Genomic DNA, 71,917 nt, shown 5'->3' with positions numbered 1-71,917 from the left:
GGGAGAAATACGCCCAGAATGTAGGCGCCGCATGGGCTGCAGAGTGTACCAATAGGGCATAGCTCCTAGAGATACTGCAAATACTCCACCTACAATAGGAGAAATGTGGCTGCATGGTGCTCATCATAATGAGAATGGAACATAGCTACGGCATTGGAATGCTACAGTATATGGAGGCCGTACAGGTACTCCACCAATAAGGGAGAAAAACGGCTGTGAAGTGAAGACTTAAAACCAGACAGGTGTAAAGGGTACAGCATCTGGAGATGGCACAGGAACTCCACGTCAGAAGGGAGCGATGCCTGCGTGGCACGCATTAAACCAGAGAAGTGCCAGAAGATGGCCACTATAGAACCAGACAGGTGTTCAGACTACAGCGTCTGAAGATGGTACAGGTACTCTACCTATGAAGGGAGCAATATGGCTTCTTGGTGCACATTAGAATAAGTGTAATGGTTACAGCCCCTAGAAATGGAAGACCATAGAACTAGCCAAGTGTACTGACTACAGCATCTGAAGATGGTACAGGTACTCTACCTAAGAAGGGAGTAACGTAGCTGCAGGGATACGGCTGCATAATGTATTGTAAAGTCTACCAGGTACTCACACTGGCGAAACAGGGCTCCCTCTGTTATAGCCAGATATATTGTTGCGTGTCGCACGATAGCACCAGAATGGCTGTTTTGGCTACAGCGCCTGGCAGAACAACTCTCCGACTAGGAGGGTGTGTAGAATATAGCCCCTGGTACGGAGAAATAGCTGCAGTGCTGGGTACAACATCTGGGAGTAGTACAAGTACCCCCCCCCCCCCGGTTAAGGGGGAGGCGTACGTACCTGGGACACCACGCAGGTGTGCCGGCATGCTAACCACGTGGCGGGTTGCTTACCTTATGCAGGGGAGTGCCATCCAAAGGTCCACTAGAGGGGATACCAACCCTGGAAATGATAGGTTCCTCAGCGGACATTTGTCTTTAACCACTCAGAGGGAATCTGTCTGGTGGAAGACCGCCTGATGCTCTGTTACTGAGAAAAATCGGAGCAGAGGTGTCCTCCAAGGCAGCGGATGGAATGGCAGTGAAGGGTTTTCACCCGCCTCAGGCTTGTCCTGGGAGGACCCGAGGATGCCGAGGGGGAGCGGGACATGGTTAGGACAATCAGAGGTCGTCCGCGGGACCTAGCAACGAGTGCCCCATCCACGGAAGGGTCCCTGGGAGGGCGGAGGTGGCCGCAATCCTTGTTCAGGCAGTAGGTGCAGCGACTCTGCCATAGACTGGGAGAGTCGAACAGGATTCCCTATGACTTGGGACAGGGAAGAGGCCTGGCCAGGAGAGACCGACAAGTAGGTCAGGTCGTCATGAGAGGGCCTGGGAGTGACTGCGCAAACAGGGACAGGCTGACCACGCGGCAGCCCATTATCGCCCTGGGCGCATACAAATACATGCGACCTCCCACTACACAGCATAGGAATGTGTACCAAAAGCTATCTTGGATCCCAGGGACAGAGTTCCTAAAGATGTGCTGCAGCAGCTATAGAATATCAAGGACCCCTCCCCCTTCTGGCAAGATGGATGCAATGTAAACAGAAAACGGCACCCAGAGGGTTAAAACCCGCACTTGGCCAGGAGGAGGAGGAGCCCCTCCAGAAGCAGAGAGGAGCGGGGAGTTGCCAGCAAAAGCCCGGGAACCAAGGGAAGGGGGCGGGAGAAAATGCGGCCTAAGCGTGAAGGAAGCCGGGGCCTTGAGTAATGAGGTGGGCGGAAAAGGTGCGCCGTCGGCGGAACAGAATCGCGGGAGACCGGGGGCCCTCCGGAATGCAGAAAACCGGTGAGGAGGCCGGGGAGAGGACCGGGGGAGGCCGCAAAGGAAGAGGAATTACAGGAGAAGGGGAAGGAGACCAGGGGGGAAGGGAGGAAGGAAGAGAGGATCGGAGAGTAGGTCCCCCTCCCTCTCCCAGAGAGAGAATTCCTCCCCGCCTGGGAGAGAGAGAGAGACCCTCCAGGTGGAAAAAACTTCCACATCGGCCACGGGATGGATCCCACTCCCTGGCCACAAAAAGGGGACCTCACCCTGGACCCCCACTAACTCTGGGACAGGGACGCAGGAGGAATACTCACCGTCCGACGTCTTCGGGCGCTGCAGTGTCACCCCATCGGCAGACTCAACACGGAACTGTGGGAATGCCGGCATGCCACTGCGGATGCAGTCAATGGGGACTGGGTGGCCGGCGAGATACCAGGGTACGCGCCCGCAGAGGGTCCAGCTAAAGTGGAAGCCCACGATGGAGTACACGCCTGCAGCAGGTGAAAACCTGCAGAAGAGAAAAAAAAAAAAAAGCAGCAAGACCTGCAGTAAAAAAGCAGGACAGATCTGCCTTCTACGGCACTAGACAAAGAACTGGATAGCCTAGTGCTGTGGAGAGGGTATAGCCCACCTGGGCGGAGCCAATTTTTTTTTTTATATCTAGTGCCTCCTAGTGGTAGCTGGGCATATACCCATGGTGCTGTGTCCCCCAATGCATTCAAGAGAAAGATGCATCCGTATGTCTGTTCTGTAGCCCCGCAGAAAAAATGTCCTATTCTTATCCGTATCACTGAGGCCAGGACATTCGGTTCCGCAAAATGTGGAACACAAACCGCCGGTATCTTTGTTTTGCGGAGCACAAAAAAGGCCACGGTCGTGTAATTTTTTGTAAGGTTTTTAATTTTCTATGTCTTTATATTTTTAAATTATTTTTTATATAATCCTGCAATTTTTGCTTTTGTCATTAGACCCAATAGGTCAAGATTTGTTTAATATCTTTATTGCACAAATTCTAAAAAATAAAAAAAAAACAAGGTAGAGGCCATACTGCCAGTCCATTTTAAATGAAGATATATAGACACAAAGTCATATAGCAAACAAGCATTGATATATGGCACAGAAAACAGACTCAGTGACATTGAGCACATCGGTTTGACCAAGAACATTTGCATAAAAGGAGTGGTGTAGCAGTTCCCAATATCCAATGATATCGGCCCCCTACAAGGGTGACAGATGGGGTTACCGAAAGTGGACCACAGTCATGATTTCCGTGGGAACTGTACGTTTTCAAACTTATCATGACCCCAAGATTCCCAGCTAGACTCTTCTAGCCTAAAGATTTGTCTCACTTTTTCCATCCACTTGGGTACAGTTTGTGGCTCTTTCTTCAACCAATTTAAAGGAATTAGTAGTTTAGCTGTTGTCCATAATTTAGACTGTAAAGTTGGCCTTACACATCAGTCTTGTTAGCTGAACCCCCAGAGAATGGCAGTGTGTGTGAACATGTTTGGAGAGACAAGGATTGGACAAAAATTTTATTTCCACCGTATACTTGTGTTCTCCTGGGGGACAAGCAGCCGCCAGTAGCTTCCTCCACTCTCCCCATAAAATGCACATACATGTTCAGCTGAATGTGTACAGCGAAGCCAGTAGAGATGGCAGTCAGCTGAACGATCGTTTGGCCCACACCTGGTGAATGTGTATGGCCGCCCTATGTTATGTTCAGAGAAGGTACAACCTATTGGGGAGGGGGGTGAGAAAGAAGGCTGCAGAAGAAATTGGATTAACCTACTTTTCAATCTCTTTCCAGTGTTGGGAAGTCGCAGGGCATTCCCACAATATGTGAAATAGGAAACCTGGTGATCCACATCTCCAGGTAGTCAGGATACATAGAAGCTACAATGTCTGGAGAGTGATACCATCATGTAAGAAGCTTAAATGAATTCTGATACATCTGGATACTCGTCTGACATCTTCTGGGGAATGAGTTACCCCCATATCTTTTCCTATGCGAATACATAGTGAGGGTTGCTAGGTGCTGAATGTTCTAATAGAGCAGCAACACTAATTGTCTTGGAGCGTGCAGAAGGTTAATGAGCATTTCATACCATGACTGTTCTGTCCATGTGGGGTGATCTCTCAGGAAATCTCATGCAGTCTTTGCAAAATAAAGACCAATTATGGACCTGGTCTTGTACTTCAGTTAACGAGGTAACAGTGCTCACATGTTCGTTTTGGTTTAAATCATCCATTTTGATCAACTTTAGTCTTTGTATGGTCACTTTACCCCTCGTTCTCATTTCCATGTCCATTTGACGTCCGTGAAAAAACCCATCCATGTTTCATCTGTGAAGGGTCCGTGCCTCTGTATTTTGCCCTCAGTATTCCAGGGGCACTGCTCAGCTGAAAATTTATTTCAAAAGCATTTCATATCAGTGAAAAACCTGACCAAACACAGAGGTCACCCGCAGTGTGTTGGTGATTTTCATGGACCCATAAACTTAAATGGGCGCATTTGGTCTGCATAGGTGTCCCGCACAGGTGAAGAAGTCTTGCTAATGAAACAAATGACCACCAATACGTGTTTTTGTGGCGATCATTAATGAGACTAGAAAATGGTTAAAAAAAAGTTTTCAAACCTTTTTTCTCGCCCAGTTTCCTTGGGGGACACAGAAGACCTTGGGTATAGCTCATCTCCCTAGGAGGCGTGACACTAAGTGAAGACTGTTAAGCCCCTCCTCCACAGCTATACCCTCAGCCTGGAGAGAGAGACTGCCAGTTTTTGCTTAGTGTCCAAGGAGGCAAGACACTCCCTGCTCTGCAGGGCTGCTTTCTCCTTGTTTCAATTTTAGTTTTTTACTTTTTTATTTTATTTTTGTTCCAGATCATCAGGGATAACAGAGACGCACTAGACCTCTCTGTTCTCCCGGGGTTGAGCTGCGCCAGTGCCGGTCACCCGCACTGCTGCCTCCCCCACAGAAGGCAAGGTGGATCAGGGCAGCCTCGCTCCCCTACATCCCGCCAGCGCAAGGGTCGCCCGCACGCCAAGTCCCTCTCCCAGCGTCCTGCCACTACGGTGCCAGTAGCTGAAGGGGCGACCCTGCTGGAACGGACCGAGGGTGAAGACGACTATGGTGAGAGAGAGGCTTCTCCAGCCCTACGTCCCCCCCGGTCTCCTGCGTGCCTGACCCTATACTGGGCCTATGGACCCTTCTGCCCATGCTAGACCTAGGCTGGCTCCTGGGCTGTCGCAGGGCGACATTCTGCTCCCTCTCTCCTGGACTCCAGGACATTGGCACCCTTCTCCCTACAAGAAGAATGCCTAGGGAGCTGCGGAGGTCCGCAACTAGCTGCCCCTGATGGAGGGGTTATGCAGGCGTCCACCCTCACAGACCCGGTCTCAGGGTCCCCCTCCCTCTTACCGGCCACTACTTCAGGGCCAGAGGGCCCGCGCCTTGCTGCCACTGACCCTCCCTACTCTCACGGACACCGTTCCAGGGGAAAGGAGGTTGTAGCTGCCGGCCATATGGAGCGCTGTTCTAGGCAGGTGCCCGCTCCAGGGGTGAAATGGCTGCCGGGTGCAGGGTCCTCACTTCCGGACAGCTGGGTGGGCACCGCGGCCTGCAAAATGAGCGCTTCAACAGCCCCGGCCGACCGTCGGAACAAAACTTGTGTTCCACTTCAAGGCCGCGATCCCGCTCTATCCGGGTCCCCGGCTCGCGGGGTGGGCACCCGCGGCCGGTATGTGCCGCTCCGTAGGCCCGGCTGGTACTTTAAGTACTGTGCGGCCCCGGTCATCCGGGCGCCGCAAAAAATTTAGGCCCCGGCTCTTACGGCCCGCGGGGTGGGCACCCGCGGCCGGTATGTGCCGCTCCGTAGGCCGGCCGGTACTTTAAATACTGTGCGGCCCCGGTCAGCCGGGCGCCGCTAAAAATTTAGGCCCCAGCTTCACGCCCTACTAGGCCGCAAATTCAGGCCTCTGTTGGAGGGGGCTGGAACTTCTCCAGGCGCGAATTCTTCCCGCCTGGAGGTTCCCCCGCCCCCAGAGGATCGCAGTGCCGCCCCCCAGGCCGGATCCCTGTTAACCCTTTGGGTACAGGCCGGCTTCCGATGGGCCTGTATGGGTGGATCTGTGCCCTGTAGGTGGCCCCCCCCCTTTTATTTTATTTTTTTCTGCCTCAGTGAGGCTGTGTGTTAAAAAAAAAAAAAAAAAAAGTTTTTATTATATATATGACTTGTGGGCTGCGCAGGACGCTGCAGCCTCATCTCAGAGTGCTGCCTGTATACATGCCCCCCTTCCATAGGCGGCATGGTGTCGCGCTCCCCGGCTGCGGCGCTGCCAGGGTCTTTTTTCCCCTTCTAGGTGGTTTTCTTGCCCTTTCCGCGCTACGGCGCTGGTCAAGTGCATGCCTTTTCTGTAGGCAACATTCGTCACCCTCTCCAGTTATGGTGCCTGCCATGTGCAGGACCCCCCTCCTGGGCGGGATACTGCACTCTCCCTAACTGCGGGTTGGCCTTGTGCATGATCCCCCTTTCATTGGCGGCCTACTGCAGTTTCTCCGGATACAATGCTGGCCATGTGCACGACCCCCTTCCATAGGTGGAACACGGCACTCTCACTGGATTCGCTGCCTGCCATAGGCATGACTCCCTTCTGTGGACGGCATTCGGCACTCTCACTGGATTCACTGTCAGCCATGTGCATGACCACCTTACATAGGCGGTATGATGTACTCTCATTGGATTCACTGCCGGCCTTGGGTATGCCTCCTTCCCGGGTGGCGGCATACATACACTCCCTCGGTCGGTGGTTGTTCTCTCGCCGGTACATTGTTGGCCATGTGCATGACCCCTATACATAGCGGGGTGCTTGCACTCTCTCTGGATCCGCGGCCGGCCATATGCATGACCCCTCTTCTGTGGGCGGTGTACGCACTCTCACTGGATTCGCTGCCGGCCATGGGCATGCCTCCTTCGGTGGCATACACACTTTCTCACCGACTGCTCGCATTCTCCCTGGATGCGATGCTGGACATGTGCATGACCCCCCCCCCCCTTCCTTTTCTGGGCGGCATACTACACTCTCACCAGATACGTTGCTGGCCTTGAGCATGGCCTCTAACATGGGTGGAACGCTTGCGCTTCCATTGGATACGGTGCTGGCCTTGTGCGTGACCACCCCTCATTCCATGGGTGGAATTTTGCACGCTCACAAGATTCAAGGCCGTCCTTGTATGTGCTGTACTGGACTTGCACATGTTCCCCTTCATTGGCGGAGTAGTTACACTCTCACGAAATTTCGGGTTGGGTGAATTGTTGCACACTCACTTAATGCTAAGATAGCCCTGTGCATGCCCCCCTTTTTCACTAGGTGGACCTCCTGCGTTCCTGCTGGATACTGTGTGGCCATGTGCATGGCGCCTTTCTGGGCGAAGTATGGTATGCCCTACTTCTCTGACGTAGGTACGGCCTTGGGCATCACCCCCTTTTTGGGGCAGGCCTTTGCATTCTTGCCCACTGCAGTTTGCCAGGTACATTTCCCCCCTTTTTCGGGGCGGTCAGTTTGCGTTCCATCGCATACCATACTAGTCTTGTGCATAACTCCTTTCAGTTTGCACTCCCGTAGATACTGTGGCACTCTGTGGCTGGCCCTCTTCGCTGAGTGATATTTTTGCAGTGAGCGGACGTTCTTGTGCGTTGTTTCCTTCTCGTCCCGTAGGTGGGTTGGCCTTCTCACTGCTTACGGGGCTACTCGTACGTATGCCTCCCTTCCTCCTGCGACATACTTTTTCTCTTGGGATACGATGATTGCCGCAAGCCTTGCACTATTCTCTAAGGAGATCATTCATTTCGTTGGCCCATTTGTCCTTCCGCGGCATTGTTTCCCTGTGCTAGTGGTCGCATGGTCGAGAGCGCTGTCTGCAGCGCCCTTCGCATTTTATGTTGGCTCTGGCGGGACTACGGTCCCCTCGCCTAATACCATTTCCTCCTCTTCGGGTGCAGTGTGGTATGATTCTTTCCGGATTGGCGCCCTCGGTGCTTCAGTCTGATCTGCTACCAGGTTCGGGCCGCTATTCTTGGGAAGGTCACCCAACTTCTCTTGGGTGCTCGCTTATACAGGTCTGGGGGACCTCCACCTTGGGTTCTTCAGGGTATTCGCCTTCTGCGAGGCGGTGAACCGGGCGTCTCTGTGTAGCGGTGTTCTGCTTTTGAGCTGTCCTATGGCCTCTCTGTTGCCCACTCCCCCTTTCGGTTGGAGGGTGTTATACCGGCCTCTGTCTCGCCTGCCTTTTCTCGCCGGCTCTGTTTGGCTCCCATTCGGTACAGATCATTCCGATGTGGCGTCTGTTCCGGCCACGCTTCAGAGGCTGTTCCTTCACTGCCCTTCCCTCTGGGGAAAGCATGGTTGTTCATGTGGATGGTTCTGGTGTTCCTTTTGAGTCTCCCTTGTCCACACTGGCTGTACTAGCTGTGTGCCTAGTTACTGGGTCTACCGTTTTCTGTCCTCCCGCTGGGTGCAGATTGCGTTTTTTCCATTTTAGGCAATGTTTCTGCTTTTGGATTCACCTTCTCGGTAACTTGGGAGGACTACCATTTGGTCAGAATTGTCTTTTAAATCTCCCACACCGGAACTGTAGTCCGTCTTCCTGTGGTGGCTACATTGGCTTCGGCTTTAGCCTGTCTTGTCCTGGCGGTTGCTGGGCGGACCCTTCGGTTCCTGTCCGTTTGTCCTTCCGCTTCCCCACTCTGGGGGGATACGGGACAACCTTGCTCGGGGGCCGACGGGACCAGTTCTACCGACTGTTCTACCCGTGTTACGGGTCTGCGCCTGATCATTGGGTTTTCACCCGCTTGCCCAGGCAACTCTAGTGGGCTCGCTAGTGTTCGCTTCTAGCCGAGTTTTTCGTCCAGGATCTGTGGTAGGACTTAGGGTTTTACCTGGGGTTCTGTGGGAAGCTGGGCGTTCCCCCACTCTGCCTTTCTCCATGGTTCTGTCTTTCTCCAGTCCGGCCTGGACCTGGGGCTGGGACTCTGTTGCTTGAAGTATCAAGTGTCATTCCTGTCCTTCCTCTTTCAGCGTTCCCAGGCCCTCTGGGCCTGTCAGGAACTTCTTCCATGGAGCGGCTCTTGGGTTCCTTTGTACTGTCCTCCGGTACCGTCCTGGGAACTACATACTAGGCTCTTGGCGCTCCAATTTTTCCTTGGAGCCGTTACAGAAGTTCCCTCTACTAACAGTTGGGTTTCTGTAGCCATCGTGTCTCTGATGGGTGCCTGAGTGGCGGCCCTTCTTGTTCCGAGCCTTCTGTCTTCCCCCAGGACAGGGCTGTTCTCCATTCCGTCTCTTCCTTCCTTCTGAAGATGGTGTTTGTCTTTCATTTCATTGAGGCAGTCGTCCTCCCCTTCCCACCCCAAGGAACGGACACTTCACCGATTTGGACGTTGTTTGGACCTTGCAGTTTTTACTTGGAGATCTCCGACTCTTGTCGACATTCGGTCTCTTGTGTTTCCAGGAGGTCCGCGCAAAGGGTTGACGGCCTCCAGGATGGCTTTCCTCCGCTTTCTCAGAGTGGCTCTTGTTGTGGTTGCCGCACCAAGGGCAGGGTTCTGCTTTTGGTGTCACCATTCATTTGGCCAGAGTTGTCGGTTTTTTTCCTGGGCCGGAGGCATTAGGCTTCGGCCATGCATTTGTGCAAGGCGGTCACTGGTCTTCCTTGCACACCTTACCGAGTTCTACAGGGTGCATACTCGGGCTTCGGCGTATGCTGTTTCGGGCCGCCTGGTCTGCAGGCGGCGGGGTTTTTTGATGCCTTCGGGTGCTTCGCCTTGGTGCTGTGGTCCCTCCCCCTTTGGACTGCTTTTGAACGTCCCAAGGTCTTCTGTGTCCCCCAAGGAAACTGGGCGAGAAAACGAGATTTTTGTATAACTTACCAGTAAAATCTCTTTCTCGCTCTTTCCTTGGGGGACACAGCACCCACCCATTCTTTGTTCTTCTCTGACTGTTTCCGAGTTTGTTTTACCCTTTGGGTAGTTGGCTTGTTGGTTCCAATTTTTGGACTTTGCCTTTTCTCACTACTTGGACACGCAACTGGCAGTCTCTCTCTCCAGGCTGAGGGTATAGCTGTGGAGGAGGGGCTTAACAGTCTTCACTTAGTGTCACGCCTCCTAGGGAGATGAGCTATACCCAAGGTCTTCTGTGTCCCCCAAGGAAAGAGCGAGAAAGAGATTTTACTGGTAAGTTATACAAAAATCTCGTTATTAAATTTTTTTTTTTTTAAATATATATTTTTTTTTCCGTTGAAAAGAAAAGCTTTTCAGTGGAAAAAAATAAAATGACCTCCACATATTTGGTATCGCTGCATCTGTAACAATTTGCACAGCTTTATCTACTTCCTCCCGACCTCTGCACCTCAAAGATTAAGACATGCACGTGTAAGTACGCACGTGCGGTACAGTGAAACAGCGAATCGCTCATCAAATCACTTATGGTGAAAACTCTCCCATAGAGTTCAATGAGATCCCCTACTGACCACTGTGTTTATGGCTCTCACAGGTGGGAAATTACTGATATATGCCACGGTTATTTATGTCGTAGTCTGTGACTTTTCCCGGCCGACACCAGGTTTAAAAAGGGGACATGGCATGGGCGGACCATGAGGCCTGTCTCATTTTCTACACCTGTTTTAGGCATAGAAAATGTTCTATATCTACACCAGCTGATTTAGACCGGCGGTGGGTGCCTTTTTTTAAATATAGTTTAGCCCATGGGGAAATAAAAATTGTAAAAAAATGTTTAGCAAAAATTTGATTTAATCAATAGGTCATGTTCTGATGACGCATCCTCTTTCAGGGCTCATGCGCACAAGCTTAAGCGCTCAGTGCCCATATTGCGGACCGTAAACGGTTGGTCCACAATATACGAGCACTGCCCGTGTGCACCCTATGGTGTGGATGCGGACCCGTTGACTTGAATGGGTCTGCAATCCACAACATACTACCGAAGATAGGACTTCACCTATCTTTTGCGGAGAGGAGGCACAGATTGGAAGCACTACAGTGGGCTTCTGATCTGTGCCTCCGCAATGCAAAAAGATAGAACATGTTCTCTCTTTGGCCGTATGTTACAGATCGCGGACCCGTTCAAATCAGTGAGTCCGCATACACAGAGTTCACACAGCCAGTGCCCGTGAGTTGCGGACCGCAATTTGCATTTTGCTGCATGGGCCCCTTATGCTGGTGGTGGGCATGAGCCCTAAAACTATTCTATTTGAACACAGCTGAGCTACAAATCTAGGTGCTGCCACTACAAAAAGTCCAGAGCTGTGGCTGATAAGCAAAAGACTGAGCTACAAATCTAGGTGCTGCCACTACAAAAAGTCCAGAGCTGTGCCTGATAAGCAAACGGCTGAGCTACAAATCTAGGTGCTGCCACTACAAAAAGTCCAGAGCTGTGCCTGATAAGCAAACGGCTGAGCTACAAATCTAGGTGCTGCCACTACAAAAAGTCCAGAGCTGTGGCTGATAAGCAAAAGACTGAGCTACAAATCTAGGTGCTGCCACTACAAAAAGTCCAGAGCTGTGCCTAATAAGCAAACGGCTGAGCTACAAATCTAGGTGCTGCCACTACAAAATGTCCAGAGCTGTGCCTTATAAGCAAAGAAGGGGTTACTTCAGTCAGCTGATTAGTGGAAGTATTGAGACTCAGACCCCCGTTACTCTGCTATTGACAGACCTTCCTATTCTGTCCTAGGTCATCAATTCTGTAGTCCCAGAAAACCCTTTAGTTACCATTTGCAGGCAAAATTTGTGCAAAAAATAAATAAAAAATAATTGACTTTTGGAGTCTTATTCCATATGCTCCACTTTCCTGAAAAGTGGAGGGGTTTGCATTCTGCATCCTGACAGATTTACTATAAATTTATGGTAGCAACTGCTGTAAATTATAGGTCAAATCTAATCCAGCTCATATCTGGCGTAGATTTGATGTTCTGCCACACGAAGCAACATTTTTTTTCCCCATAGACCTGCACTAGGTGCATCTCACTCCAGCCTAGATCAAAACTCCAGTCTTGATAATTCCCCTGTAGAGATGTTGCAGTCTCACCCGCCAGAACATCATGATGTCTGGACCTCGCCAAAATGACATATGTATCTGTTTTTCATGTCCGATTTGCACACGACCATGCACCGCCCGGTAAACATGGTCTGTGTGTTCGGCCCATCTCCCGGACTGATGGCAGCTTCTCTAACCTGAACTCACTGCATCATAGAGATTTATGATACAGTCAATGCCTATCCAACAGCAGGTGTATTGTACTGTATTCACATTGTACAATAGACCAGCGGGCAGATCAGTGATTTATGATGCAGAGTTCCAATCTGACCGCGGGTCTTTTGTACTGTACTGACATCACGTCCGTACAGTACAATAAACCCCCACTCATATAGTAACCATCATAAATCAATATGATGCAGTGGGCTCAGGACAGATGAGCTGCTGTCAGTCCGAGAGATGCAGCTGATACACCGCCATGTGTACGAGCCCTAAAAGCGAGACCTTAACATTTATTAAAAGGGGTATGCCCATCTTAAAAAGTTAAGATGGCACAGTGGTAGGACGTGCCATCATTTTACAATTACTGGATGTCTGACCCCTGGGACCCTACCAATCCACAGAATGAAGGTGATGCATTTTCTTGAATGGGATCACAATGTCTCTGCACAGCCACATTTCTACATTAGTGCTGTAAACCCTTTGTTCTCAGGATCATTGGGGGTCCCAAAGGTCAGACTGTTACTGATCATAAGGCGATGGCATATGAATGGTTCTCAAAGTCCTGATCTGGGGCAAGACAGAAGTGGACATCACTACATTAGATGTATATGGGTTGAACCCAATTTCTGCAGCGCCAATCATGTATTGTGTATGGTGACCTCAGAGTCTCAGGAGAAGCATAGGGACATTTTACCAACGATAAATGTAGAACAGAGTTTTAGGGCGAATTCATGCACAGCACATTTGATGCAATATTTCTGTGACTGTCCCATTCATCTGAATGGGGCTTGTAGAGATCCATGGACTTGCTGCTTTAGTTCTGCCAGAACTGTTTAGTGCTAGTGTTAAACTAGAAGTGGCTTTAGCTGGAAGGAGAAGTACAAGCCCTTCCTTTAGATTACCATTCCCTTTCAATTTACTTCTGCTTTGGCTCAAAAAACAGCATCACAGACTTCATGCACGATACCAACATCAGGGTGGTTTCACACAGTCTTTTTAGGGAGAACGTCAGTTTTTGTGGCCTTTTTTCTGCACAAAAATGATGTAGCCAGATGTTTGCTAAAAGTGAAAAAAATAAAATAAAATACAAACTTTTTTGCTTATGTTTTACTGGGCTTTTAATGCATTGTTTGGGTCAGTGGCGTTTTTCAAAACAGTGCTCCGATTAAGGATATATTTTAATGGCAATTTTCGCATTCTCTATAATAGAACTTGGGGGAAAAAAACTAAATAGTTGTCAACTGAAGGGTTTCTTCTGACTCCTCCAAACAGCACAATTAACCATAGCTACTTGACTTACTCCCCCTGATAATTCTGGGGGAGCTGGAGGGGATAGAGAGACTAGAATAAGCATTACTGACCTCTACTGATTCTGCTCCACTGCTATTTGCGGTAATTTTTTTTAAATGATCTGCCCGGGAAACCCCTTTAAAGTCCAACACTGAGGGGCATGGGAACCGTGTGCATAAATTAGGATTGTGCATGGCAATGGCCTGAATACTAGACTACATGGGAAAATATGGGACCTTCAGCAATACAAATAGCCAGAGCACAGAAGTCACACACCAGCAACATACGTATTAAACCATTTAATAAGATTACAAGTAGTTTGTACACACGATTTTGAATGTGTGGTGTGCCTCACGATATAAGTTGCTTCAAAACAAGCACAGATGAAAAGCCAAAATCGCAAACTGCTCAGACGCTGGTCCTACAAAGAGCAGTGAATTGAAAGCTTCATTTCCCACAATATATCAGTATCGAGCGGAACACAGATCTTAGCATGTTGTAGAAGAAGAGTTTAGCAGATGGACGGTTCCTCTACGGCTTGTGCTCCTTCAGTCACAGCTTTTACACACTTGGCCATAGTCTGTGATGCACGGGTTATTGGATCTGCAGAACGAGATTAATAGTTAATAGAAAACAGGGATTAAATAAAAGGGCAGACACTCTTATCCAAATAAATTTTACCCAGTACATTGTATTCTAATAGCAACTGTTCAGCTACTTTAGTATAGGTTATTTTATTGGACTAGTGACATGATTTCTGCATCTTTTTTAATGGAGCTTTCTTTAAAGGGGTTGTCCACTGCTTTATAAGTGATGGTCATCTGACACCCGCACCCCCACCGATCAACTGTTCTGCAGTAGCTCTGGCACCAGAACACCACATTTGTTGTGCAGTGGGCACAGCTGGTTACTGCAGCGCTGTTCCCATTCACATAGCTAGGATATGCCCCCCTTGTCTGACAGGTGCGGGTCCCACCTCTGGGACCCGCACCTACAATGAGAACAGAGCGAGGAAATGAACGGAGGGCACACTGCGCATGCTCAGCTATTTCTGTCTGCCCCATAGAAATTAATGGGAGCAGGGGTCCTCCACCCACAGCTCTCCCCGCTCAGTCCTCTGGGACCTGCACCCATCAGACAATGGGGGTATCTCCTAGCGATGTGCCCCCATTGTCTGTGGTGGGAATACCCCCCTTTAATGGGAACGGCACTGCAGTAACCAGCTCCATACGCTGCACAATGAAGCCGTGTAGTTTTGGCACCGGAGCAACTGCAGAATAGCTGTATTGTGCCAGATATAAAAGGAGTGGGCAACCCCTTTCACCATTAGAAGACGTGCGTCCACACAAGATGGGTCTGCTGCTGTTCTACAGCACTACCTTTTATATATTCTGTGGCTCCAGCTTTGTGGTCCAGCCCTTCTGACCCACACTAGGCCTGTAGTGGTCACATGCAATTCCTGATTCCACTGCTGTCAATGGCTTCAGTGGTCACATCCTTTTCATAAACAGGTAACTACTGATGCCAATGATTGGCAGCAGCAGCAGTCATGTAGACATGACGTCATTGATGTGGGGACCAGAGAGCGGCAATGGAGTGGTGGGACATATATAAGGTAAGTCAGGATTTTCCTTTATTTTAGACCGTTTCTTGCTCTGGTTCAATTTCTAGTCTTAATTTCTAGCCTAATAAATTTGGCAAATCAGTTTGTGTCCCAGAAAATCAAACCTGTGCCAGGTATGTAGATGTCTACTGTAGATTTGTGCTCTAATTCACAAGGAGTAAAATTATTGTAAAGCTGTTGAGCCCCATAAGGCCAGCCCATCCTGCTAATCTTTGCATAATATTTGAAAAAGTGGCGTAAAAGGTAAAAAAATAAAATGCAATGTGCAAACTTTTTTCACACGCCCAAAAAAATGGAGCACATAATAAATTTCCCCTTTATCTTTCTGTTCACCATAATCTGTTATTTGATATATCAGATGTGATATAATCAGGATTACCAATGATTGTTGGGAGCAATTGTTGTCGTGGCACGTTTATATTTGTATTTTTATCCAAATATTTTTTTTTTATTATGGGGTAACCTCCAGAAGATCAGAAAACAGCTGTTTTATACTATACTTTTCCACTATAACCAAGGGAGATCTGCTCTGTTCCACTCACAGTATTTGGACTGTGCTGGGTCTAGATAGACAATTCCCCAGCACTTTCCCGGTCACTAGTATTCACTGCCGCTGTCAACTGAACATCTACTTATCGGTTACACAAGCTTATGTATTTAGACTTATATTTGCTCCCCACAGACAAGACAGTTTGAAAGTGAAATAAAACATGAAAGATTTTCAAGAATAGAAAGACATAACTGCTTTCTTCCAAAACACATCCCACACCTGTCCATGGGTTGTATCTGGTATTGGAGCCCGGCTGTAATACCACACAACTTGCTGACAGGTGTGGGGCTGTTTTTGGAAGAAAGCAGCAATCTTTTACTATTCCTCGAGAACCCATTTAAGCTATTTCTTACCTGTCATATAGAAATCTTTAATTGACAGCTGAGGAGCAACGAGTGGGTCAGCAAGAAGCTGTTGGTTAGCAAGCTGAAATAAGAATAAAGATAAGATGACTAGAGAAATGATCGGGCGCGTTCCTGGAAGTCTTTATAACCAGTGTGCCACTGTGAGAGTACCTGCGAGAGCTCCGCTGCCTGTTTGAAATAGTTGGCTTCTTCCACATCATCATATCGCACCAAGTTTGGAGACACTTCATGTAGTCTATGCCTTACAGCATCAAGGTTATCATATGGGAGTGTGACACCGGCTAACTGTTAGACGAGGGAAAATTAACAAATGTATGACAATTAAAGCAAAGGCATCTCCTCCATATACTCCCATGTTTGTTGTACACTGAAACAAATAAACCTTTGCTATAAAAAAGGTAAAACATTGGTTGAATATTTGTGCCACAGTCAGTACAATTATTCTATATGTTCAAATGTACAGTCGTGGCCAAAAGTTTTGAGAATGACACAAATATTAGTTTTCACAAAGTTTGCTGCTAAACTGCTTTTAGATCTTTGTTTCAGTTGTTTCTGTGATGTAGTGAAATATAATTACACGCACTTCATACGTTTCAAAGGCTTTTATCGACAATTACATGACATTTATGCAAAGAGTCAGTATTTGCAGTGTTGGCCCTTCTTTTTCAGGACCTCTGCAATTCGACTGGGCATGCTCTCAATCAACTTCTGGGCCAATTCCTGACTGATAGCAACCCATTCTTTCATAATCACTTCTTGGAGTTTGTCAGAATTAGTGGGTTTTTGTTTGTCCACCCGCCCCTTGAGGATTGACCACAAGTTCTCAATGGGATTAAGATTTGGGGGGTTTCCAGGCCATGGACCCAAAATGTCAACGTTTTGGTCCCCGAGCCACTTAGTTATCACTTTTGCCTTATGGCACGGTGCTCCATCGTGCTGGAAAATGCATTGTTCTTCACCAAACTGTTGTTGGATTGTTGGAAGAAGTTGCTGTTGGAGGGTGTTTTGGTACCATTCTTTATTCATGGCTGTGTTTTTGGGCAAAATTGTGAGTGAGCCCACTCCCTTGGATGAGAAGCAACCCCACACATGAATTGTCTCAGGATGCTTTACTGTTGGCCTGACATAGGACTGATGGTAGCGCTCACCTTTTCTTCTCTGGACAAGCCTTTTTCCAGATGCCCCAAACAATCAGAAAGAGGCTTCATCGGAGAATATGACTTTGCCCCAGTCCTCAGCAGTCCATTCACCATACTTTCTGCAGAAGATCAATCTGTCCCTGATGTTTTTTTTGGAGAGAAGTGGCTTCTTTGCTGCCCTTCTTGACACCAGGCCATCTTCCAAAAGTCTTCGCCTCACTGTGCGTTCAGATGCGCTCACACCTGCCTGCTGCCATTCCTGAGCAAGCTCTGCACTGGTGGCACTCCGATCCCGCAGCTGAATCCTCTTTAGGAGACGATCCTGGCGCTTGCTGGACTTTCTTGGACGCCCTGAAGCCTTCTTAACAAGAATTGAACCCCTTTCCTTGAAGTTCTTGATGATCCTACAAATTGTTGATTGAGGTGCAATCTTAGTAGCCACAATATCCTTGCCTGTGAAGCCATTTTTATGCAACGCAATGATGGCTGCACGCGTTTCTTAGCAGGTCACCATGGTTAACAATGGAAGAACAATGATTTCAAGCATCACCCTCCTTTTAACATGTCAAATCTGCCATTTTAACCCAATCAGCCTGACATAATGATCTCCAGCCTTGTGCTCGTCAACATTCTCACCTGAGTTAACAAGACGATTATTGAAATGATCTCAGCAGGTCCTTTAATGACAGCAATGAAATGCAGTGGAAAGGTTTTTTTGGGATTAAGTTAATTTTCATGGCAAAGAAGGACTATGCAATTCATCTGATCACTCTTCATAACATTCTGGAGTATATGCAAATTGCTATTATAAAAACTTAAGCAGCAACTTTTCCAATTTCCAATATTTATGTAATTCTCAAAACTTTTGGCCACGACTGTACAACTCAATTTCCCCAATTCAGCAATGGAAAATCTGCAGCATATCCACCACATGTGAACATACCCTTTAGACAACAAAAAATAGTGGCTTATCAAAAGTTGAGCAATGAAAAAAAAAAAGTCAAACTAAAGGCAGCACACAATGTATGTGTCAAACAAAGCTTTACAGAAAATGCACAGAGGACCTGTCATCATACCCCTTTTTGGTACATTGTGCCGCTATTTCTTCTGAATATATGTATATAAGCAAACAACTAGGAGTTAGCATTCTCTTAGTTAAGAGTGTTCCTGCACCATCTGATACTGTCTGCACTGATTGTTAGTGTAGGACCCCCCTCGAATTGGTGATGACCAAATGTCAAATTTATTCATACATTTCTAGTAGCAATAATAGAGGAAAGGCACAATGTGGAGTTCCACAAAAAAGATGCTCCAGATTTCATGAATAATGCAAGTATTTACCAAAACGGACATGTCAGAAAAGCCAATGGGTACTCTTTCTTTAAAGGGTTTTTTCCAGGCCCCCGATATTGTTGACCTCTCCTCAGGATTAACAGGCACCTGCTATCTCAGCATGGATGTTTTAAAACGTCCGTGCAGAAATGGATGCCAACCGCCTAGACGTATATAGCCAATGAGCGGTCGGGGAAAGGGGTTAATATGCTCTCTGTGAGGGTCCGACAGCACAGCTCCATTCAAAGTGTAGTGGGTGGGCTGGGTTACTGCAGCAAAGCTCCCAATGAAGTGCATGGGAGCTGGGCTGCAGTAACCTGGCACAGCCACTACACTTTGAACAGAACTGTGCTTCCTGTTACAGTAATCACTGATTGGATATTAATGACCTATCCTGAGGATGGTTCATCAATATCAGGAGCCTGGAAAACCCCTTTAATAGCATGGGCACAGGCAGGATTTTCCTAGACTTTTATCTTAAAAGGGTTGTCTGGGTTCAGAGCTGAACCCGGACATACCTCAATTTTCACCCCGGCAGCCCCCCTGACTTGAGCATTGGAGCAGTTCATGCTCCGATGCTCTCCTTTGCCCTGGGCTAAATCGCGCAGGGCAAAGGCTTTTTTTTTTTAAGATCCGGTGACGTACCGGGGCTCTCCATGCGGCTGCCAAGGAAGCCCGGTGACGTCACCGGCACTGATGGGCGGGATTTAGCGCAGCCCTAGCCAGTAAAACGGCTAGGGCAGCGCTAAAGCCCGCCCATCAGAGCTGGTGACATCACCAAACACACTGCCGGGTGGAAGTTTCTGCCCAGCAGTGTGTTATTGAAAACAAAAAGAGCCCGTGCCCTGTGCAATCTAGCGCAGGGCAATGGAGCACATCGGAGCATGAGATGCTCCGATGCTAGCCTCAGAGGTGCTGCCTGGGTGAAAACAAGGGTATGTCTGGGTTCAGCTCTGAACCCGGACAACCTCTTTAAAGGGAAAGAAAACATGTACATTGGAAAAGCGTTTTTTTACACTCAATAGTGCAGATTTACTAAGACTGGAGATGCTTGACTCTTAATAAATTTGGTGTATCTTCTGGCAATCCATGCACCAGAAAAATAAGTCTAAGCCAGCTATAAGCTAGCGTAGATCTGAGATATAACTTATGCCAGTTTCTGGTGTAAATTATAGTAAATCTGTCAGGCCACAACTGGCCCACCTCCCTTTTTCTTGCCACTTTTGGCAACAAGTGTAAATTAATGAGAAAATATGGTATGCCCTAACTGAAATCTGCCCGTGTATGTACATTTTGCCTGTAATTAGAGCTTTGATTTCATTATAGTACCTCTGACAGGGCTCGTATGATTTTCCAGTCTTCTCTTGCCATTCCCGGTGGACTGACTGCAACAAGTGTTTTCTGCGTTCTGCCTTCTGTGTTGACATAGGTAGCTGACTTTTCTGTATAAGCAGCTCCTGGAAATATCAGGTCTGCCATAGGAGCTCCTAAATCTCCATGATGACCTGGTTAATTGCAATAAAGCAGAAATTAACTAAAAACTAAAATCAGTACATAACAGGTTATATGTAATAATGGAATATTAACTATATTAAGAAACAGAACTTGCCCATTAATGAGTACATATTCCAATCTGCATAATCAGAAGTACAAGTCAATTTATGACACTTTGTGATACATAACGGTAGAGTAGGAGTAGCAGCACATAGTGGTATACTGCCCTTATATGTGGTGGTGCACGCGGTGTTAGATGCCAGTCCGCAGCGTCCCTCCAAGCAGGCATCTAGGTGTTAAAGAAACCGCAGCACTCTCTTGTCTCTTTGTATCCTTTATTCCATCAAATTCATGCGACGTTTCGACCAGAGCGGTCTTTTTCAAGCACTGCTTGAAAAAGACCGCTCTGGTCGAAACGTCGCATGAATTTGATGGAATAAAGGATACAAAGAGACAAGAGAGTGCTGCGGTTTCTTTAACCCCTAGATGCCTGCTTTGTGATACATTCCATTAAAACTAGCAAAGTGGAATCTTACTAATCTCCCAGCAGCCTGCAGTCACCTGTCCTTGCTTGGAGGCTTTCTATACATGTCTGAAAACCTCCCAAGTCTCCACAGAAAGAGGGATGCAGCGGCTGTCTCGGACCCAGCACGTTAAAATGCATGGTGTGTGTGGGAAGACCTCAGGGAGACGCAGCCGGTTGGTCATCGCTTAGAATTATAGAATGGAGTTCACAGCAAACACTCTGACAAAATAATGCACCAAGAAGAAGTTGTTGGAATGGAAACTTTGCGTGTGAATGTAACGATGATACATGTAAGTGATTATAATATTACAGAGAAAGGAAAGTTTATTGGGGAAAACTGTACAACTGCATTTAGGCTCTAGGACCCTGTTTTGCTGCCTCTAGCCTGGATATAAGATAACATATGGCTGGGCATGGAAGTATACAGGTTCTATATGGTATCCTGTGGCGCATTTGCCCATGGATGTTGCAGCTGTGCATGTAGCACCTGCACACTCCTAGGTCTGGTGACCGGGCAGGCCAAGGAAGTGTTGCCATCTGGCAAAGACGTTCCTTGGAAACCCCTGCTGCGTGTGGGCAAGTATTATCCTGCTGAGAAATGCCAGTTAGAAGCCATGAGAGGTAACATGTGGCTGCAGGATGTCCTGCACATATCACTGTCGTATACAATGGCTTTCCAGATCACCACACCAGCAATTGGGACAGTGTTTCACTCCACAGCAAAGGCAGGATTGAAGCACTCATCACGAGGCCTCCATATTCGAACCCAACTAATGTCTGATCCCAAACAGAACAAGGATTTGTCACTAAGCAGTCAAGTTTTATCATTCACAACACCACTGTAAAGTAAGACTACGCTGGCTGGCTGGCCATGTAATGCCGTGACTCAAATTCTCCTTCTGCTGTGTGCCTGGAAACAGTCCGAGCAGACACAGGAGTGTATAATGAAGATGGCACCTATGTCTGGATGGTGGACAACAAGACAGTTGGGAGCTACTTGTGCTTGTCAGCAGTTCAAACAATCCTCTCTGCTGCTGGTTCCTCATGTAACCACTGCTCCCAACACCTCCTAAGGGTCCATTCACAAGTCCGTAGGCGTTTTGCGGATCGGCAAAACACGGACACCAGCAATGTGCGTTCCGCATTTCGCGGACCGCACATTGCCGGCAGTTGCGGACAAGAATAGGACATGTTCTATTTTTTTTCAGGAAAGGAATTGCGGATCCAGAAATGCGGATGCAGACAGCACATACCATCCATTCTGGCCCCATTGAAAATGAATGGGTCCGCAAAATCGGGAAAAAAAATTGCAGACGTGTGAATGGACCCTTACAGTTAGGTCAGAATGGCCTAGATGGCAGGCAATTTGTCGAAATGACCATCCTGCTTCTCTTAGTTCAATGATGCGCCCATTCCCAAGTCTGTCAGCTGGACAGAATGTCTGACATTTCTATCTAGGTGCATTATTATTATTGTCAGAGTGTATATTGGATGCCTGTAACATAGTACAGAGACTGACCTTGGTAGATAATGAAGCAGCCTTTTGGCAAGTCCTGACGGGTGATGCATCCGGCATCTGCACCCAGGAGGAAGAGGACTTTTGGAGGATTTTTGCGTATGGCCTCCACCCCTGGTTGATAGCCCAGATCTAGGGCAGCAACTTGACTGGCAACTCTATTGAGACATTGGAAGAAGGATAACAGATAAAGAAAAGTACACAGATAATGTAGAAGTCTTCAGACAATGCACCCCAATTAGTTTAGGTAATCACCTGAGCCACAGCCATTCACATCACCAATATAGAGGGCAGGGATCAGCAACCTACAGCACTCCGTACAACTCCCAGCACGCACACTTGCTTGGCTGTTCTTGTATCTCCCATAGAAGTGAAAGGAGGATTCTGGGAGTTGTAGTTTCAGAGCAATTGGAGTGCTAGAGATTGCTGATGTTTAATACAGAGGAAGCTCTCAGCTGTGGTGAAACAAATCAGTGGAGATCTGTGGACATTAGGACAGCATTCAGAACGAATATATTAAAGGTGTTATCCAACCCCTATATTAACCTCCCCCCAAATGCACAGGCCCCTCCTATACATTATACTAACCTGCTTCCCGGGACCCGCGTCACTTTGGATCCCTGCACGGCCGCTGCTGCATCTCCCCATTGCTCAGATCAACACATCCGGCGACATTGGTGGGGAGACTCCCTAGCATCATCCGCGATACTAAGTAACTTGTCCCTGGAGCAGCCTGCTATCGGCTGCTCCCCCAGTTGCCGTGCAGGTATCCTGAGCGACGCGGGTTCCAGGGAACAGGCAAATATAATGTATAGGAGGGGTCCGGGCATTGGGGGGGGGGGGTCATTATAGGAGTTTGATAACCCCTTTAAAGGGGTTGTCTCACTTCAGCAAATAGCATTTATCCTGTAGGGAAAGTTAATACAAGCCACTTACTAATTTATCGTGAATCTCCATATTGCTTCCTTTGCTGGCTTCATTCATTTTTCCATAACATTATACACTGCCCGTTTCCATGATTATGACCCCCCTGCAATCCATCAGCAGTGGTTGTGCTTGCACATTATAGGAAAAAGTGCTGGACTATGCGCACTCCCATGGTCCCAGCCACCAGAGAGGCCTGCGCTTTTTCCTATATTGTACAAGCACAACCACCAATAATGGATTACAGGGTGGTCATATCCATGGAAAAAAGCAGTGTATAATGTGATGAAAAATGAATCCAGGCAGCAAAGAAAGCAATAAGGACAATCACAATACATTAGTAAGTGCCTTGTATTAATTCTACATCATAAATGCCATTTGCCGAAGTGAGACATTCCCTTTAAGTAATATTACGTTTCATGTTGGCAACAACCAAATTGCTCTTTAGGTCTCTGAACAACCCTTTTAATTAACCATGATCATAGGAAACTACAAAAGGTAAAATGGTTCTAGTGTTTTACTAATAACTCACACATACCAGTCATAACCAGCACAATTATATTTTCAGACAAAAATAAATAAAAAAATTGAATATTTTTACAAAGTTGCTTGAAATTTTCCTTCCCATAGGAAAACACAGACGTCATGAACAAGTCATAGCAATGCCGCAATGTTACAGAGAAACCGGGGCGCCTTTGTGTCAAGGTGTTGCACATACCTAGTAACTGCCATTCCCGCAAACAGCAAGCTGTACTCATAATATCAAGTCTTCATTTTAGCGGCTTCTGATATACTGAAAGCTTACCTGTGCAGAATATTCAGCACTTTCCAATTCTCAGGGACCCCACTACTGCTCCTGGCATTCTGTGCGATTGTAGAAACAGCAGCATGAATGGCTGCTCCATCTTTGCGTTGCAAGGCGCTGCTGCCGATCACTATCATGGGCTTTTTGGCCTGGTTAAGTACCTACAAATAAAGAGAAAATACAATTACCACTTTACGGAGGTGTTATAATTCCAGGGTATTGAGGAAGGACATGTCTGTTTCCATGCAAAAAACCTTGTGCAGCTCTGGTGATTTCATAGCTTATCCTCCATACCAGGGATGCCCAACTTGTGGCCCTCCAGCTGTTGCAAAACTACAACTCCCAGCGTGCCCGGACAGCATACAGCAGGGCATGGTGAGAGTTGTAGTTTTACAACACCTAGAGAGCCACAGGTTGGGCATCCCTGCTCTATACCAAAAAACAAAGTACAGCTCCAAACTGTAGGTAAGACAGAAATCCTAACATCTCTATTCTAGTAAAAACTTACTAAACTAAATATTCTCCATGAAGTTATTCCAGGGCATGTTTTCCCATAACTCTGTCATTCCTGTGTTATTCCAATTTCCAAATGGGCGATACCAGTTGGAGTTGTATCCCTTCATAGTCTGACACAGTCCAGGCCGTGCTAGCAGGGAAACCCTTCTTTCACAACACCCAAATGACACTTTATTAAAAAACATTCTGCACAAATAACAGAGGAACAGCACAGTGCAGAGTTCTAAGCATATATGCTCCAAATGTATAACTACATGAGGAATGCTACTAGTTACTAAAGCAGACATGTCAGCAAAGGTGACAGGTCCTCTAACTGCAGGAAAAATACACAATTAGGCAATATTCCCACAACCATAAGTGCGGTCTACACAAAACAGGTTGACCAGCCGTGTGCACACCGAACCCATTGACTTCACTGATCGCAAAACACGGTCATGCGAATACAGCCTAAAGATTCAGCACCAGGACAACATTAAAATCCAAACTTATCCCAAGTTACAATTAAGCAAGGTGCACATCCATAGGTACATGGCCTATCCGTTGATTCTCTAAAGATAACCACACACATTCTAAAGCTGATCAAAATGAACAATTTCAACCAAAACAATATTTATGTAAAATTTAGCAAACAATAGTTTTAGCTCACCGAAGACAGATTGTCATTGTCTGAAACGAATTCAGCTCTTTGAAATTTCTTTCCAATAGTCGGACAAAAGATTTTTTTTAAAAGAACATTCCTTATTGTTTTATTGAACACATGGCCAATTTGAACAACTTTAATGGCCAACATAGACTGTGTATGGTCGTATCTGCGAAATGATCGTTCACCAGATAATTATTATTCAACTTCTATCTAATGTGTATGGCCGCCTTTAATTAGAACTTAAAGGGGTTGTCCTCAGGGTAGGTCATCAATATCTGATCAGCCGATCTGATATTGAGCTTTACTGCGCTGTGATCTCTAAACTGTTTACCTGCTCACCGTCACAACTGTAGTGGCAGGCAGGTGTAAATTACAACTCCTGCTGCCCCCTGAATGGGACGGCGGCGTTGTTATTACACCTGCTTGCCGAGGCAATTGTGACAGTGAGAAGTAAACCGTTAAGAGACCTAGCGCTCGTACACAGCGCTGATTGGCTGGGGTGATAGCAGTCAGTCCTCCGCCGATCTGATATTGGTTACAGAAATACATTTATTACTCTTACTGGTAATCTGTTTTCCATGAGCCCATGACCGCACCTGTGAGAGATCCTCCCCCTTCCGGACAGGAAACAGGAACTTCCCAGATCTTTAAATAGGGTTCACCACACCCCATCCTCAGTTTGTGACAAGATTCCTAGGTCCTTTAGGCTAGGTCTACACGACGACAATAAGTCGCGAGACACATAGGGCACAACTACACTGCAACATATGTCGCGCAACAATTTTTATAATGGTAGTCTATGGTGTCACACTGACGCGACAGTCGCAGAAAAATCCATCTTGATGTTTTTTTTGCATGTCACAGTGCAACACCATAGACTACCATTATAAAAATTGTCGTGCGACATTGGTGCGACAAATTGTTGTCGTGCAGACCTCACCTAGCCTTAATTTCTGAATACCAAAAAAATTAAAAAAATAGAAATAAAAATAATAGTATACATAAAGAAAGCATCTTAATAAATGACTGACCTTCATATTTCTTCTTAAGACTACTTTAAATGCTATAAAAGAAATATATATATTATATATATATATATATATATATATATATACTGGGATAAAGTAGGTGCTGTCAAGGGCTCATGGAAAACAGATTACCAGTAAGAGTAATAATTGGATTTCCATTACGCCACACGACAGCACCTGTGAGAATAGAATAGATAACTTTAGGGAGGGATTACTGCCTGCAAGACTTTTCTCACAAAGGCCAAGTCCTGAGCAGAATATAGACCTAAACTATAATGTCTATAAAACGTGCTTGGAGAGCTCCAGGTAGCCGCTCTACAAATTTGGTCAATTGTGGCCCTGCCTTTTTCTGCCCAGGAAGCTGCTATAGCCCTTGTAGAGTGGGCCGAGAACCCTGAGGGCACCTGAAGATTTGCAGAAGAGTATGCTAGACTTATAGTTCTCATTATCCATCTAGCAATCATACGGCTAGTGACTTTTAGACCTTTGTTGGGGCCCTGGAATTGAACAAATAATTGAGGGGCTTTTCTCCACTCTTTTGTAGTGTCTAGGTATTTACACATGCATCTCCTAACGTCTAGCGTATGGAATTTTTTCTCCCCATTATTTTTGGGATTCTGGCAGAATGAGGGCAAATTGATTTCTTGTGACCGGTGGAAATCGGAAACAACCTTAGGGAGAAAGGCCGGGTCCAGTCTCAACACAATTTGGTCTTCCAAAATTAAGGTATAAGGTGGAGAGGCAGATAAGGCAGAAATCTCCCCCACTCGCCTGGCTGATGTAATAGCTACAAGAAAGGCCATCTTGTATGGCAGCATCTTCAGAGAGATTGAGTCCAATGGTTCGAAAGGACTTTGCGTGAGCATGGAAAGGACAATATCTAAAACCCAGGAGATGATCTGGATTTAGGGAAAGGATTTAATCTAATTGACGCCTTTATGAATCTTTTGATCCAAGGATGAGATGCCAAAGTACAGTCGAACAATACACTAAGGGCAGAGACCTGAACTTTAAGTGTACTACTAAGATCTAGAGAAACTAGGGCCTTGTCCCAGAGAGAAAGAATATGCATCTGAAGAATTCTGGAACTGAACTGTGCCCATTTTACTGCCGGTATACAGGATGTCATTGAATCAAGGATTTACATGGCCTCCCTTAGAGTGGTCATTCTGGACCTGCTGAATTCCCTTATCCTTTGTTGTATTGACAGAAGCTTCACCATCGGGAGGTATGACTTTTGGGATAAGGAATCTAGTTGAATTCCCAGGAAGGTGCATTGGAAACTCGGCGTCAGACACGATTTTTACCAATTTATAATCCAGCCCAAGCTCATTACATTTTTGAATACTTCTTGCACTTGAGCTGAAAGGGATTCTGAAGATTGTCCCACTACTAGCAGGTCGTCTAGATAAGGACTAATTATAATGTCTGGCCTCCTTATTTGTGCAATCACTTCCCCCATCAATTTTGTAAAAATTCTGGGTGCCTGTGATATCCCAAAGGGAAGGGCCCTGAACTGAAGATGGACGACTGATTCCTTCACCTGTACTGCCACCCTGAGATATTTCTGAGACGAGGGGTGAATAGGCACATGGTAATAGGCGTCCTTGATATCCACTGATGCCATGATGCAATTGGGAAACAGATGTAGAATTGTTGACGATATTGATTTCATGCGGAATTTTTGGTATGTTAGACATCAATTCAGTTCCTTTACATTTATTATAGTCCGATAGGACCCATTCGGTTTGGGGACTAAAAAGAGCGTCAAATAAAATCCCTCTCCAATTTCTTCTGTTGGAACTGGGACTAGAACTGATTTGTCTATGAGGCTTCTTATTTTGCCTAATAATGCAATTTGTTTTGGAGAGTGCTGATTCAAAGTCGTAATTTTTAGTCTTTTTGGTGGGAGTCTTTTGAATTCCAGCCGGTAGCCTTCTTTTATAATATCCTTTACCCATGTACTTGATGTTATACTTTGCCAGGCTTGAAAAGAAGAAGACAGACGACCCCCGACCTGAGCCCTGGGGTCATTGTTGAGGAGCGTTGCAGTACTGGGGCTTGGACTTGAATAAAAGGCCTTTTGATGTATCCCTCCTCCAATCACTGCCTTTCTTCTGAAACCTATCTTCGTTCTTTTTGTCTCTGACCATGTGATGAGCTCAGTGATGTCACCACAGGTCCTTTGACAGGTCCCGAAGAAAGAACAGGAGACCGGCAGCTACGGGATCAATTGGAGGAGGTGAGTTAATTATTATTTTTATTTTTTAACCCTCAATTGACCTTCTACTAAGCATTCTGTATTAAAGAATGTAAATAATTTCCCTTATAACCATGCTATAAGGGAAAATAATAAAATTTACAGAATACTGAACCCAAACCTTAACTTCTGTGAAGTCGTCCGGGTTCGGGTACCAAACATGCAGATTTTTCTCACGTGCGTGCAAAACGCATTAAAATGCTTTGCACTCGTGGGGAAAAAAAATCGCGCATGTTCCCGCAACGCACCCGCATCTTTTCCCGCAATGCCAGTGTGAAACCAGCCTAACTCCCCTAACCAGATTTTGAGTGAGCTAGTGACTGAAGTTGTAGCAATATTTGGTTTAAAGGAAGATGTAGATGCTATGTAAAACTATGGCTCTCAGAATATGGAGACACAAAAACATGACTTTTTTGTTTTTGTTTCAAAAATGAAATAATTGTGTAAAACTTACATAAAAAAAAAGTATACATATTAGGTATCGCTGCGTCCGTAATAACCTGCTATATAAAAATATCACATGACCTAACCCCTCAGGTGAATAGCATAAAAAAAAAAAAAAAAAAAAAAAAAAAAAGGAAAAAAAAATATATATATATTTTGTCACCTTACATCACAAAAAGTGTAATAGCAACCGATCAAAAAGTCATACGCACCCCAAAACAGTGCCAATCAAACAGTCATCTCATCCTGCAAAAATCATACCCTACCCAAGATATTTGCCCAAAAACTGACAACCTGCTCTATAAAAATATTACATTATCTAACCTGTCAGATGAATGTTGAAAATAACAAAAAAAAATAAACGGTGCCAAAACAGCTATTTCTTGTTACCTTGCCTCACAAAAAGTGTAATATAGAGCAAACAAAAATCATATGTACCCTAAACTAGTACCAACAATACTGCCACCCTATCCCGTAGTTTCTAAAATGGGGTCACTTTTTTGGCGTTTCTACTCTAGGGGTGCATCAGGGCGGCTTCAAATGGGACATGGTGTCAAAAAAACCAGTCCAGCAAAATCTGCCTTCCAAAAACTATACGGCGCACCTTTCCCTCTACGCCCTACTGTGTGCCCGTACAGTAGTTTACGGCCACATATGGGGTGTTTCTGCAAACTACAGAATCGGGGCAATAAATATAGCATTTTGTTTGGCTGTTAACCCTTGCTTTGTTACTGGAAAAAATGGATTAAAATGGAAAATTTGGCAAAAAAATCTAAATTCTGAAATTTTATCACCATTTGCCATTAACTCTTGTGGAACACCTAAAGGGTTAACGACGTTTGTAAAATCAGTTTTAAATACCTTGAGGGGTGTAGGTTCTAGAATGGGGTCAGTTTTGGGTGGTTTCTATTATGCAAGCCTCACAAAGTGACTTCAGACCTGAACGGGTCCCTAAAAAGTGGGTTTTTGCTTCTAAACTTCTAAGCCTTGTAACATCCCCCAAAAATAAAATATCATTCCCAAATTGATCCAAACATGAAGTAGACATATGGGGAATGTAAAGTAATAACTATTTTTGTAGGTATTACTATGTATTATAGAAGTAGAGAAATTGGAACTTGGAAATTTGCATTTTTAACAAATTTGTGATAAATTTGGTATTTTTTTTATAAGTAAAAATGATTTTTTTTTACTTCATTTTACCAGTGTCATGAAGCACAATATGTGACGAAAAAACAATCTCAGAATGGCCTGGATAAGTCAAAGTGTTTTAAAGTTATCACCACTTAAAGTGACACTGGTCAGATTTGCAAAAAATGGCCTGGTCCTTAAAATATGGCTGTGTCCTAAAGGGGTTAAGGGAGCTCAGATCTTCAAATGGGAGCGCTGGTCTCTTAACAACTTTTGCCACTGGAGCATCTACTCTCGGAACCTCCTACCACTCTGCAACATTCTCATCATTAAAGGGGTACTTCCTTTTAACCAATCCCACTTTAAACAATAAGGTCCTTAGAAAAGGAATCTGAGCTTTCTACCACTCCCTCTTCCTCTGACTCTGAGAAGTCTAATTCTCTTTCTTGACCCTTCCTCTGCCTGGAAGAACCCAGAAGCGATTTTTTAAATTGTTCCAGAGGAATGAACTTCCATCCTGACCAGATTCTGTATATTCGGGAACAAAGACGGGGATTCTTCTGCTACCAATTTGTCCAGGCAGGGTTGACAGCAGGATTTTGGATAAGACGGGCTCAACTTCTTTTTAAAAATCCCACATTCTCTCCCTTTTGACTTGTGTGTAGCCTTCCTGGGGGCCTCTTTAACCTGTATCAACACATAGCTCATACAAATTACTGGAGAATATTATAAAGTGATAATCTCCCCAAAGGGAGACTGTGGGGTACAACCACTCTTACCCCTCTCAGGAGTACCATGCTGGTTTCTGTGTGCTGCTCCTGTTTCTCCATGCGCTGCTGAGCATCCCCTTCCTCCTGCATGATGACTCGACGGAAAGTCTTGCCGTCCGCTGAACTTGCCCAGGCTGTATCTACCTTTCCTTCCAATTTGGCTGGCCGGCGTCCTCTTTTCATGGGCCGCCCGCCATGTTTTTAGCCCCTCCCCTTACCTTTTACGTGTGAAACAGGACCGGCAGGAGCACGCCAAACTGACGAGCCAGGGAGAGGACGCCTTCCTCCTCCCTTCCAGAACTTCACCCGGCCGCTGGTATGAAGGTAACGAGGTGGCCGCCAGGCATCCCCCCATGGCATATAAAAAAATAAAAAAAAAGAAGTGGAGACTTACGTCGTAAGGAACTTCTAATAGGTATGGCATATAAAGCCTAGAAACCCTGCAGCCTCCTAAACTGTCCAGGAAAGACCCAACCCCCTGTCCTAAGGACAGGAAACAGGAAGAAACTGAGGATGGAGTGTGGTGAACCCAATTTAATGATCTGGGAGGTTCCAGTTTCCTGTCCGGAAGGGGGAGGATCTCTCACAGGTGCTGTCATGGGGCGTAATGGAAACACAGCTTACAACAATAATCTTATTGCATGAGCCTTTCCTTGCCTACGGCCACACCACCTGGACCACACCTGATACTAAGCTTATCAGGTCTGGTTAGTACTTGGATGGGAGACCGCCTGGGAACACCAAATGCTCTAGACTTCAAGAGAAAAAAAAAGGACACTTGTGTTTTCAGCATATGACGATTTATCTGAGAGAGCTGTTTTGCTTCTCCAGTTCATAGAGAATTGTGCCATCACTTGTAAGCATTCTATATAGGCAGTTGTTAATCTTGCAGGATTCCAGATCCTATATAAAAAGGTCACATCCAGAAAAGACAGATTCAGTCAATTATACGTGACTATCATTTACAGCGTCAGCGTGAGGCGGAGATAATCCATATGCCAGCTATACCACTATGTTCGGAAGGGCTTGTTCCCCGCCAACTGCGTTTTTTCCACTCTGGCATGTTGAAATGCTGGAGGGAAACTCATGCCACAACAGATTTCATGGTTTTCTCTGGGTTGTTTCTGGCATCCACTGCATCAGCTGTAACACCGCACGTCTCCCTGCACTAGACAGAAAAATGTCTGGACCAGGTCATCGGTTCTGTCTGGCTCAGATAAAATACAACTGGCTGGGCACAACGGATATGTGAACCCAAAAATGGTATAGCAGGAAATCATGAGCTCCAAAATATTTACACTGTACTGTAAACTGAGGACAAGGCACATACATTTTTCGGAGACAAAACATAATTCCAGCGTTTCTCTCTTACCTGGATAGACAATGTACACCACTTAATACGCACCTTACTAAATGTATGTTTTCCTGTTGCAATATCCTTGATTATCTGAGGGGAGTCTCCCAAATGATCATAAGTGTAGGTCAGATCGACAGGGCTTCCTACTACAGCTACGTTGAGGTCATTGCGAAGCCAGCTTAATGGAAAACACATGAGATTAATTCATTTTGAGAAAAGTATCACATGGACGAAATATGTACATTGTGAAGTTTCCATTTTATAAAGGATATGCCATCACTTAATGATTGATGCGGGTCTGCCATCTGGGCCATTCACTAATGCTGTGATTTATCAGCACACCCAGCAGTGCAGAGAACTGCAACTGGTCCCATGCACGTGAACAGACCTGTACAGAACTTCAGCTGAACGGCGAATGGCCGGGGAAAGAACGGGAAGAGGCCACAGAACAGAATTAGCACTGTGGTATCTTCATTTTCAGTGAGGGAGGGGGGTGGTCAGATCCCCACTAATCAAAGTGATGGCATCTCCTAGAGGATAGGATTACTTTAAGTTATTTGTGGCTGCAGCAAGCTGGATGTCATTGACACAAATCTGCAGAAAGAGACAAACCTCTTGCGAATTCTTGCATTAAATAGTGGAGCTTCGTATCGTGGATTGGTACCAATAAGCAGTAAAACATCAGCCTCTTCCACACCAGCAATCCTTGAATTCAGTAGGTAATTTGACCGCAGGTCAGTGCTATACATTAGGGGAACAAAAATCAAAACACTGTACTAACGAACATCAACTCAGACATCACATTAATAAGGGTACATGCAGGATATTTCTTTTTTGGATTTGCGCCTAAGGGGGGACCCCTCCACCGGAAAAATCCATACATGTAGAAAGCCCTTAGCAGGAAATACGACCCTGCACGCCACATCCTGCCATCCGAAACATGTCATAGCGAACATACCGAGGGGCGAGATAATACGTGCAAGGAGGAACTGCACGGATGATAATAGCTTCATGATTGAAGCTGAAAATATCGCCCACAGATTACACCAGAAGTCAGGTTGAGGATGTAATACGGCAGGTGTCCGAGATTAAAAGAGGGTCTCTGGTCCATCCAGAGCAGGAGAGTGTGTCTAGGGATAGTGAACTCAGTGCTGTGGTTGCCAACAGAAACCAAACTAAAAACAAAAACTTCAAAAGTAATGGAAACAACAAAAGAAATCTGGTTATTACACAATACAGCACGGAGTTGACACAGATCTGCCACATTGTAAAAAGGCATTTTCCTGTCCTGGCATATGATAGAGAATGGACGGACATAGTTGCAGATGGGGTTAAATGTGCAGCCAGAAGAGCACCCACTATAGCTAACTATGTCAGTCCTAGCCTGTATCAGGACACGAAAAAAAATCGCAGCCTGTCTGGCTCACGACCAAAGGAAGCTATAGATGCGGACACTATAGGTGCATATATTGCACCCACATGTCGATATCTAATACTTTTGTTTCAGCTTCAACTGGCAGGATTTTTCATATGAAAACATACCTTAACAGGGCTCCAGATGGCGACCAAAACGGTCGCCAATGCACCTTAAAATTTGCAGATGGCGACAAGACTTTTTAGTCTTGTCGCCATTTGCGACTGTACCGTCGCACTTCTGCGCAGCCTAAGTTCAGTAGCACACTGCACAGTGGAGAAGGAAGGAGTCCCTCCCTCTCCACTGTGACGCGGCCGCCACTACCACCAATGGGGATATAGCAGGGAGGAGGAGGGGAGGAGCTGTCGCCACTGCGCCACCAATGAATGTAAAACATAAGTGTCTGCAGCGGTATCACAGACCCGGCACCCGGCCTCAACAACAGGGCATGCGATCCGCGGCCATTAACCCCTCAGGTGCCACAGATCGCATGCCCTGTTATTGAGGCCGGGTGACGGGTCTGTTATACCGCTGCAGACAATTGTATGAAAGAGGACCTTTCGTGGGTCCAAAGAATATGAACTTATCAGCAGGCTGCATAGAGCGGCACCCAGGGATCTAAGTGCACTTACTATTATTCCTGGGCGCCGCTCCCTTCGTCCTCTGTGGCCCCCAGTATTTTCAGCATTCAGAGGAAGGAGGAGGAGACGCCAGTGTCTCTCCTTCTCCCTGACAGCAGCGCTGTCCAATCACAGCGCAGAGCTCAGAGCCAGGGAGGTTTTTTCTGTGATGCAAACTGCAATATGTAGGTTGCACCACTAATGCCATAAAAACCAGAATACGCAGGCACATTTCCGATGTGCCCCACCATGGCATCATGTCATTGTTCCTGCACTTCATAGCCGTCCCTCAAAAAACCAAAACTTAAAAAACTCTCTCCTTTAATTTGGTTTCCTATAGCCAGTACATATGTTGTGCATTTTTTGTATAGGCTTTTTTTGTTTATTGTTTATTGTGTGTTTTGTTATCTTTTTTTCTCATGAGAGGTCTTGTTCATAGGTGTGGCATGTTTTAGAGGGTGTCTGCAGTCATGTGACCACAATCAGTGAAAACAGGTCCAGTCCCTCTATAAACACTGCCACTTTTTAATGTTGTATTGTTTCATGAGTAAGGGCGCGAATTGTCTTCAGTAGTCCGAAACGCGTAGACAACGACTTTGTAACTAACTGGATGTGATTTTACCGCAAGCAAAATAAATTTTTCCTTTACCCAAGTGGAGCTGGATTTCTTGAACCATATTGCAATACGTTACCCGGGCCTGACACGGGTCCTCAGTGCTCACAGGTGAAGGTGGTGGGGCAGGTGAGAGCTGCTGAACTTTCGATTCTTCTCTATACCAGAAAAGAACTGATCAGTTTTATCCTAATGCATTCTGAATGGAGAGCAATCCGTTCAGGATGTCTTCAGTTCAATCTTTTCAGGACGGAGATAATAAACGCAGCATGCTGCGGTTTGAGGTCCGTCCAAAATTCCTGAGTGTTCCGGCAAAACCGATCTGGCATTGCGGTCTGCGCACGCTCAGACCGCAAAAAATGTGAAAAAAAGAAATAAATGCCGGATCCGTTTTTTCCGGATGACACCGGAGAGACGGATTCGGCATTTCAATGCATTTGTCATACGAATCAGGATCCTGAGCCGTCTGACAAATGCCATCAGTTTGCATGCGTTTTGACGGATCCGGCAGGCAGTTCGGTCACAATCAGTATGCAAACAGATACCATTTGTAGACGGATCCGTCTCACAAATGCATTGCAATACCGGATCCGTCTCTCCGGTTGTCATCTGGAAAAAAGGATCTGGTATTTATCTTTTTCACACTTTTAAAAGGTCTGCGCATGCGCAGACCCCAAGACAGGATCCATTATTCTGGAACACTCGGGGCCGGATCTGCCATTAATGCATTTCAATGAAAAATAATGCCGGATCCAGCATTCCGACAAGTGTTCCTCAATGTTGGACAGAGAAAATACTGCAGCATGCTGCAGTATTTTCTCCGTCAAAAAAACGTACAGTGACTGAGCTGAAGATATCCTGATGCATACTGAAAGGATTGCTCTACATTCAGAATGCATTAGGATAAAACTGCATTAGGATAAAACTCGTTTTCCATTATTGAGCCCCTAGGACGGAACTCAATACCGGAAAAGTTTAACGCAAGTGTTAAAGTACACTTAGATCATGTGGTATTTTTATAGAGCAGGTTGTTACGGACGCGACAATACCAAATAGGACTATAATTTTTTTGCGGGATTAGATGACGGTTTGATTGGTACGATTGACTTTTTTTTTTTTATATAATTGTATAAAACAGAGACATGAATACACTTTTACAATGGCATAGTGCACAGAAGTACAAGGAAAGGATAATACACAAAATATATCTCATACATATTGGATGGGCATATGTAACACTTGATAATATTCAGTGATGAAGCATTGAAGACCAAACAAAAATAAAGCGTTGAATTGAACTAACTGAGACTGCGTCTATCTGTAACCAGCCCGAGGAAGAACTGCTGTGCAATATATCTTAAACAAAGAAACATCAGGTAGAAGCGAGATAGCCATAAGGACCCTAAGGCCCAAAGTTTCTCAACCAGTAATACCCAACCCAACAAATAGCCAACAGACATGACAAATGACAGACAAAGACAAAAAAAAAAAGGGAGGGGCGAGGGAAGGGAACAATCCTTTCACCAGAGATCTTCAAGGTTGCCTAGTGGCCCAGTAAGTATCCCATATGTCCCATATGGCATTAAAGAGAGCCATTTTGTCCTGAAACATAGCAGTGGAGTACTCCATAGTTCGGACCTCCATCACCCTGGCATACAAATCAGAGACCCGTGGTGGCTTATGACTTTTTGATCGCTTGGTATTACACTTTTTGTGATGTAAGGTGACAAAAATAAATAATAAAAATCGCTTTTTTTGTGTGATATTTTTATATAGAGCAGGTCGTTTTTGTCCCACTATGGGACTTCAACCTTTTAGGGTCTGATCCCTGTTTCAATACAGCACAATACATTTGTATTGTGCTGTATTGAACTGTCAGTGTCTTACACTGTAAGACGCTAACAGTTGCCTAGGAGACCCAGCCCTGGGGCTAGATCTCCTGGGCTTCCGTAGCTGGCCGTCCCGATGCCTGTTCAAGGCATCGGGCTGCCATAGCAACCATCGGGTCCCAGTCACCGCAGCACGGGGACCCGATGAGGATAGACAAGCTGCCACAAACCCCCTGTATGCCACGGTCAGCGTGACCGCGGCATACAGGGGGTTATCTGCCGGCATCAGTATTTTCACAGATGCTGGCGGATACAGCAGGGGCCCGGCTGTCAGTATCAACCCTAGGACGGACAAGAATGCTTGTCTTAGTGCCTGAAGTACCGGCCAGTTAGGACAAGCATTCTCGTCCAAGGTCTTTAACGGGTTAAGAACATTTATCAGCTTATCAACAGGATAGGTGATCAATGTATGATCACTTGGGGTCCAACCAATCAAGAGGACCAGGCTCCTTTTCAACATATCGTTGGTCTCACACATGCACTACTGTTCTATCTACAATGGGACTCACTGAGACAGTCAAGTGCAATAGTCAGCTATCTTCATCAGTCTTATTGAGTATGAATGGAGCAGTAGTGCATGTGCGCCCACTAGTCCATTCAAATGGGGAACTTGAGGCCCTGTTCTTGTGACGGGTGCGGGTCCCAGTGACTGCATACTCGGCAATCATACATCTTGTGGCAATGAATGAATAGTCTATTATTTCTAAATGCAACATCTCACTTGGATCATGCCAGTTGTGCATCTACCAAATACCTTCTATATACTTTTATATACTTCAGTTGCATTGTATCAAGCACTCTTGTAATTAGACAAGTTATGTAAAGTCTTACCCAGCTCCAGAATTAGGGAAAATTTCTTCAGTACACAAGGCATCTGAATTCAGCCGGTTCAGCAAATCTTTTAGAGCAACTAGAGCCTCAGCATCCACCAAACCTCCAGCAATAGCTGCGATATCTTTGCCCTGGACACTTTGCAACTAGAACATGAGATAGACAATTGGTGTAGAACATGCTATGTGCTACTGAAGTGACAAATTCTAACATCTGGATAAAAGGCTGTCACATCTGGAAAACTTCCTAATCAAATGCTTTAATAGGTCCGCAAGATATGCAGACAGCATGCCGTGTGCTATTCGCATCCATGTGTCCATTCCGTGGCACCTGCAAAAATACAGAACATGTCCCATTCTTGTCTGCATTACGGACAAGGACAGGACTGTTCTATTAGGGGCTGGACGTTCCATTCTGCAAAATGCGGAAAGCACAAGTCCGGTATCGGTGTTTTGCGAATCCGCAACTTGCGGAACACAGACGGCTACGGCCATTTGCATGAGCTCAAATTTTTTAGTATTTGCCTCAATGCTTTCAAGAAGTCATAACTTTTACTGTCCTAATTATTCTAAAAAACATGTTCATTTTATTGTATACTTTGTAACAACAAAATCCTTAAGAGTACAGCCACATATGACAAATATAGCAGAAAAATCAGCTGTGAATCCGTGGCAAAAACCACATGTAGTTTTTTTTTGTATGCTGTTTTTGCCATGGACACGGCTGTGAAGTTCACCCTCTCGATTGCAAATCTATATCACAGGTTATTTACACTGCAGAGATTTTTTATGTAGTGTGTGGATAAGATTTCCGAAAATCCATTTTGCTGGCACTGTACAATGCTGTGGAGTTGCTTCATGCACTCCAGCTTCCTCTGGCAAACCCCCCTTCTTGATTGACAGGGCTAGATTTCTGCATAGTCATTTCACCTGGCCCTGTCAATCAAGGAAGAGAGGGGGGCTGTCAGAGAAAGGTCTCATTACATTTAGCTGAGCTAGTCCTACAAGGCATTGTGCCGGGGTTAACACTGAACTCTCCATTGACAGACTCTCTTTAAGAATCAGTTACTTACATTTTCTATACTATATTTAATGTGTGCTATTTTATACATCCATAATGCTTACCACTCCGGCCACCTTAGTCAATCCATCTTCCCAGGAAGTCTGGACTAGATAACCTTGGTCATCCTTGACCATGGGTTGAGTCAATCTTTGACGCTTCAAACCATCATAAGCAAATCTATTGCCAGAGAAATTATTCATGACATTAAATGCTTAAAACATGAAAGAAACATTACTGAATTCAGTATATGCACATGGGGAAGAAAAACAAACAAAAAACACATACCTGGTTTTATCAGAAATCCATTCTTCATTGATATCCTCGTGCATTCTTGGCAAAATTCTCATGACCTCTCCACCTCGTGTGCTGACCACAATGTTACTACCCAGAGCATCTAGGACATCAATGGATTCAGTTTTCCTGGTAACAAAACACAGGCCCATTTAGTTTATGTCCTTACTGAGGTTTGCCCAGTAGATATTTATGTAATATATAATATAGATGGATAATATTGACTATAATATTGTACTGACTCTTTAAATCTAACTACAAATGCAAGTGCATACAGCACTGAACAGTGATAAACCAGTGGACATACCAACCATAAAATACCCATTGAAAGTTTCATGTACCTAGTTTCCCAGGGTCGAGCAGTGAAGGCATAAGGTTTGGAAGTTAATGCTCCAACAGGGCACAAGTCTATGATGTTTCCAGACAACTCTGACATAAACATCTTCTCTATGTAAGTGCCAACTTGCAGTTCATTTCCTCTACCTGTAGTTCCAAGGTCATCAACTCCGGCGACCTCACTGGCAAATCTGAAATGAAAGGAAAGCCCATTAAAAAAGATACTTGCATTTCTGCTTTAAGCAGTTGAGGACCAAGTGACTAGACCTGTTGAGGGGAGGGTGTTAATTTTTTTTATACTCTATCCATCAAAGGTTAGAAAAGACCACTGGAGAACTATTATTATTTTTTCTTTACATTCACTCAGTTAGGCCCCTTTCACGCGGGCGAGAATTCCGTGCGGGTGCAATGCGTGAGATGAACGCATTGCAACCGCACTGAATCCGGACCCATTCACTTCAATGGGACTTGTACATGAGCAGTGATTTTCACGCATCACTTGTGCGTTGCGTGAAAAATCGCAGCAAGCTCTATATTGTGCGTTTTTCACGCAACACAGGCCCCATAGAAGTGAATGGGGCTGCGTGAAAATCGCAAGCATCCGCAAGCAAGTGCGGATGCGGTGCGATTTTCACGCATGGTTGCTAGGAGACGATCGGGACGGGGACCCGATCATTATTTTCCCTTATAACATGGTTATAAGGGAAAATAATAGCATTCTTAATACAGAGTGCTTAGTAAAATAGTGATGGAGGGGTTAAAAATAAAAAACAATTAATAAACTCACCTTAATCCACTTGAACGCTCAGCCTGGCATGTCTTCTTTCTTTTTTGATGAAAAGGACCCGTGGTGACGTCACTGTGCTCATCACATGGTGAAGGACCATGTGATGAGCGCAGTGACGTCATCAAAGGTCCTTTAGCCAGGTCCTGAAGAAAGTAGAAAGAAGAGGAGATCCGCTACACGATCAAGTGGATGGGGTGAGTTTAGTTTGTTTGTTATTTTTAACCCCTCAATGGACATTTTACTAAGCATTCTGTATTAAGAATGCTATTATTTCCCCTTATAACCATGTTATAAGGGAAAATAATAAAATCGACACAACACCTAACCCAAACCCGAACTTCTGTGAAGTCCGGGTTCGGGTCTGGGTACCAAACAGGCCGATTTTTCTCACACGCGTGTAAAACGCATTAAAACGCTTTGCACTCCCGCGGAAAAATTGCGCATTTTCCCACAATGCCCGTGTGAAAGAGGACATACAGTTGTCACTGCTAGGGCTGTACTGGCTCTAGTTACAGTAGTAGATGCTAGGGCTGTGCCGAGTCTAGTTACACCCAGTAGCAGCCTCCATTCTATGCAAACTGCTTCTGACTTTTCTACTAGGACCCTGGCTGTCTCTGACCTGACATTCAGCAGCCTTAGGCCTCTTGCACACGACTGTATTTTCATTCCGAGTCCATTCTGGTTTTTTTTGCGGACCGTATACGGAACCATTCATTTCAATGGGTCCACAAAAACACGGAAAGTACTCCATGTGAATTCCGTTTCCGTATTTCCATTCTGCAAATAAAATAGAACATGTCCTATTATTGTCCGCATTATGGACAAGGATAGTACTGTTCCATTAGGGGCCAGCTGATCCGTTCCGCAAAATAAGGAATGCACACGGAGGTCATCCGTATTTTTTGCGGACCACAAAATACATACAGTTGTGTGCAAGAGGCCTTAGACTGGTTTCACACGAGCGAGTGTCACGCTCTTGATTCGCAGCGCAGCACCTGTCCTGAACTTCCAGCACTGCTTGGGTCCCATAGCATTATACTGATTTATGATGCTATGCAACCCTTAGAGGTCTGGAATGTATTGAATAACATTGACATAATAGATACCAAAACTATAAGTGTTAAATAGCATCATAAATCAAAATAATGCTATGCAACCCCGGCAGTGCTGGAAGTTCAGGACGTGTGCTGCGCTGTGTGAACGTGACACTGGCTCGCCTGAAACCAGCCTTAGGCCTCATGCACACAAACACATTTTGTTTCTGTGTCCGTTCCTTTTTTTTGCAGATAGGATGCGGACCCATTAATTTCAGTGGGTCCACAAAAAATGCGGACAGCGCACCGTGTGCTGTCCGCGTCAGTATGTCCGTTCCATAGTCCTGCAAAAAAAATAGAACATGTCCTATTCTTGTCCGTTTTGCGGACAAGAGTAAGCATTGTTACAATGGATCCAAAAAAAAAAAACACGGATGGCATCCTTTTTTTGGCGGATTCACAATTTGCGTACCGCAAAACACATACGGTCGTGTGCATGTAGCCTTACTGTGATATTCCAGCTTTTATGGCAGCTTTCAATTTGGCCATTAGAGAGCTGATCTTAAAGGGACTCTGTCACCACTTTCCAACCCCCCCTTTTAAAAGTATTGTTCTCTCCATGGCGCCCTTGTGATTACAAAGGTGTTGTTATAACATAAATTCGCCGTCTCGTTTTGATAAAAATACCTTTTATCTAACCTGTCAATCTTGTGGATAAGGTGCCCAGGGCGTTTCTGAAGGTCTGAAGCTGCCGCCCGCCGCCGTTGGTGCCCAGCTCCTCCCCTGATCCTTTCAGCGCCGCCTGAATGTAAAGAAATCCGCCTCCGGCTCTCGCTCAGTGCCCCCTCCTCCTTTTCAAAGATCCCGCGCGTGCGCACAGGCCTGTGCCTGATGCGCCCGTGCGGACATTTAGAATCAGCCTCATTGAGCGAAGTGCGCATGCGCGCACTTCGCTCAACCTCCTCATCAGACGAGCACTGCAGCCAGCCACTCAGAGCCTGCGGCTCCATACAGCGCTTGGCAGGCTCTGAGTGGCTGGCTGCAGTGCTCGTCTGATGAGGAGGTTGAGCGAAGTGCGCGCATGCGCACTTCGCTCAATGAGGCTGATTCTAAATGTCCGCACGGGCGCATCAGGCACAGGCCTGTGCGCACGCGCGGGATCTTTGAAAAGGAGGAGGGGGCACTGAGCGAGAGCCGGAGGCGGATTTCTTTACATTCAGGCGGCGCTGAAAGGATCAGGGGAGGAGCTGGGCACCAACGGCGGCGGGCGGCAGCTTCAGACCTTCAGAAACGCCCTGGGCACCTTATCCACAAGATTGACAGGTTAGATAAAAGGTATTTTTATCAAAACGAGACGGCGAATTTATGTTATAACAACACCTTTGTAATCACAAGGGCGCCATGGAGAGAACAATACTTTTAAAAGGGGGGGTTAGAAAGTGGTGACAGAGTCCCTTTAAAGGAAAAAATTACTAATAGCTTAACCTGAGTTCTGCTGTTCCAAGCCAGAGCGAGGGGTCTGATACAGCTCCTTCTGGTCCCGGCCTATAAACTTCAGGACAAGGCCAATCATGGTCCCTAGCGGTGACGTTTCCCCAAGTGGCATGTCACTGCTGGATCATGTGCCACTTGGGGACGTGTCACTGTTGAGGCCAGTAACTGGTTTCCTTGGTGCATGTGATCTCTGTAACATCCATATGCCCCAAAAGGACACATGGACAGGGGTGTTTTATGGGAAAACTTATATAAATGTTAAGAAATATGGTTACCAGAGGCATAAAAAAATAAAATAAAAATCTTACTGTACAGCTGCAATAACCGTGCAAAATCAATTACCGAATACATCTGGTACACTGAATGCAGCGTGTCATGATGGTCTTAACTAAGGGTCCAATGTTCTTGTCCTCCACCGCACGTTTCCCCTCTGTAAACCTGCTTCTGTCATTACCAAACATCATTGACTGATCCTGCAACAGTGAATGATAAATGTTAAACTGCATCACTAACCCTCCCCAGCTTCACTTCCATGAGAAACAGCATAAACACATAAGAGCTGTGCAGTAACTCCGTACATGCACGTCTGCTCCATTCCTGCAGTATCAGAAGGTAGCACAGACCACAAGAGGTCCAGGACTGGAAAAAATATAACTTACACTAAGCAACTTTACCTGCAAATCACACTCTCCTCCTTGATCACAGATGGGACAGTCCAGTGGGTGGTTTGCCAGCAAGAACTCCATTACTCCCTCCCTAAATGAAGTAGAAATGGGGAGGTCGTGATCCATACACGGACGGGCTTGCAGTTCACAGTTTTAGCTTTTCCTTCAATGTATTTTCTCCTGACTTCTGACTAAATACATCAGCTGCTATAAAGGCCGATATACAGGACTGTAGAGTCTATTTTACATACCTTGCTTTCCTGCTTTTTTCGGAATTTGTCAGTATGTTCCAACCTTTCATGACGGGCATAGCACAAGCAGCTACAGGCTGAGAAGAAGAAAGGGAAAGCTGCATCATCCTTTAAAATCCAGAAAACCTCCACCATTTTATATATTCTAGAAAGTTGATAAATAGGTTCTCTATATACCAAACATGTCAATATTCAAAAGGGAAAGTTAAAAACTAGTTTCCCTAATGATTACTGTATTAGGCCAACTATAAAGCTACATAAAAAAAAAATATGTATTCAACTCTGGTGAAACGACGCGGTAACTATTTACTTTGTAACAGAGAACTCTATAAGGATACGTTTTGGCTACATTGCCTTTAGGGTCCATTCACACGTCTGCAAATGGGTTCGCATCCGTTCCGCAATATTGGGAACGGATGCCGACCCATTCATTCTCTATGGGGCCGGAAGAGACGCGGAGAGCACACTATGTGCTCTCCACATCCGCATTTCCGGAGCGTGGCCCCGAACTTTTCGGCCCACGACTCCGCAAAAAAAATAGAACATGTCATATTCTTGTCCGCAATTGCGGAAAAGAATAAGCAGTTCTATGGGGGGGTGTCGGCCGGATGTACTGCGGATCCGCAATACTCCATGGACGTGTGAATGGACCCTTATTCCAATATGCGTAAGGATCTATAAATATCCTACAGCTACATTTGAATTGATACATTGGGCACCACTGAGATTATTTCATGAATTCGAACATTCTTATCAACAATCATGTGCTCAAATTATCCACCTAATCATGCATGCTGATTATACTGATTCAGGAACAAATTTTTTAGCCATATTAATATCAATCTATATGGTCCATCTTCACAGTTGGGGTTTTCATTTAGTTTAGGGTCGCATTTTATGTTATATGTACTCAGCTAGGATCCTTTGGGACATATTGGTGGCACGCAGCTGGTGGTGTGCTTCTTCGTCTGCCTCAGATTACACTATCACCCTTTGTGTCTCTGGGCCGGACGGAGCAGTGCACCGTCACATCTGTGATCCCCAATTATTTTTTTTATTCTTTTTATGTTTATTGAAGATTAATATTTCATGTTTTTTATTAAAGATTTCATGCGATTTGTCTATATATTTGGATGAAATAAATTTTTCCTTCATTTTTTTACATTTTCTTTGGATGAAAGAGTGCCTCGATACATTATTAAATTAAATCCTATAAATTTTTTTTAAATTCACTGCTTCTCTCCAGACACAAAATTATATATATATATATGCAATAAAACTGTAAGATATAACCATCTAGGGCTCATCAATGATGTAGATATTGTTTCACAGACCTTGGGGGCTTTCTCTATTTCCACAAGACACATGCGACAATTTCCAGCTACCGACAGCCTTTCATGGTAACAGAAGCGAGGTATCTGTATGCCCACTTTCTCACATGCCTGTTAAAAGGAGGAAGATCAAGACAGATCTTTAGATTCCAAATACTGTACTTCATACAAGAGACAAAAATAATTCCAATACTGCCTCATAAAATTATGAATATCCTTCTTACAAAAAAATAAAAATAAAAGATGGGCGTCATAAAAGATATGGATAAGTCAAAGATGGTTTTGGTCTCCACTGCAGTCTTAGGTGTGTGTTTGGATAAAGATCAAGGACGTTCAGGTCTCTATGTACTAATGTTGGACGAACCTGAAGGCTACACGGGACTGGACAACAATGTAACGTGTACAGCAGGGGTGCACAACCTGCGGCCCCCAGAGCCAAGGTTTGCAGCCGCCGTCCTACTGGACAGAAACACAGATGATCGTGTGATCCACTGTGTTTCTGGCATGAGCGCCTCACGACAAAGCATTACAGCTCCTGCTCCCGGCTGTGACAGCAGGAGAGCAGAGGAGAAGGCAGAAGCAGTGTATCAGCGCTAGGTGAGCGGCGCGCTATCCAGGGTGGACCCGGCTTGGGGGCAGAGGAGCGCAGAGCTGCAGGGTCAGGAGACCCTGCTCAGCCCCCCAACAGCAGGCTGATTTCCCCTTTAACTGGGGATCCTTTAGGTGCCCCAGTTACAGTGGAAATAGTGCAAAAAAAATCTCCTATTGTCTCCCAAAAGGTCTTTCAGTGACCTCTTGGGGACAAATTTTGTGGAAAAATATATAAAAAAAATAAATTATTTAAAAAAACATAAAAATAAATAAAATACAAATAAAAGAAAAAAAAAAAAAAAAAAGTGTCAGTGTCTCCCAAAAGGTCTTTTCATTACCTCTTGGGGGATATATTTTGTAGCAGAAATATATTAAAAAGTAAAGAAAAAAAACAAAAAAGAAAGAACACCAAACACCAACCAAAACAGTCACCATTATCGCCCCATCCACATGAAACTATACATATTATATAACAAAACAACTGACAAAATAGGGAACTAATTATAATAATTTTTTTGGTGTCAGTTTGTATATTTAAAGGGTTTCTATCACTTCGTTTCACCTATTTAGCTTTCAGACACTAGCGATCCGCTAGTGTCTGCTCTATCTAACCATCCTAATATAAGAGCTTATTGTCCTGCCGTTTAGCTAAAAAAATAACTTATATAGATATGCAAATGAGCCTCTAGGTGCTATGGGGGCGTCATTAGCACCTAGAGGCTCCGTCTACCTTAACAAACTGCCGCCGCCCAGCTCGTCCCTCCAGCCCGCCCATCTCCTCCGGAATGCGATGCTCCTCGTATTCGGCGCATGCGCAGTGAATGTCTGATCGCTTCCCTGCTCAGACATCTCCACTGCGCCTGTTCCTCGGAGCACTATGACGTCATCGGCGCAGGCGCAGTGGAGATGTCTGAGCAGGGAAGCGATCAGACATTCACTGCGCATGCGCAGAACAGAGACGCGCACGGAGAGGATCGCTTCAGCTGGAGATGGGCGGGCTGGAGGGACGAGCTGGGCGGCGGCAGTTTGTTAAGGTAGACGGAGCCTCTAGGTGCTAATGACGCCCCCATAGCACCTAGAGGCTCATTTGCATATCTATATAAGTTATTTTTTTAGCTAAACGGCAGGACAATAAGCTCTTATATTAGGATGGTTAGATAGAGCAGACACTAGCGGATCGCTAGTGTCTGAAAGCTAAATAGGTGAAACGAAGTGATAGAAACCCTTTAAAGAATAAGGAGCTATAGTTTGAAAAAAACAAAAAAACACTTTTAAAATATGTTTTGTACAGTTTTTCCCCCAAATAAAACTAAAAAATAAATTATAAGGCCCTATGTGTCAAGTAAAAAATTGTTGCAATAATTATTTTGGTAGTCCCAACACAAAAAACAGAAAAAAGTTCCAAAAGTTTGAACCACCACGTGCGCTAAATCACAAAAAGTGTCTGTTCAGGCCTGGTTATTAAAGTGTTAACCAATAACAGTGCTCCAGACTAAAAAAATATCAAGGAGCCATTGACTCCTAACCTAAAAAAATTTAGGAGCCAAATGAAATTTTTAGTTGGCAAATTTAAAATACATATAATTACGGTATAATAAAATAATAAAAAAAAATTAAAAAAATGGGATGCTTAGGAGCATGAGGTTTCCTAGGCTACAGCCCACACTGTTAAAGGGCTTCTCCAGGAATTAAGAAAAATGAAAAAACGTAAATATTACTTTATTATAAATATATTCCCAAATACCTTTCATTAGTTATAATTAGAAAGGAGCGAATTTCATACTTTGAAATTCGTTCACGCTTCATTTGGTGGTAAGAGCAGAATTGCGTTATTGATTCTGTTACCACGGACCATAACGCAATTCTATGACGGAATGCAGAACAGAATGCCTTTAAAGGCATTCCGTCATAATAGAAGTCTATGGGCTGCAAAACGGATCCGTCCCGTTTCCGTTATGCAGGCCATAGACTTCTATTATGACGGAATGAATAACGGAATGCCTCTAAAGGCATTCAGTTATGCATTCAGTCATAGAATTGCAAAATGGTCCGTGGTAACAGAATCCATAACGCAATTCTGCTTTTACCACAAAACGAACCGTGAACGAATTTCATAACATGAAATTCACTCATCTCTAGTTATAATGGCTCTTTTTGTCTGGGGAGCAATGATTAGGAGAAACAAAATGGCCGCCGTCCTATGAGTACACACAAAACCTGTCCTAATGATACAGGAGGACAAGTTACTTCACAACACTGCGGTAAAAAGCTGCTTCATCCTCCTCCCTGCTCTGATTGTCAGTGATTATGATCCTGAATATAGTTTAATATGATATTTAGCTGAATCTTAGTGGGAATAGAGTTCATGAGGAGACATGAAGTACAGAGAGGACGAACAGGACAGACTGTGGTAATGGAGACTGCATGCAAGAGCTGCTGCTCATTAGTCACATCTGCTCATTAACTACGGTAAATTCCAACAGAGATTCAGCTAAAGATCTTATCTGTATTCAGAATAATAATCCCTGACCAGCTGAAAGGAGATGAGCCAGCTCTTTAGCTCAGTGCTCTGAAGTAACTTGTCCTGCTGTGCAATTAGGACAGGTTTGGTGTGTATTAATAGGAAAGCGGCCATTTTATTTCCCCCAATGATTGCTCGACAGACAAAACAAGTCATTACAGCTAATGTAAGGTATTTGGGAATATATTTATAATGAAGTAATATGTAAGTATTTTCCTTTTCTTAATTCCCAGAGAACCCCTTTTAGGCCTCTTTCACACGAGCGTGTCCGGATAAGGTCCGGATGTGTTGCGGCAAACCCGCGTGAGTAGGTACGCAATTGCAGTCAGTTTTGACTGCGATTGCGTTCCGTTGTTCAGTTTTTATCGCGCGGGTGCAATGTGTTTTGCACGCGCGTGATAAAAAACTGAATGTGGTACCCAGACCCGAACTTCTTCACAGAAGTTCAGGTTTGTGTTCAAGGTTGTGTAGATCAGTGTTTCCCAACCAGTGTGCCTCCAGCTGTTGCAAAACTACAACTCCCAGCATGCCCGCACAGCCAAAGGCTGTCCAGGCATTCTGGGAGTTGTAGTTTTGCAACAGCTGGAGGCACACTGGTTGGGAAACACTGGTGTAGATTGTATTATTTCCCCTTATAACATGGTTATAAGGGAAAATAATAGCATTCTGAATACAGAATACATAGTAAAATAGGGCTGGAGGGGTTAAAAAAAATAATAATAATCCACTTGTTCACGCAGCCGGCATCTCTTCTGTCTTCATCTGTGAGGAATAGGACCTTTGATGAAGTCACTGCGTTCATCACATGGTCCATCACATGATCCATCACCATGGTGATGGATCATGTGACGGACCATGTGATGAGCGTAGTGACGTCATCAAAGGTCCTATTCCTCACAGATGAAGACAGAAGAGATGCCGGTGTAGCGTTACATTACCCTTCCTCGTTAGATTTCCCGACCCCCTGACTTCCTGTCGCATCGGCGATGACGTATGGAGGCGTGTCTTAGTTTTTACAATCTGCGCATGCGCAAAAGGCCAGACTAGTAAAAATCTCACTGCCGATTTCAGCAGCACACTGGGACACTGCGAATGCGTCGGGGAGCCGAGGTAGGAAAAAATTACGGCCCAGTGCGCAAGCGCGGTTAACTCATAAAAATCCACCCGATATACGCGCCTGCGCAGTGTGGGGGTAGGGAAAAATTACGTCCCAGTGCGCAAGCGCCGAGGGTAGTATAAATATCCATTTCACAAAAGCGCTTTTAACCCTTTGCAGGAGCAATTGTCATATTGTTCGCTTATAAATAGGTTCTATTATATAGGGGGTCTGCACAGTATATGGGGGGGGGTCTGTCTGCACAGTATATGGGGGGGGGGTCTGCACAGTCTATGGGGGTAGGTCTGCACAGTCTATGGGGGGGGGTCTGCACAGTCTATGGGGGGGGGTCTGCACAGTATATAAGGGGGGTCTGTCTGCACAGTATATGGGGGGGGGTCTGTCTGCACAGTATATGGGGGGGGTCTGTCTGCACAGTATATGGGGGGGGTCTGTCTGCACAGTATATGGGGGGGGGGGTCTGCCTGCACAGTATATGGGGGGGGGGGTCTGCACAGTATATGGGGGGTCTGTCTGCACAGTATATGGGGGGGGTCTGCACAGTATATGGGGGGGGTCTGCACAGTATATGGGGGGGGGGTCTGCACAGTATATGGGGGTAGGTCTGCACAGTATATAGGGGGGGGTCTGCACAGTATATGGGGGGGGGGTCTGCACAGTATATGGGGGGGGGGGGGTCTGTCTTCACAGTATATGGGGGGGTCTGTCTGCACAGTATATTGGGTGGTGTCCGCCCAGTATATTGAAGTTGTGGGGTCTACGCAGTTTATTGGGGGGCTATCTATGCAGTATATGGGGGGTTATCTGCGCAGCATATTGGTGTTCGTTCTGCGCAGTATATTGGGGTCTGTCTGCGCAGTATATTGGGGGATGGATGTGTAGTATATTGGGGGGGGAGGGGGGCGGGCAGTGTACTATATTTGTGGGCTGTGCGTTAGATGTGGAGCTGTGCACCACGTGTGGCCTGTGTGTTCCATGTGTACAACCCTAGTTTAACAAAAAATAAAAATAAATTCCCAGCCAGAGGGACGGCCCCACATCTGCCACCAAATCCATCGCTCACTGGATTCTGTCATCTCCGTCTCTGTGTCTCCCACAGTCTGTGTGTCTGTCTGCTGTATATATGTGGACCGTCCGTCTGCTGCACTGCGTCTGTTCTGCCATTTACTCTAACCATTTTAATTATTTTTTGTGTGTCCCAACTCTGACCAGCATGTTCTCCTATGGAACACGAAGTACCTGAAGTGGAATGAAGAAGCCCATGTTTGAGGCCCGCGCCCTCTGACAGATGACAAGCTGCTCCTGTTTGCACCGCTACTTCAGCATTGTGTACGGTGATCACCGCGAGTTCACAGGTCGGCAACCATAGGCCGTCCAGATGCTGTGAATTACATCTCCCATCATGCTGGCAAAGCATTATGGGAGGTGTAGTCCAAAACATCTGGAATACCAAATGCGTATGAATGAAAAGCATGGTGTGTGTGACTGGTCAGTAACAAGGGTTGGAGCCTTGACGTGGCGTTACTGCTCACATGTGTATCCATGTGCCAATTCAACCAATGTGAGGGACTGTAATACTGATGAGGTAACTAAATACTGTGACGATGGAGAATTAATCTACCGTATCTCCTACACACTGCTTACACCGTGACTGTATCTCCTACACACTGCTTACACCGTGACTGTATCTCCTACACACCGCTTACACCGTGACTGTATCTCCTACACACTGCATATAAAATGACTAAATGGAAACGTACGAAAGCCATTCCGAGGATCCGTAATGCGGATCATTTTGTCACGTTCGTTTCCATTTTTGCCTCCGTTCAGCGGATCCTTTCTTGATTGAGTAGGATTACAGTCTGTCCCCCCCACCTCATGTATTCAGATCCCAGGGTTGTCATTTGCTTTGAATCCTGTAAATGCTCCGTTGCTAATCTCTCGGGGGGCCGTCTTCTTGAAATTTTAATTATGTCCGGTTTCAGCTCTGATCACAGACCACACCTTTTGGAGTCTTGTACACGACTATATGCACTAAAACATGTCTAGTGTTAGTTAACGGGCTATATTGATGGTGCGGACAGGAGTACATGGCATCATGATGTTGTCCATGCCGAAAGGCGCCATTGCTGCGGCGCTCTCAGGCTACACTAACACCGATTGGCGTCATCTCGCGTGAGCCGAGATTTCCTGTGAACGCGCGCACACAGGATCGGAAGGTAAGCGAGTGGATCTCCAGCCTGCCAGCGGCGATCGTTCGCTGGCAGGCTGGAGATGTGATTTTTTTAACCCCTAACAGGTATATTAGACGCTGTTTTGATAACAGCGTCTAATATACCTGCTACCTGGTCCTCTGGTGGTCCCTTTTGTTTGGATCGACCACCAGAGGACACAGGTAGCTCAGTAATAAGTAGCACCAAGCACCACTACACTACACCCCCCCTGTCACTTATTAACCCCTTATTCACCCCTGATCACCCCATATAGACTCCCTGATGACCCCCCTGTCATTGATCACCCCCCTATAAGGCTCCATTCAGATGTCCGTATGTGTTTTGCGGATCCGATCCATGTATCAGTGGATCCGTAAAAAACATACAGCCGTCTGAATGCAGCCTGACAGGGGGGTGATCAATGACAGGGGGGTGATCAGGGAGTCTATATGGGGTGATCAGGGGTTAATAAGTGACAGGGGGGGTGTAGTGTAGTGGTGCTTGGTGCTACATATTGCTGAGCTGCCTGTGTCCTCTGGTGGTCGATCCAAACAAAAGGGACCACCAGAGGACCAGGTAGCAGGTATATTAGACGCTGTTATCAAAACAGCGTCTAATATAACTGTTAGGGGTTAAAAAAATCACATCTCCAGCCTGCCAGCGAACGATCGCCGCTGGCAGGCTGGAGATCCACTCGCTTACCTTCCGATCCTGTGTGCGCGTGTTCACAGGAAATCTCGGCTCACGCGAGATGACGCCAATCGGTGTTAGTGTAGCCTGAGAGCGCCGCAGCAATGGCGCCTTTCGGCGTTAGTGTGGCGGGAAGTGGTTAATGGGGCCCCTCGACCACTGTTTGCTAATCCACAACTCTCACATAGAAAAGAATGGATGGCAGCAGAGCATGCGTATTGGGCCATACTCCAATTTCGGGGATCAGTTCTCAATATAGGTGCGGGGAACAGCACCTATAAGACAATGGCGGCATATCCAAGCGATACGCCCCTATTGTCTGAGATGAGAAAACCCATTTTAAGGCCTCTTTCACACGACTGTATTCCCTACAAGAGGCCATATGTCCCGTCGTGGCATTGATCGTGCCAACAGGAGTGCACACAATCATAGATGACGATGATGCAAGTCGAGCTTCCGGTGGGACTATTGTTTAGCACTAATAGATGATAGGAGTGTGAGACAATCGCCCATTGTGAGGCACAACATGGACAACATCATGATGCCATGTACTCCTGTCCGCACCATCAATATGGCCCGTTAACTAACACTAGACATGTTTTAGTGCATATAGTCGTGTACAAGACTCCAAAAGGTGTGGTCCGTGATCAGAGCTGAAACCGGACATAATTAAAATTTCAAGAAGACGGCCCCCCGAGAGATTAGCAACGGAGCATTTACAGGATTCAAAGCAAATGGCAACCCTGGGATCTGAATACATGAGGTGGGGGGGACAGACTGTAATCCTACTCAATCAAGAAAGGATCCGCTGAACGGAGGCAAAAATGGAAACGAACGTGACAAAATGATCCGCATTACGGATCCTCGGAATGGCTTTCGTACGTTTATATGCAGTGTGTAGGAGATACAGTCACGGTGTAAGCGGTGTGTAGGAGATACAGTCACGGTGTAAGCAGTGTGTAGGAGATACAGTCACGGTGTAAGCAGTGTGTAGGAGATACAGTCACGGTGTAAGCAGTGTGTAGGAGATACAGTCACGGTGTAAGCAGTGTGTAGGAGATACAGTCACGGTGTAAGCAGTGTGTAGGAGATACGGTAGATTAATTCTCCATCGTCACAGTATTTAGTTACCTCATCAGTATTACAGTCCCTCACATTGGTTGAATTGGCACATGGACACACATGTGAGCAGTAACGCCACGTCAAGGCTCCAACCCTTGTTACTGACCAGTCACACACACCATGCTTTTCATTCATACGCATTTGGTATTCCAGATGTTTTGGACTACACCTCCCATAATGCTTTGCCAGCATGATCGGAGATGTAATTCACAGCATCTGGACGGCCTATGGTTGCCGACCTGTGAACTCACGGTGATCACCGTACACAATGCTGAAGTAGCGGTGCAAACAGGAGCAGCTTGTCATCTGTCAGAGGGCGCGGGCCTCAAACATGGGCTTCTTCATTCCACTTCAGGTACTTCGTGTTCCATAGGAGAACATGCTGGTCAGAGTTGGGACACACAAAAAATAATTAAAATGGTTAGAGTAAATGGCAGAACAGACGCAGTGCAGCAGACGGACGGTCCACATATATACAGCAGACAGACACACAGACTGTGGGAGACACAGAGACGGAGATGACAGAATCCAGTGAGCGACGGATTTGGTGGCAGATGTGGGGCCGTCCCTCTGGCTGGGAATTTATTTTTATTTTTTGTTAAACTAGGGTTGTACACATGGAACACACAGGCCACACGTGGTGCACAGCTCCACATCTAACGCACAGCCCACAAATATAGTACACTGCCCGCCCCCCCCCCCCCAATATACTACACATCCATCCCCCAATATACTGCGCAGACAGACCCCAATATACTGCGCAGAACGAACACCAATATGCTGCGCAGATAACCCCCCATATACTGCATAGATAGCCCCCCAATAAACTGCGTAGACCCCACAACTTCAATATACTGGGCGGACACCACCCAATATACTGTGCAGACAGACCCCCCCATATACTGTGAAGACAGACCCCCCCCCCCCATATACTGTGCAGACCCCCCCCATATACTGTGCAGACCTACCCCCATATACTGTGCAGACCTACCCCCATATACTGTGCAGACCTACCCCCATATACTGTGCAGACCCCCCCCCATATACTGTGCAGACCCCCCCCCATATACTGTGCAGACAGACCCCCCATATACTGTGCAGACAGACCCCCCCCATATACTGTGCAGACCCCCCCCATATACTGTGCAGACAGACCCCCCCATATACTGTGCAGACCCCCCCCCATATACTGTGCAGACCCCCCCCCATATACTGTGCAGACCCCCCCCCCATATACTGTGCAGACCCCCCCCCATATACTGTGCAGACCCCCCCCCATATACTGTGCAGACGACCCCCCCCATATACTGTGCAGACAGACCCCCCCCATATACTGTGCAGACCCCCTATATAATAGAACCTATTTATAAGCGAACAATATGACAATTGCTCCTGCAAAGGGTTAAAAGCGCTTTTGTGAAATGGATATTTATACTACCCTCGGCGCTTGCGCACTGGGACGTAATTTTTCCCTACCCCCCACACTGCGCAGGCGCGTATATCGGGTGGATTTTTATGAGTTAACCGCGCTTGCGCACTGGGCCGTAATTTTTCCCTACCTCGGCTCCCCGACGCATGCGCAGTGTCCCAGTGTGCTGCTGAAATCGGCAGTGAAATTTTCACTAGTCTGGCCTTTTGCGCATGCGCAGATTGTAAAAACTAAGACACGCCTCCATACGTCATCGCCGATGCGACAGGAAGTCAGGGGGTAGGGAAATCTAACGAGGAAGGGTAATGTAACGCTACACCGGAGTTAAATTATTATTTTTTTAACCCCTCCAGCCCTATTTTACTATGCATTCTGTATTCAGAATGCTATTTTCCCTTATAACCATGTTATAAGGGGAAATAATAATGATCGGGTCCCCATCCCGATAATCTCCTAGCAAACGTGCGTGAAAATCGCACCGCATCCGCACTTGCCCCAAAGCGCACAAAATAGAGCTTGCTGTGATTTTCATGCAACGCACAAGTAAATGCGTGAAAAATCACCACTCATGTGAACAGCCCCATAGAAATGAATGGGTCCGGATTCAGTGCCGGTGCAATGTGTTCAACTCACGCATTGCACCCGCGCGGAAAACTCGGCTGTGTGAAAGGTGCCTAAAGGAGTTGTGCACTCATTTTAATGACCTCTCAGACATGCAGAATAACGTTGGTGATCATGCTTCCTTAATCCCTAGGTGCTGGGCCTTGGCTCATTCGATTCCAGGCCTCCGCTGCTCGTCTTGAGTTTCTCCATGAAAACTTTTATTGTGATACCGCTGCAGCCAATCACTGGCCACAGTGGAGATCTGTTCCCCTTGCATTACTTAACCATTTAACATAATGCAAGGGAAGCAGTGGTCAGTTATTGGATGTAACAACGTCAAACAGGAAGTTTTCATGAAGGGACTCCAGACAAGCAACGGAAGCTGGTGAGCAAACAAGCCGGGACCCTGCACTGGGGATTAAGTAAGTATTATCACCAACAAAAGGTCCCACCAGTCTCAGAAATTAGTGTATACAAACCGTTTAAGGAGTTAATTTTTTAAAGGGGGTTTCAAACCAGTATTCTTCTATATGTGACACAGAATGGGTTAAAATAAACTATCCCCACTGCAATCCTTAAAAGGCCAATCACTTAAAGGGGTTGGCCACTATATAAGTACTTTCCACTATATAGTGGGAGGTAGGGTAAAAATCGTTGAGCGAAGTGCGCATGCGCCCGGCCTGATGCGCACTTCGCTCAACAGAGCCGCTGCCAGGCTGAGCATAGTGCGCAGGCGCCTGATCTGGCAGAGGGACGGGAGGATTGTGGAGGCGGCGCTGAGGAAGGCGGCACTGTAGACAGGGAGGGCGGCGATTAAGACTGGGAAGGAGGCGCTGGGCACCAGACGGTCGGGCACCCTGTATTAACGGACGTCCCATTGGGCACCTTAGGTAGGCGATTGACAGGGTATAAAAACCTGTTTTTGGGCTAATAGAGCCACAAGCAGGTTTAATAAGGCCAGTTTAGGATTCATGTTATTAGTACGGATATGGGCATATATTTAGCTTATAAGGATAAAATCTCATGACAGAATCCCTTTAAGCCCCTAATACACTGAGAGATTCAGGTCAATTACTGGGAACAAGTCTTCATAGGAACGCTCATTCATGATAACTGGCTGGTATAATCGTGCCACACGTCTCCCTGTGTAATCAGGGATGTGCTACCGATAATCAATATAACTAAATGAGGGAGGAATGACTGTGATAGCGATCACTCCTCCCCAATCACTTTATATTGGCCTGTGTAATAGGCCGATGCAAATGAGCACCGATCAATAGAGCGATGTGAGAATGAGGCCCTCAGACCAAAAAAGGTTGTGCACCCCTGGTGTACAGAGAGTCCTCGACTGACCCCATCAGACAATGATGGAGGAGAGAAGGATTGGTCACTGTGAAATTCAATACCCGATCCTTTTGCTCTCCTCAGAGATAGGCTTTTACCAGAGGTGTCTGGCTTTCTTCTTTCTCTCCATTAAAACCACACGCACACTCGGCTAAACTGAGAGAAGAGAAATCTGTTGACTGTGTATGGGCAACTTTACTATGGTGATGATAGTATATTTTATTAAGTTATTGTTCCCTTAAGACCCTGTGGACACAAATGTATCAGTTGTGCAGTCCACTAATCACGGATCCGCAAAATATGGATGTGGTCCGCGTTGCAGCCACATTTGTTGCAGACCCACTGACTTCAATGGGTCCATGATCCACATTTTGCGGCCAGGTATAGGACTTTATCCTTTTTTAGACATATGGATGCAGAAAGCACTGAGATCATCATTATGTCCATTCCACAAAAAGATAGAACGTGTCAACACAATGCGGATCACAGACCCAACGAAAACAATTTGTCCGCAAATAAAATCTGGACGGCACACAGTCTATATCCGTATTTTGCGGATCCGGGATTTGTGGACCGCAAAATGGATATGGTCGCGTGCATGGGACTCACTTAAATAGTTAATATGAGATATGATTAGGACCTGAATTTGTTTTAGCTGTATTAATAGTGCAAGCAAGAATGGATTTGGCATATACCGTATTTTGGGCTTTATAAGATGCAGGTTTTTTACCCAAAAGTGGGGAACAATGGTAGTGCGTCTTATAAAGCGAATACTAAAGCGCTTCCATTATGCTCATTAGTATGCAGGAGGCATGGGGAGCGGTGAGTGATGTGCTGTACTCACCACTCCCTGGTGTTCCTCCGGGTGAAGCGCTGCAAGTGTCCTGATGTAGTGCGTGCTCTAGGGCTTGACGCTGCACGCAGTCAGGTCACAGTGCAGCGCGGCCTGGAGAAGACTAGGGAGCGCCGAACCTGCAGAGTAGCAGGTGAGGTAAGGTCATTTACTTAGTTTACCTTTGATGGGCGTCTGAATTGAGGTTTAATATGGGAAGGAACCGGATGAAAATGTTTTTTTTCTTATTATTTTCCTCCTCTAAAACCTAGGTGCGTCTTATTATGGGAAAAATACAGTATATAACAAAGAAAGCTGCAAGACAACAGAATTGCAGTTTAGGAACATACAGGAATGGAGATGCTGGACCCATAATATAACCAGCAGTCAGAGACCATGATCATATACTACCAAGAAGGAAAGGAGACTGACCTCCCACCGACTTGAAGGGAACTATATTTTGCACATGAAACAAGTCTCACGAATGTAAGAGCCCCTCCAAGACAGGTTACTTCATATACATCACAGAAACCCAGAAGAACGTGAACATCCTTCCACACTCTTCTGCCAAATGAGAGATGACCACTGAGTCACATATGAAACATAAACCATGTACAATCCTGAGCGATGAGGAATACACCGCTGTACTGTACCTGCAGCACTGTGGTGCCAGGCTCAACCATTACTGGTTTGCCATCCACAAAGACCTCCAACAGATTGCTCGCCGCTGTGCTCGATGTCCGGACTATTAATAATAGAAAAAAAAATTACATCAATTAGTGTCCAAAATATTCCTGATGAAATCTAGATGTTATTTGGTATGGAAAAACAAAACAGAACGGCATATAATAACAGCAGAGTCTGCACAACCGCCTGGTAAAAGGACAGACACCTGACAGAAGCCCAGAGGAGCCCCACAGTAGTCCATGGGGTCCATCCGCCATGTGGAGGATCTGGCACTGCCATCATTCTATGACTGAGCAGAACAGCAGAAATGAACGCAGATGTGAGGAAAGTCCCCAAAACCCCCGCTGCTTAACAACATTGACCCAGAAACATGGTCAGGTGTGAAAAATGAGGACTGTGTAGTCCTTATAAAGGCTACTGCATTGGAGGAGTCGCCCAGCTGCCCATAGCAATCCGGAAGGTTAGTGCTTTCCATTTCCTGGAAACTGGTTGCTATGGCCTTCCTTTTTCTTCTCTCGCGCTGGTTTTGGTAAATCTCCTCCACTGCGGAGTCACTTAATATCTGGGCAAACCACACAGGCGCGTACTCACCATTACTTATAGCGGCACTCGTCAGAGCCCTGCGAACCGCCGGGAAAAGCAGCATGGTGCTGGAAACAAAGACAAGGTGATATATCAAACAGAAGCATTTGGGATTTCAGCATTCAGTCACTCCCAAAACCATATGTAGTCTGCAAAAAATACAGATGACGTCCATGTTGCATACAATTTTTTTGGCGGATCCATTGTAACAATGCCTATTCTTTTCTGCAAAAAACGGACAAGAATAGGACATGTTCTATTTTTTTGGCGGGACTAAGGAACAGACATACGGATGTGGACAGTACACGGTGTGCTGTCCGCATTTTTAGCGGACCCATTGAAATAAATGGGTCCGCATCCTTTCCGCAAAAAATGCAGATCAGATGTGGATCAAAAATATGGTCGTGTGAATGGGGCCTAAATCGGTGTATTCGTCACCAGAGATGACAACTTAGATTCTCCTACTCTCCTGACAGGCTCTCGTCCTCTTTTAGACACGCCAAACACGTTCCTACACTCCTCCGATGAGATCCGCTCAGACAGTGCCACATTGACTAAAGCTTGCCTGGTTTTGCAGTAAGAAAAAAAAAAAAGGCGCATCGGCAAAGTCGGGCTTTAATTTACGCTTCATTTCTTATCCTTTGATAAATCAGGTTTGTCTTTTTTGGCCTGACCTCTAGTGGTCATTTTATTGGAAGACAGATTCAGACTTACTAAAGTGGTCTAAAAAGTATGCGCATGAAAATGTGGCGCAAGTGAGCAGAACTTTGGCGCATATCTCTATGAAAGCAGGCAAATTGTGGTGCAACTCACACCTCAGAGACAGGAAAGTACACCAGCCCTGGGGTGGCGTAGAAATTTGACTGTTTTTCGACAAAATCTGGTGCAAAATTAGGGCAAAAATACACAACCATATTTATCGGTTCACATCCGTTAAGCAATTTGGGATGTGGACCCAACGCATTTCATAGGGCTGGCGGTGTGCGGACACATACGGTGGGGTGAGTGTGTTGCACACAAACATATTGTTTTCTGTGCCCATACGTGGAACCATTCACTCCAATGGGGCCGCAAAAAATGAAAAAACTGAGAGGACTCCATAGGTCACTTTTGGTAAATCTCCTCCACGGTCACACGTATGTATACAGGAGGAGAGCAGTCACCTACAGCACTGGCTGGGGTCACCTATATCACCGTGCCCGGGTGATGGGGCTATAGCAGCGCAGTCAGAGCTGTCAAGGGCACGCGAGTCACCCTGCGTGTGACCCCCTCCTCCCGCCGCCCCGGCCCCGGCCGCACACAGACTGGCGCCCACCACCTCGCCATCCCGGCCTCACTCACCCCGCTGGCTTCCCTTCGGCTTCTGCAGCTATCTGGCCTTACAGACCACAGCAGCGCCAACTTGCCCTCTGTCAATATGGCCGACTCAGCAATCTTCGGAACCGCTCGGAAATGGTAGCGGACGTTCGGCGATGTCCGGAACCTGCTACAACAACTTCCGGAATAAAGCAGCGCGAGGACATTCACAGGTCGGATTCGGAAGTAAACATTCTGTGAACGGCTGACCGGATTGTATTACTTTATTTCATATTACCACGCACGGGTTTTACATTACACGGGTGCACTCCCTTATTAAAAATGGCGGATTTAGGGTTCTGTCAGCTGGCTCGGCTGAGGTCCTCCCCCTGGATGACGCGACAGCGCGTACTGACGTCAGACTATAAAAGCCTCGGCGCCGGGCCTGTGTCTCTCTTTCGCACGCTTCTTCACTGTCGGCAGCAGCAGCAGCAGCAGCAATGGGTTTCGGAGATCTCAAGTCCGCCGCCGGCCTGAAGGTCCTCAACGAGTTTCTGGCCGACAAGAGCTACATCGAGGGGTCAGTGACCGAAGTAAATGTCTCCATTCAGACAGCGCGGTATACGTGCCTGAGCACGGCCATTGTCCGGACTGACACGTGTGCAGCGCTCAGGCCGAGGCCCAGAGTACCCTCCAGGGCACCAGGCTGATGGATGACCTCTATCTATGGCACTGGCAATATTCTGTATAGACAATGGAAATGAATGGCAGTGCTAATGGGCATGCATCTGTGATGGGCAGATATTTCCATGGACTATTGCCTCCCCACCAGTCCCAGACATGCATGCTTGTCAGTAATACAGGGGCACAATCTGAGAGGCCTATGTCACAGGCACAAAGGGGTGAAGTCCAGCCAGCTTGATCAGTAGTGGTAGATGGCCCACAATTGCTCTCCCACCTCACGCATTAGGTTGCAGGACTGTCTACCATTTGTTTGTGGGCACCTTAGGTCTTGTTCGGGTCTGCGCTATGTCCTCCTCCTGGTCAGATGTAACAGAAGCTTTTCTGCAGCTGTGATTTCTGCCTCCATATGAGGCAGTGGAGGAGACTCCATGATGAGTAGATGCTGGTGTTGGTTATCTCTCATGAAGACCAATGGTCTAGAAGTAGTAGCCATCCCCAGGTTCTGAGACCCCTGTGATCGCTGGGGATGTTGTGTGGCTGGAGCCTTGCCTTGGCACACAGCAAGTAAACCAAGCCTGCAGCAGTGTGCCGTACCAGCTGCTTATGGAGGCCTGGTCAGGGCGAAGGTCTCGTCCCTCACACATGGGCCAAAGGGGTCCTCTTATATAGATGCACAGTGCTAGAAGTGGCCAGCCATCTGTACTTGGATGATTGGAGGCTGTTGAATCTGTAGGTCACCATCTGTTTGGTCTGCTTGTATTGGCGTAGCAGGGGCATGGGGCTAGCACTGGGTTGTCCAGTGACTGAGTAATAATGCTGTCTTGTTCTCCTCAGGTATGTGCCATCCCAGGCTGACATAGCGGTCTTTGAAGCCCTGTCTGGTGCTCCCCCTGCTGACCTATTTCATGCACTTCGCTGGTACAACCACATCAAATCTTATGAAAAGCAGAAAGCCAGGTAAGTGCTTGTCTTGATTTTGGGCTGCAGATAGGACAATCCAGTTAAAAGTTAGATACAGTATGGGCACGGAGTGCTCGTCTAGAAGTGCACTCAGTCGAAGGTTTAGGAGATCTGCTGGCAATATGATGAATGAACTAAATCACCATCTTTCGGCTGATATGTGATGCAAATGTTCTTTACTGACTTGACCAGCCTTGGTTAGCTGCCACCTCATGGGTGCAGGACTTCTGGAAGGCTCTGGACCCTGCAGGGTGGCGGTCCTGTAAATATATACTTTATCTACACCAGGGAACTCTTCTGGTGCATAATAGTAAATTAACATTGGGTTTTTTCTTCTGCACTATAAAGCTCAAAGGCTGAATCTTTCATTGTAGCCTACCCGGAGTGAAGAAGCCCTTGGGAAAATACGGCCCGGTGAACATTGAAGACACAACGGACTCTAAGAATGCCAAAGACGACGACGATGATGATGACGACATTGACTTATTCGGCTCAGATGATGAGGAGGTAAGTGCTGGTTGTCTGGTTCCCCCTCTTCAGTTTAATGGCCTGTGTAGTAAATGTATTACCTAGTTTTGTATATTTAATAAAAGCCACATTGTATCACCTTCCATGCTCTCCTGATGTGTCTTGGTAAAAAATTCAGGAATTACCTAGTATTTCTGCATTGTGCTGTTCCGAGGTGTTTCATGGAAACAAGTAGGCTGACTGGTTCTCCAGTGTATTATATAGGGGCACACCTCTGACAGTGGGAATGGGAACACCCTGGTTTGGCATGTCTCCATACATTTCAAGGAATAACAGTGCAGAGTTATAATGTACTTCATGTGGAATGCATATGAGAACATGTCAGGAGAGCGGACAGGTTCTCCTTCTAGAGATCTGATATGTCAGATATCGGAGGGTCCTGGGCATCAGACTCTGGATTGGCACAATCTGCTTCTGTATTTCTGTGCAGATATTACTGTCCTAATGATGGCAGTTGGAAAATTCTGACACAAATGAATGAACACTGGTGAGTCCTGCAGCGCACTCGTTTCAGTTGTAGGAGGTCTATTCCCTTCTGGTTCCTGCTGTTGGCATAGTTCTGTCTTGATCCGTGGACGTTGTGTGATGCTTCAGTACTCGACAGAGCGCTTCTATTGCACGGTTTTGAGCAGTCCATGTGGTGGTTTAGCAGCAGTATCGACTGACTTTTTAAACCATTTTACCACCTTGTATAACTGGAAGAGCAGCATTAGTTTGTTCACAATCCGACTAGACTGACTGTTCCTCTAGTGCTGACTGGTAACGTGATGAATGAACTAAATCACCATCTTTCGGCTGATTCGTGATGCACATGTTCTGTCTGAGCTACCAGTCTAGGCTTTTGGAATCTAAACTGATGAGTCTGGGTTCTACTTGTGACTGTTGATTATTTCATTACAGGAAAGTGAAGAAGCAAAGAGACTCAAAGAGGAGCGATTGGCACAGTATGAATCCAAGAAATCCAAAAGTAAGTGGCATGTGCTTGGCTAACACAAACTAAAGTTAAAAACTGCCGAGGCCTGTATATGTGCCTACCCCGCTGCCTGTGTCCAAGCCTGACTGGTCTTTATGTTGTGAATGCTAGATGATGAATGCTTTGTCCACAGATACTGGTCTGGAATTGTGTGGCAATGTGGCAGTTCCAGCATTCCTCCTGTGGCACAGAAATGTGTTTTATGGACTTTTCCTTTCAGCCTCTCTGAAGGGAGCAATCTATGGAACCAACAATTACTATGTAGATTGAGGGCTTTAGTTTGGGGCCAGTTGGCGTTCAAGCCTCTGCTCATTAACATGTCTGTCAGTTGGGAAGATGTTCAGATATAGCCATTTCTTCTCCCTACAGAACCAGCACTCATTGCTAAGTCTTCTATCCTGCTTGATGTGAAGCCCTGGGATGATGAAACGGATATGGCAAAGCTAGAAGAATGTGTCCGAAGCATCCAGATGGATGGCTTGCTCTGGGGAGCATGTAAGTACCATCATGTACATCTGAAGTTCTGGGCAGACTTTGTGGCATACATGATGAAAGAAATCACCATCTTTCGGCTGACAGTAATGATGAAGCCTTTATTTTCTGACATGCCACATATTGCCTTATGTCATGGTTTAATATCAATGCTCTATCCTCAATAGATCATCCATATCATATTGGTGAGGGTCCAACTTCTGCCCCCCAACTGATCAGCTGTTTAGTTGTGCTCATGAGTGCTGCTTCCGCTTTAAGAATACCTGTGTGCGGTCTCCATAGAGGTGACGGTGTAAAATTACACTGCACCGCTGCTGCAACGGAGCCTTCACACAGGCACTGCTACCTCTTCAAATGGCTGATCAGCAGGTATGCTGGGAGTCAGACCCCTGCTGATCTGATATTCAGGACCTATTGTGAGGATAAATCAATATTTAAAAAAACCACTGCACAACCCCTTTGATGTAGGAGCAGAGTAGAGTCTCTCTAACAATACTCTATGGGTATTGTAGACCTGTTAATGTCTCACTTCGGTAGGTTACATTTATCATGTAGAGAAAGTTAATGTATTGTGACTGTCCATATGGATTCCTTTCCTGGCTGGAGTCACTTTCCTGGGTGGTCGTGCTTGCACACTATAGGAAAAAGCATCAGCCTCTCTGGTGGCCGGGACCGTGGGAGCACACATAGGCTAGTGTTTTTTCCTATAATTGTGCCAGCACGGCCACCACTGATGGATTGCAGGATGGTCTATAGCCATGGAAACAAGCAATGTATAATGTAATAAAAAATGAACCCAGCCAGCAAAGGAATCAATATGGACAATCACAGTAAATCAGTAAGTGCCTTGTATGAACTTCATCTACATGATGTCAATTACTGAAGTGAGACAACCGCTTTAATCTTTAAAATGTTGGACTTGCTAATGACTTGACTATTTAGCTGCTCACGTGCTAGTTCAGGGCTTTTCCTCCTATCCATTGGGCTAGTTTGTTTCAGTTCTTTACTACTGAATTACATGTACATTAAAGGGAATCTGTCACCTATTTTGACCATATAAAACTGTTAACATAGCAAGGTGCAATAAAGTACCTTCATTCCAGCAGGTCTTTCTTTTATTCAACTTTTCATTTAGATGAAAAAGCGATTTTTCTGATATGCAAATGAAGTCTCAAGGTGCCCAGAGGGGCGTTATTACTCTGCTCTAGTGCCCAGTAACGCCCCCCTGCAGTGCCCAGCCCTCCTTTCTTCCAAGCCCAGCATGCCTCCTAAGAAATAAATGTACTCCCACATACTTGCCGAACGGCGGCGCCCCCTCCACTACATTTAATTTATTCACTGCACCATCCTTGCTTCCACCCCTCTTGGCCTCCGAAATCCCGCGCAGTATCGCTGAGTGCCTGCGCCTGTACGATACTCCTGCGGGCAACAGCCTCAATAGTGTCACTGGGCTCGGCGCATGAAATGAAAAGTTGAATAAAAAGACACATGCTGGAATGAAGGTACTTTATTGCACATTGCTATGTTAACGGTTTTATATGGTCAAAATAGGTGACAGATTCCCTTTAAAGTTGCTTAACTACAGTATATAACAAAGCTCTACAGAATGGTCAGCCTCTTTAAACGCAGTATTCCAGTTAATTATCCACAGGATAACCATAAGGAGCCCCACTATTCATCTGAACATGTGCCCCATATCTTGTGAGCCCAGCCACTTCATTCATTTCTGAGGATTCAGAGGTCCTGTTTTTGGATCAGTGGGGGGTCCAAGTTGTGTAGGATTCCCACTAATCCAAGTTATCCTCTATCCTGTGGATAAAGGATGACTACATAGCCAGAATACCCCTTTAAGGTCAAGTGGAGAAACTGACTGTAAAATCAATACTCTTGGGATGTCTGCAGAACATTTCACTGAGTTTTGAGTTCATGACATGGGGTTTAGTGGCAGTGTTGCAGAACATTCAAGTACACTGTGCACTGTTTCTAACAAGAAGAGTATTTGCCGATAGCTGGGCAATGTTAGTGATTTTACAGGGTAGTTATGGGAATGGTGTCCCATAGTTAATTACTTAATTTTTTTCCATCCCCCTCAGCCAAGCTTGTTCCAGTTGGGTACGGCATCAAGAAGTTGCAAATACAGTGTGTTGTCGAAGACGACAAGGTTGGAACAGATGTCCTAGAGGAGAAGATCACAGCATTTGAGGACTTTGTACAGTCCATGGATGTTGCAGCTTTCAACAAGATCTAATACCACAGCTCTTTACTACATTAGGCACTTAATAAATTCCTTGCTTGTAACTTCAAGTGTACTGTCCTCTGTAGCTTTCAACTTTAGACATGTTGCTCATTTTTGTTTAGATGCTCTGTTCAGACTTTATCTTTTGGCTTGAGCTCTAGGGAAGCTTTCTAGGGTGAATTGGGACCTAGTGATTATATGCACCTAATATATGGAAAGTGTCCCTTTGGTATACCCTGGGTCCATGTGTTTGCCATACTCTTACATCATACACTGAATATTTCCCCCCTCCCCCACAACAGCACCACAGAGGGATCCACCCCCAGGGAAAGAAAACCTACAGAATAAAAAGGTGGATTCTCTCTACCTTACCGTCGATCTGGTATTCCTAGGGAGGCCCTTGAGGGCTGGCGGTGCACTGCCGGGCCGGGGTCCATCACACTGCAATGGTGTGCTGGCAGGACCCTAGGATGTGGAGGTGCTCCAGGGGCCCTCTGTATCTTGCAGCAGTTCTTTGCAGGGTAACTTTCGGGGAAAGCTCTGCCCTGCGCGAAGCTCCATCTCGGCACTCTGGACGGAACCTGGTGGAGCAAATGGCACGTGGTCATCCTTGAATGAAGGCTCTGACACGCAGCCTTTTCTATGGGACCGGAGCTCAGCTACTTCTGGGTCAGTGTGTAGTGTGACGTACTTCCGGAAGCACATGGGAATTGTGCTTCCGGTCCCGCGGAATTTAAAAAGACTGGAGCGGCAGGGACGGTGAAGCATAGACCCCCTGCGGTGTAGAGCGGATGATTGTCTGACAAAGAAAGTGCTTCGTGCAGATAGGTTTAAAGAAAGCTCTGCACCTCTTCCTCTCCCTTTCTCCCCCCCCCCCCCTGTTTGGTTAAAGGGGTTGTCAGAGTTCAGATCTGAACCCAGACATACCCTTATTTTCACCCAGGCAGCCCCCCTGAGGCTAGCATCGAAGCATCTCGTGCTCTGATGCGCTCCCTTGCCCTGCGCTTGATCATGCAAGGCAAGGTCTCTATCATAACTCTGCTGAGAAACTTCCACCCGGCAGTGTTTGGTGACTTCACCGGCTCTGATGGGTGGGCTTTAGCGCTGCTCTAGCTGTTTTACTGGCTAGGGCAGTGCTAAATCCCGCCCATCAGTGCCAATGACATCACCCGGCTTCCTGACAGCCCCATGGAGAGCCCTGGTACGTCACCGAATCTCCAAAAAAATGCCTTTTCCCTGCGCGATTTGGCACAGGGCAAAGGAGAGCATCGCCGCATGAACTGCTCCGATGCTGAAGTCGGGGGCTGCCGAGGTGAAAATGAAGGTATGTCCGGGTTCAACTCTGAACCCAGAAACCCCTTTAAAGGGACACTGACAGGCCAAAACAGCATATATAGTTAGATATATCACATTACAGGTCTTATACAGTCTTTTAAAAGCATATAACTATCCCCTGTCCACCTTATAAAGAGCGAAATTTAAAGTTTTATAACCTGCTTCTCTGGTCAGCAATCTGCCCAAGGGGCGGTGTTTCATGTGAAAATGCGCCCAGCCAGCCTTCCCAACTGCCGTTCTTAAGCCCCGCCCAGCTCATCATTATTCACTTCGCTGGGCGGCGGCTAGAACTCTCCCCAGTCCCGATCCTGCACAATTCAATCCTCCGGGCATCGTTCATGCCCAATCTTCTGCGCCGTGCCGTTAGATCGCGCCTGCGTACACACACCAGCCTGCGTCTTCGAGACAGCTGCAGCTGCCTCGAAGACGCAGGCTGGTGTGTGTACGCAGGCGCGATCTAACGGCGGGGCGCAGAAGATTGGGCATGAACGATGCCCGGAGGATTGAATTGCGCAGGATCGGGACTGGGGAGAGTTCTAGCCGCCGCCCAGCGAAGTGAATAATGATGAGCTGGGCGGGGCTTAAGAACGGCAGTTGGGAAGGCTGGCTGGGCGCATTTTCACATGAAACGCCGCCCCTTGGGCAGATTGCTGACCAGAGAAGCAGGTTATAAAACTTTATATTTCGCTCTTTATAAGGTGGACAGGGGATACTTATATGCTTTTAAAAGACTGTATAAGACCTGTAATGTGATATATCTAACTATATATGCTGTTTTGGCCTGTCAGTGTCCCTTTAAAGGGGTTAATGGAAATGTCTATTTCCAAATTATTTTTTTAGGCTGCCTTGCGGTCCAGCTATAATGGAGAAAGAAAAGACACAGGAATCTACAGAGATGGTGGCTCCTGTACTAGGAATATTTGTTACTTCTGGGTAAGTGATTCGTCTGCCTTTTTTCTTACCTTAGTTCTTTGTATTGTCTTTTTCCAGTCAAATCCCAAGAAGATGCTGGGGAAAAAGAAAAAACAAATGTGCTATATGCAAAACATCTTTGTCATCTGCGTACGAAAAGAGGTTATGCCAAAAGTTGTATTGACAAGACTGTCTTGGACGAATCACTGTCACTTTTAGAAAATATTTAATTGCTGATTAAAAAAAGTTGAGTTCCTTGAAACCAAGCAAAATGTAAGGGTTCTGAAAGGGTTAAATACTTTGATTAGCCTATCCCTATCTAATTCAGAGGGAATGGAAAAAGCTATGTAAAAAGGTTATCACTAGATCCTTTAAGTGCAACCCCTTTGGAGAGGAGACATCTGTGTGGGGAAAAGCACCCAAGATGTTGCCATTTCAAAGGTTTCCAAAAAAATCCTCTCCCTTCTGAGGATACTGGTGTTCTTAGGGACAACCTGGATAAAAAATGCTGTGCAGGGCATGGGAAGCATCCACTTCCTCATTCCGTCCTAGCATAGCTGCTACAGTGACTGCCAGAACCTTAGCTCTTTGGTTACAACAGCTAGAAGTCCAGTTAAAGGATAGGTGCCCTAGAGAGCAAATTTTATCTTCTCTGCCCACCTTACAGAAAGCGGCTGATTTTTTTGACAGACGCTTCTGTTGCAGTAAAACTTAGCGCTCAGTCCGCATCGCTTACTAACGCCGCTCGTATTGGAGTGGAGGGGATGTAGCCTCAAAGCAAAAATTGTGGTATTCCCTGCCAGGGAGAGTGTTTATTTGGTCCTGATATAGATGATTTGTTGGAGAAGGCAGCTGATAGAAAGAAATGGTTTCCTACTCCTAACCCTTTTGGAATTTTTTCTTCTAAGTACAGGCAGTCCTTTCGTTCCTTTAGAGGTAACTCAAATGGCACAGATCAAAGACAAGTCCAGAAATTTGGCAGGGAAGGGGTTCTTGTTCGGAAACTCTTCCTCGTCAAATAGGAAACAGTTGCAGAAATGATGCCAGGCTAAAAGTAGGAGGAAGACTAAAATTCTTCCTTCCTGCCTGGAAAAAATTGCAGGACCATGGGTTTTAGACATCACTCAAACCAGAGTTTCCAGGACGTCCCCCATGACAGCACATGGGAGGATGTCCAATCCAATCTCTGTAGGGACAGGAAGTGAGACAGGTTATAAGCCCCCCTTCGCTCCAATCTCCATTGTCTTCCTGTCCCTACTGGGATGGGATGCTGAGACAGGATTTTTTCCAGCGGATTCAGGGTGCTTACCCAGGCACCAGGGGCTAGGTCTGGTCGGGGGTCCCGCGCTCTCCTCACAGCCCAGGTCGGGCGGCGTCCCGCATGGCCCTGCTAGCTCCCCCTTCGGGGGTTCTCTAGCTCTGTCCCGGCCTACCATGGACGGCGGTAGCCGGGACGCTGCAGCCGCTTCTCCTCCGGGAGCTCTGGGCTCAGCAGCGCACTCCTGACCCTGCGACACGGCTTCATGTGACGCGACTATGACGTCACTTCCGGGTCATCCGGAAACAAGATGGCGGCACCCAGTACAAGCGCTAGAGACCCGGAATCCCGGTCTCGCGCTCAGGGGTTGACTCCCACCCCCCCCCCCCTTTTGGGGGTTGAGTCACCCTTATAAGAAAGGAGCAGCGCGGCAGCAGAGGTGGAAGGTAAACCCCAGTGGGGAAGTCTAAGCTGCTGTGTGTCTTCTGAGCCACCATTGAGCCCCAGATGTCAGCCAAATCTGAGATTGTCTGACTCTGCTGCAGCCCATGTAAGTGTTCTCATCCCTATTTTCCTTGGTGTACTCCCCCCAGTCATTTAGGCACAGCCCTTTTTCGGATTTTTTCCTAGGATAAAAAGAGTTCTGGGCAGTCGGCCCTCCAGGATTCCAAAAAGAGACCGAGAAAATGTGCGACTTGTGGGGAAAAAATGCATACATCCTACAAAAAACAGTTGTGTGTCGATTGCATTGCCAAGTTAATGAAGGAGGGACAGCCGTCCTCTCACAGAGCTTAGAAACATTGTCCGTGAAGAGGTGCAGGCTACGGTTTCTTCTCTAAACCCTCCGCCACCCCCTTCTCAGCCCGACTCCCCTCCCTCAAAAAGGAGGACTCTGATTCTGATAATCTAGAAGTCTCAGACGGAGAGATTGAGGAACTCACCATCTCTGCGTCAGGTTCTTCGGATCACTCTAGAAGATTTTTTTTTCTGCTGAAGACCTAGATGCCCTCCTCCATGCGGTTAGAGATGCCATGCAAATAGAGGAAGCTAGCCCTCCCCTATCCATTCAGGATGAAATGTTTGGGGGGGTTAGGGGCAAAAGACTCGCCTATTCCCAGTAAATTCCCATCTGAAGGAAATAATTCTGGAGGAATGGAAGGAGGCTGAAAAGAAATTAATTATACCTAAGGAGTTTAAAAATCGCCTGATATTTAATCCTGAGGATACTAAATTATGGGATGAAGTTCCTAAAATAGACATTCAAGTGGCTAAGGTCACAAGAAAAACCTCCATTCCCTTTGAGGATTCCTCAAATTTAAGAGATCCTATGGATATGAAGACGGAGGGTCTTCTTAAAAAAGCCTGGGAGTGTTCGTCTGCACTCATTAATACCAATATTACTGCCACCTCGGTAGCCAGGTCTATGGGGTTATGGCTGAATCAGCTGGAGAACCCCAAGGGAGGACATACTAGAATCCATTCCCCTTCTTAAAATGGCCACGGCCTATCTGGCGGACGCCTTGGCCGAATCTATTAGAATTTCGGCTAGAAACAGCACCCTGGCAAATACAGCTAGGAGAGCCCTTTGGCTAAGAAGTTGGTCAGGGGACATAGCTTCAAAAAACAAGCTCTGTTCGATCCCTTTCTCAGGTTCACACGTGTTTGGCCCAGTCTTAGATACAATCCTTGAAAGTGCTGCGGACAAGAAGAAAGGTTTTCCAGAGGAGAAACCTAAAAAGACGCAGTCCTTTCGGAAAAATCCAGGCCAGGGACAGCAACAGTATTTTTCAGGTAGAGGGAAAGGCTAGTCGGGCAGGTGGAGCTACCCCAAAGGTGGGAAGGGGAGGGGGTTCCTTCTCAAACCGAACACTTCCTCTTACCAGAACAAATGACGCCAGACCAGTGGGGGGGAGACTTCGGTTCTTCAGTCATCAATGGTCTCTAGTAACTCAGAACCCCTGGGTACTTCAGACAGTACGAGAAGGGTACCAAATAGAATTCAGTCGTCTTCCTCCTCAAAGATTTTGTGTTACCACACCCCAGTCTCCGTCACTAAAAAAACAGATGGTCCAGGACTTAGAAAAACTCTGCACTATGGAAGCAATAGTGCCGGTTCCAAAGCCCCAACAGGGCAGAGGCCACTACTCCAAGCTGTTCTGGGTAAAGAAGCCAGACGGTTCGCTGAGAACTATTATAAACCTGAAGTGCCTGAACAATTGGATTCGATATTTCAGGTTCAAGATGGAGTCTATACGTTCAACAGTTCCACTGATTCCAGCAGGGGCATTAATGTGCACCATCGATCTCAAAGATGCCTACTATCATGTCCCCATACATCCGAGCCACCATCAGTTCCTCAGGTTTGCAGTGATGTTAGACGGCATAATTCATCACTTTCAGTTCCAATGTCTTCCATTCGGGATCTCAAGTGCTCCACGCATTTTCACAAAATTAATAGTAGAAATAATGGCTTTCCTGAGACAACAGGGAATAACAATAATTCCATATTTAGACGACTTCCTCCTAACAGCATCCTCAGAGGTCCTTCTGCAGAACCATCTACAGACGACGTTAGAGGTTCTACAAAATTTAGGCTGGATAATCAACCTAGAGAAATCAGATCTCAGCATGAGCGTAAGAAAGATCTTTCTAGGAACCCTTCTGGACTCCCAAAGACAGATGTCCTTTTGTCCAGAATCAAAACTAATCGCATTTATAGAAGAAATATCCTCCTTCCAAAGAAGAAAACATCTGCTCCTTCAGAGAGGCTATGCGGATACTAGGCTTGATGACATCCTGTATTCAGATGGTCCAGTGGGCTCAGATCCACTCGAGGGCTCTACAAGGTCTAGTTCTTACCAAGTGGGACAAAGACCAGAGGTGTCTAGACAGGAAGATCAAGATTCCAATGTCCATAAAGGAGTCCTTGAACTGGTGGATAACTCCCGTCAACCTGCAGGGAGGGGTACACTGGTTGAGAAGACCTTGCTTGACAGTGGTAACCGATGCCAGCATGACCGGTTGGGGTTCACACATAGAAGACCATTTTTTTCAAGGTTCATGGTCCTTAGCAGAGAGTCAGCGTTCCTCAAACGTAAGGGAGCTAA

At 46.1% G+C, this 71,917-nt stretch overlaps 2 protein-coding genes and 2 non-coding genes across 4 annotated transcripts; 3 read left to right on the top strand and 1 right to left on the bottom strand.

Annotated features, from left to right (window-relative positions):
* Positions 1 to 13,649: 13,649 nt before the first annotated feature.
* NDUFS1 (NADH:ubiquinone oxidoreductase core subunit S1) lies at positions 13,650 to 59,719 on the bottom strand. Its single transcript, XM_040441600.1, has 19 exons — positions 59,478 to 59,719; positions 58,146 to 58,204; positions 57,521 to 57,612; positions 44,409 to 44,516; positions 43,075 to 43,151; positions 42,833 to 42,914; positions 42,501 to 42,631; positions 38,849 to 39,034; positions 38,502 to 38,636; positions 38,279 to 38,393; positions 37,155 to 37,300; positions 32,400 to 32,528; positions 31,836 to 31,965; positions 23,639 to 23,799; positions 21,913 to 22,067; positions 19,703 to 19,878; positions 16,053 to 16,187; positions 15,891 to 15,963; positions 13,650 to 13,966 (listed from the first exon to the last, which is right to left on the bottom strand). Exons 2-19 carry the CDS (start codon positions 58,198 to 58,200, stop codon positions 13,875 to 13,877), a joined length of 2,178 nt encoding a protein of 725 aa, XP_040297534.1. The 5' UTR covers positions 58,201 to 58,204; positions 59,478 to 59,719; the 3' UTR covers positions 13,650 to 13,874.
* Positions 59,720 to 59,863: 144 nt separating this feature from the next.
* On the top strand, positions 59,864 to 65,367 carry EEF1B2 (eukaryotic translation elongation factor 1 beta 2). Its single transcript, XM_040441601.1, has 6 exons — positions 59,864 to 60,012; positions 60,951 to 61,073; positions 61,451 to 61,583; positions 62,505 to 62,571; positions 62,947 to 63,072; positions 65,163 to 65,367. Exons 1-6 carry the CDS (start codon positions 59,933 to 59,935, stop codon positions 65,315 to 65,317), a joined length of 684 nt encoding a protein of 227 aa, XP_040297535.1. The 5' UTR covers positions 59,864 to 59,932; the 3' UTR covers positions 65,318 to 65,367.
* On the top strand, positions 61,191 to 61,268 carry LOC121009098. Its single transcript, XR_005780693.1, has one exon. It is a non-coding gene; the product is annotated as a small nucleolar RNA SNORD51 (small nucleolar RNA).
* Positions 62,361 to 62,436, top strand: LOC121009099. The gene has a single exon (XR_005780694.1). It is a non-coding gene; the product is annotated as a small nucleolar RNA SNORD51 (small nucleolar RNA).
* Positions 65,368 to 71,917: the final 6,550 nt, after the last annotated feature.

The sequence above is a fragment of the Bufo bufo genome, chromosome 7 (assembly GCF_905171765.1).
Source record: "Bufo bufo chromosome 7, aBufBuf1.1, whole genome shotgun sequence".
Lineage (NCBI taxonomy): Eukaryota > Metazoa > Chordata > Amphibia > Anura > Bufonidae > Bufo > Bufo bufo.
The sequence above is the reverse complement of the archived record's forward strand: the minus strand, read 5'-3'. Positions and strand labels throughout refer to the sequence as shown.

Excerpts from the sequence above, each read along its gene's own strand:
- NDUFS1 (XM_040441600.1), bottom strand. The coding sequence starts at position 58,200 with ATGCTGCTTTTCCCGGCGGTTCGCAGGGCTCTGACGAGTGCCGCTATA. Across the intron at positions 44,517-57,520 it reads CTGGCACCACAGTGCTGCAG|GCATGTGAGAAAGTGGGCAT; the intron begins GTACAGTACAGC and ends TCCTTTTAACAG. Across the intron at positions 16,188-19,702 it reads TCATACGAGCCCTGTCAGAG|TTAGCCGGTGTCACACTCCC; the intron begins GTACTATAATGA and ends CTCGTCTAACAG.
- EEF1B2 (XM_040441601.1), top strand. The coding sequence starts at position 59,933 with ATGGGTTTCGGAGATCTCAAGTCCGCCGCCGGCCTGAAGGTCCTCAAC. Across the intron at positions 61,584-62,504 it reads TCGGCTCAGATGATGAGGAG|GAAAGTGAAGAAGCAAAGAG; the intron begins GTAAGTGCTGGT and ends ATTTCATTACAG. Across the intron at positions 62,572-62,946 it reads TGAATCCAAGAAATCCAAAA|AACCAGCACTCATTGCTAAG; the intron begins GTAAGTGGCATG and ends TTCTCCCTACAG.